Genomic DNA, 72089 nt, shown 5'->3' with positions numbered 1-72089 from the left:
AGAAAGAAAATTTGGCTATAGAGGAAAAAAGGAAACAACGTGAAAAACAAATTGCACAAAGGTAGAAGGAGAAGAGAAGAATGGAGGAAATAGAGAAGGAGTTGCATGAGCTGAAGGAGAAACTCCAGAAGGAACAAGAGATGCGCAAACAGGAGAGGGAAGTGCAACAACAATAGGTACACCAAGGGGCACAACATGTGCTAATAGATGAAATAATTCCCATACAGGTAGTGGACTCATCAAAGCAACTAGGACCAGGTAGATAGGGTGAACTATCACAGGAGAAGGACTTTTCTTGTGAGATAGAGAAAGCACTTCAATAGTTGGATACGGATATGGAGCAACATGAATTGGAACAAGACATCGACCTTATGCCTTATCACCAATAGGTAAAATTACCTGCTTCACCACATCCTGAAGATGAGCAAGTCTCAAGTGACCAAGGAGGCACTAAAATCCTTGGTGATCAACTAGAAGGAGAGACGCACAACATATCATTCGATGAGTTTGAACATAGAGTTGTTCAGTCTTGCAGAGTGTCAACTCTGAATGATAATACATATCTTGCACAAGTTGAGGAATGAGTGATCATGCCTCACATTTGCAAACATCCGGTAGGCTTAGACGATGCTACCATAGTGTATGCTGAAGCCACTAGCTCAAGTGTTCAATTTCTGATAGCTGACAATGAGCGAATGGCTAAGGAATTACAGGCGACCATACAATGGGGAGAGTTGGTGACAACATTCACCCAAGCTGAATTGAAGAAGGCAATACTAGATGAAGGATTGTCCCTTGATATAGTTATGCAATTGTTGTACTCCAAGTTTGGTACCATGCATAAGGCAGTTGTCCATCTCAACGGATGGCAACAGGGATGTCCTAGAAGAGCACATATCTTGGTGAACTTGCATGCTGCTATTCATTACATGCAAACATGGACAATGAGATACAATGAAGCCCCATTTCACTTGCCTAAGATGATGAAGGGCAGTGTGGTTGAGTTGAAGGCATGTATCCAGAGTCAGATCCAGAACTATGAAGAGCTCCCACAGCTCATCAACAGTATATAGGCTTCCCATGCATGTGTATTCAAGAGTATGGATGTTGTGGTGGATGCAAATGAGATCCCATCTATTGGGACTCTCACCCAGGTGACAAAAAAGGCACAAGTCTAACTACAGATTGACTCATACTTTGACAAGTTTATGTGCATTGCCACCAACCCAGACTTGCCCATCAGTGCAAACATCATGCACAAGTATGTTGCTAGTATGGTTGTATTAAAGACAATGATGCACATGCTTTCAAATGAGTTGGATAGAGGAGCCCGAGTAGTGTACCAGGATGTTATGGAGGCAAGAGTCAGGTTCCTAAAAGATGTCACCTTGGAGCACATGGATACCATCGCGGACTACCAATCTTGGCATCATTTTGTTACTATTGATCATCGTGAGGATGTTGAAGAGTTGGACTTCCATGGTTTTCTAAGTCATAGTGATGTCTAGCGTGGCTTGCTTGAGCCATTTTGTCTCACATGAGTACATTTTCATTGTAATGTAACGTCTTGTCAAAGGTAAGTCAAGTGTCGATAGTTGGATGTAACAGTCATAGAGTAGATGAAGAGTTGTGAGGGTAGATGAACTATCAAAAAGGGGAATGTCAAGGGTCACCCCACCCTTTGCTATAAATAGTCCCTCATAACTCATTGTAAAGGCTTTTGTTCATCCAAGATTCCGATAAGACTATCTTGGAGAGAGCTTGGACAATATTGTAATGAACCTTGGCTTCTCAACTACGCAGAGCTAGTGCATCTCTTTGGAGGAGTAGGTGGTTGTGACTGTAACATTCCACTGTCAGAGTTAGTGGTTGGAGATGGATGTATTGTATGACTAGAACTTAGACTTCTTAATATAACAAGAGCGAGCACATTTCATGCATATGTTGTATTGTCTTCTATGCTATTTTGTTTACTCTAAATGATATATGTATTTTTTTACTTACACATGCATGTATAGCTATCTGTGTATGTATGTATGAATCTTTCTCAAATGTGTTGTTGGTTTAACCATCACTTTGTATTGCTAGCTAGCTTGACTTCCATGTTGTGATGAATCTTTAGTTTTGTGTTTCCTTCTTAACCACATGCTATCACAGGTTTCCAAGGGGTGCATTCATCTCAACCCCCCTATGTCAAAACCTCTCATGCACCTTCCTTGGATCACTGTAGCTGTGACACCCTTGCTACCAACAAAGTTATCTTACTTGCCTTTGTGTGAATCATGGTTAAGGCATTATTGTATGACCCACTGCTGGGACTCGTACACAAAATGGTCTGAGGTATAATTGGGACTTCTTACTAGGGAGATCCCCTGACATGTTGGCAGGTCTAGCACCATCAACAATCCACAAGATAAAATTTGATATTTTACATTTTTGTGCCATACCTTTTAATTTGTAGCTCTGATGATAGCCATTACAAAAAAATAAATCAATTTCTGCCAACAAGCTACAACCAAGAGCCCCACTATGATACTAATATTTGGAAATATATTCACTACTGGGGGGGAGTGAATTAGTAGTGAGGACACTTATAAACTTTTTCTCAAAATATTTAATCTTTAGCATGCATAAACTGAAACATATAAATAAAGATTACTACAACACAGATAAACATTCAACCACAAAATCAATAAACACAATGACATAATTGTTTCTTGTGGAAAACCCATCCAAGGAAAAAAATCACCATGTTGTTGCTGCGCTGCTCAATTCTATATTAATAGTTGAAAAAATTATACATGGATAAGCTCACTCCAATGAGCCTTGAAGAATTTCTTCTTTCACAGTATTTTGGTCCCTTAAGATAAAAAGATGTTTCTCTCTTGGATCTTCGAACTACCATCTGTTGAAGACCACCACGATTAGTCAATCCTCACCCCACTCTGATGGGACTATCCAACTCCTATTGGATGGAGAAAACTCTTCCTTATACTGAATCCACCAAGCCACTATCTACTCAAGGCCTCCATGTCTTCACTACCTCCATGTGAGCCTACTTTCATCTATTTTCAAACTGGACTCTAAAACTTGCTAAACATGAGAAATGTAGCAACATAGCATCAAGGCACCAACAAATTTGCAGCAACATCTACCATCAAAACTCCATACAAAAATCTCCACACAATGATCAAAGAAATCTGCTCAATCACTACTACAATCACACACCAACAACTCACTCACTACATAAACATAATGGCTAAAATGTGCTTCAGCTCATTGTCACTACAACTGGAAACTAATTTAGTAAATATGCATAATATGGGTCACATAGTTTGCAAGCTCTTCTCCAAGATCTCACTCACTCAACACACACTCTAGACAATCAATCAACTCAATACAATCCATGCCTTCTTCTAGTTATCAAATTCCTGAGAAGATTAACTCAGTAAATGCTACAGGTTATGGAAGACTCAACAACTCCTTTCACATGCTTTAGATTTGGTTTACGAAGGAATATTGACGAAATCAAGCACTAATTACATTATCCCTTTGATATCTTCAAACTTGATCTGCTTGTAGAGACACCACAACCTTTTCCAACCACATACTTGAAATTTTCGATCCATATATAACATATAAAACAAATAAAATATTTGAGGAGCACGAGAAACATGGATAAAACTCATCTACAGGATCAGTAACTCCCACTAAACACTGTCAAAGAGTCCAAGTCCTTAGTCGCTCTCATGACACACTATGCCAATGACCAGATTCGCTCCTACAACCTTCAAAGAACCTTCATCTTCTTCCAATCTAGACCGAATTTAAAAGGAAATCACATTCAAAAGATACTTGGGTTTGTTTTGCACAAAACCCATGTCTCATAATTTTTAAATTCATCTTCATTTGCTCAAAAAGTCCAATCCAAAACTTCCACTTCTATTTAAACACCGTACTCAACGGCTAGGCCTAAAACTGAAGCAAAACATTTGTTCTTCAGTCCAGAACCTCTTCCACCTGATCACTCATCTTCCTCTTCTCCTCTACGCTCCTCCAAGCCTCTACAACTAGTATACAACTAATGAATAGGCAAGGAATAAGTCTAAGACATGCTAGACCTATTCTACCAACTTTAGGAGCAAGACCAACACCTCCATCTCCTCAAGCAACAACCTTAATCTCTCTGACACCTGTAGCAGCACCTCTTTCCTTTGTAGTAGCATCCTCAAGTCCTACAACATCAACAACATGCCATACAACTACCTATAACACTGGTGGAAGCACCTCCAACACAACTAGTCTCAAACCATCACATGAAGAAACAAACCAATGTCTCCAAGACAAGTAGAGCCATATGCAACACCAAGAAATCAGTACACCAACAACCAGTAGCAACAACATCTCACACCATGAGAAGCTCACCATCCTCCTATAACAACAACATCTCCAATCAACACATCATGTGGAATCCATCTCCACTCAGCATCCATAACATCATCTCTACTAGGTCTAGTAATAAGTATGTTGACATCAATGCGAACTAACATGACCATCACCAATCATGCATTCAACACACATGCATATGACCAGGATCACCAAGAGCTTGTTGACATCATCGACAACACCACAATTCCAACACAACTCTTGTTACATTTATTTGTTATATCCACTTCAGTTGAGGAACTCGAATTCCTTGCATGCACTAGCTATTTTGGGTTGATTGATCAGTTAACTAATAGATATATGAGTTAGAATATTGTCCCATTGTACAACTTACATTCAACTAACTCTATCAATAGTTAGAGGTTAGTTAAGTAAATACAACTAAAAATAACTGAACTAGATTACTAAAATTTAGCAATCACACATGCATAATTAAACTCCAAGCCCTCTAACTCAAATTTATTATGCTAACTGAGTGACAAGATCCATGTCACACTAGTTAATTGCCTACAAGTTGTCCTGCTAATGTGAAAATTCGATTCACTCAATTTGACTAAAGCTAAAGTCAACTTTAACCCTTCTTGCTACATTTTTTCAACACTCCCTCTTAGCAAGAAATGGATTTTTTACCACCTCTATCCTGCACCTATGCAATTCAAATTTACCTCTTGACAATGCCTTTATCGAGATGTAATGCATTGTCGCAATACAATTCTCCTCTGCACACAGTCGCACAAATGATGATATATGATATGAATGTCGTTGGACCTCTCATGAAATACTAGATTCTTATAGAGCTTAATGCTCTAAAAGGTTGGAAAAGGTTATGGTGTCTCTGGTCTTGATGATGAAACACACTTGTTGGTTTGAAATGCGTCAGCCAAAAATTTCTCTTATTTGATTTCTACTGAAAGACTTTGCTTAAATCATTATGGATCATGAAAGCTTGAATACAAAAAATATATCATTGTCGGATCCATTTCCTAATTGAAAAGTGCCATAAGTATTTTCCTCATCCAGATTGCTTCACATGTTGCTTGGCATGTAGCCATGTATTCAACCTCTACTGAGTTGAGCGCCACTAACCTTTGCTTCCTGCTGTACTAGAAAATGGTTGTGGAAGCAACACTAAAGATATCACTTGATGTACTTTTCATATCAGATGGACTCCATACCCAATCTACAACAGTGAAGCCTTGCAGCTTCACTCCCTCTATCCGTATATACCGTAATCCATACTAGGTAGTGAATTTGAGGTACAATAACACATGCTTTGTTGCCTTCCAATATAATTTGGAAGGCCTTACCATAGCTCGAATAATTTGGTTCATTGCATAGCACATGTCAGGTCGTGTGTTCAAAGGATACATCAATGAACCCATAAGCTTCCTGTAAATGGTAACATCCACCTCTTGACCTGAAGTGGCATTCTCCTTCCTCCAATTTGTAGCTAAAGGTGTGTCCATGGGCTTATAGCTCTTCATGTGAAATATTTGAAGTATATCGGTAGCATACATTCCTTGAGACAAAAAAAAATTCATGGTCACCCTACCATAATTCTAGCCTCAAAAAGTAATGCATGAGGCCCATTTCTTTCATCTCAAATTTCCTTCCAAGATCCTCTTTGTAAGAGTGTATCAGCTTCTCATCACCTGTTAATATTAAATCATTGACATATAAAACAAGAATAAGAAACTTACCATCTACCATGATGTGATAGAGGTTCACATATTCTTCACTTTTAGTGAATCCCAATCCAATGAGATAACAGTCGATCCAAGTGTACCATGCTCGGGGCACTTGTTTAAGACCATATAATGTTGTCCTGAGTTTGTAGACATGTAACTCTCAATCATACATCTCAAATCCTTCCAGATACTCTATGTATATTTCCTCCTCAAGAACACTATTTAGAAAGTAGGTCTTCACATCCATTTGGTGGATTATCCACCTCATCTGTACAACCAATGCTAGAATGGATTTGATTGAGGAATATATTGCAAATGGTGAAATTTTTTCCTCATATTCCATTCCCTCTACCTGAGAGAATCCTTTGGCCTTGTAATTCTTGGTGCTCCCATCAACTACATGTTTTACTTTGTAGATCCATCTCTAACAAACCACTAACTTCCCTTCTGGTCTCGACACTACCTCCCGTACATTGTTTTTCATGATGAATTTGTATTATTTCACCATGGCATCAACCCAAACAGGTTGAGAAATTGCTTCCTCAAATGAAAAACGCTCTATCTCAATAAGATCTATCATGAGAGCCACGTAACTAATTTACCTATCAAGTGAAATCCTCTGCCTACATGATGATGTAGGGGCTCCCACATTCTCCCTAGAATCTTGAAAGAATTTATTACATTCTCTAGTTCTCTTTCTCTCGTCTTTGAAGTATTTTGGTTGAGTGGGTGCCTTCACTATGCTTCATGTCTACTCCTCTTCCTATGGTTTCTTCACAACCTCCTGAATCTCATTCTAAGGCTCCTCCTTTAGAGCTAGAAGTTCTTTCTCTAGTGGGATACTCATCTCTCACTACGGTGAGAATCTCATAGCCTTGTCATTATAGAACTTGACATCTCTCCTTGCAATTGTCACCTTTCGTGAAGGAAAATATGCTCGATAATTTTCTGGAGTTTTGGTGTGTCCTACAAAAACTCTCAACTCTGCTATAGGCTCAATTTCCTTCCTTGAATCCCCAGAGACATGGAAATATACCGAAGCTCCAAAAATTCTAAAATGAGACACATCAGGCTTTCCCCCAGAGAAAGCTTCCTCCAGTATGATCATACAAAGTATCCTATGGGGACTCTGGCTCTGCAAGTAGATTACGGTGTGCATTTTCCTGCCCATAGATGTAATGGAAGCCCCTCATCATAAACCATGTCCCTTTCTTCTCCCAATATTCTCTTGTTCTTCCTCCTTACTTCTCAATGTAGTGCAATCTCACACCTCAAGTTTGTATAGGTTCTTCAAACAAAACATAATCTGCTTCACTTTCCTGGTAGCTATGTGTGTCAGAAAGGATTTCCCTTTACTAAAAATAATATCATAGCCATGATCCTCCAATACTACTACAAATATCAAGTTCTTCTCCATCCCAGGTACAAACATAACATCTTTGAGGCAAAGAGGAGATGCTTTCTCCTTCTCAAAGGTGATAGTACCTATTCTAGTAGCATTGTACCTCCCATCATCCCCCATTTTGATATGCTTCTAGAGATCCATCTCCTACAAGATAATGAAAAAATCCTGACACCCTATCATATGAAATGGGGCACCAAACTCAAGGGACCAAACACTCCACATAATAATGTTGGCCATGCATGCTATTAGGGTGAAGTCTAATTTGAGTTATCAAGCTAGTGCTTCACCTGATGCTCCTCCTGAAGGCTTATTGGTAGACTTCTTGTGCTGAAATTTTGATACATATTACCCATATTCGTGGCAATGAAAGAATTTTATCTTGCTCAAGGCTTTCTTCTTGCCAGTATTTTGACTAGATTTAGGTTTTGTCCAGGTTTTCTTTCATTTTCCCTTATTCCCTTTTCCATCCAATGAAAAATTCTCTTCATCCTTAGATTTGGATGAATATCCATCTCTATTGTTTCTCCTAAACTCTTCTTGAACCAAATAGGACCACAACCTTTCCTAATTTGGTATTTTCTCCCTTACATTCACAAAGTCCTGGTAGTTGTGCCAGGATTTTAGAAGGCCTATAAGAGGTAGGCTCACCAAGTCATCTTCAGCTACAGTCACCCCAACCCCTTAGAACTCATATCGAACTTGTGTAAACCTGCATAGATACTACATAATAGTGTCATTCTTGTGCATTCCAATCTTTCAAATTTTGTCCTTTAGGGCCAATTTTCTATGGTCACTTCTATTTTCTAGTAGCCCAGTTAATGTCTTCGATATAGCAAAATGTGTCTCTTTCCCATGAATATTTGAGACCATATGGTCTCTCACACCTTCCAGAATAATTCTTTTTTCCTTTGCAACATCCTTCTTCCTCTGCGCTAATTGTTTTGCATCAGACTATTGGTTTCACAATACCAGTTTTCACATATTCTAACACATCATTGTCATCAAGCCCTACTTCCATTCGATATTTCCAAGCTGTGAAATTCAAGCTACCCTCGAGGGAATACTCCAAACTCAGCCCATTGAAATACATTCTCCTGATCCTGAAGAAAAATAGCTACACTAAAGTTTCTACTTTTAAATTCTTGAGAGACAAGTCTGAAATATTGGTTCTAATGTGATTTCAGGGCTTTGAAACAATGTAGAAATTTGATAAAAATTACAACTACCCAATATTTCAACTTGAAAACAAGAGACACAATTTTACTTTATAGATTTGTGAAATGCAAATCATAATTTAGAACAACATGCAGAAAGAAAAACCACAAATACACAATTATTTAAGGGGAACCCAATTGGGAAAAACCCTTTAAGCCTATTTGCATTAATTAGATGAATAGATAAATTATTACAATTTCTAGCTCCAGATCTAAGCTCAACCTACAAAGCAATAATTATTCTCTTTGCTTAATGACAAACTATGTTCAACACTTAGCCAATTCATTTCTCACCAAGCGTCCTATTCCCTTGTGCAAATACTAAGGAAATTAACCCCTAAAACTTATGAATTTATTCCATGTAACAAATCCCTCCCACATTTACCCACTTTAACTGGCCTGATGGGTTAAACATGAGATAAGTGCTACTATGAAATGACTCAACCTCCTAATTACAGTTATGGAAGTGGAATTGATAAACGAAAACTTTACTGACCTTCCTTACAAGTTATAGCACCCCCGGGATCCAAACAACCACTCGAGGTGCCATAACCGTGAGTTAACTTTCCTTTTTGGTGATTCAAACCCCCAGTCACTTTCATAAAAAGGAAAACCATAAACTATAACCCACTAGTTGAATGGATAACTATGTCTTCCAACAATTGCAATCTAGAATTCCTAGTTGTGTGCATGCAACCTCGAAATTTGAGCCACTTTTTGAGGGCTATGATCCAGACCACTACCCAGAAATTGATGAAACTTTACAGAATTATGGATGGCACAAGGAAAAAGAAATCAATGTAAAAATTAGTCAATAAATTGGTGTAACCATGTGTAACCATGACAAACATTTCATCAAACACATGGTGAGCATGAAAAATACAGGTCATGAATGCATATCTGAACATAGAGATCTGAAACTTATTTGAGATTCACCAAGAAGGTCTAATGCCATATCAAAATAAATGAAATAAAATATATTAGATCATGCATTTGATAACCATTCATTTACCAATCAAAACATGATATAAGCCATAACTATAATTTGCCATAAACCATGCTTATAACCAGCATATAACCAAGATAATAACAATGATAGAACAACCATCAAAGCCACAAAATAAAAGGTACATTTACTGATAAAATACGAGAGGAAATTAGATCTTATTAACATTTACAAAATCCCTCTAAGTTAGGGACTTCCATGTACCACCCGACCATAGATTGGGCTGAACCAAATCTTTCCTTCTGTTATCACTTAGAACTAAAAATTTGATGCATATAATTTTCTATCCTAGCCCGATGACAAAGGTCTGTGTTAGTTTAATTTAGTTTAATTTCTTCCCTTAGAATTTGGAGTTTTAAAGAGTTTTTAACTCAAGTCATTCTCAACTCCCATTGGTCCTCCTCTACCCATCATTGTTTTGTAGCCACCGTGTCTTTTAGTAATTTCGCAGCACAATTCCAATGCAGCAGTTTCGCAGCGCAATCATGATTAAGCAGTTTCGCAGCGCATCATGATTAGGCAGTTTCGCAGCGCATCATTAAAATTTAAAACTAACAGCGCTGCGAAATCATGGATTCGTACTTCTGCAGCAAATCTTTCCCGAAATATCAAGTCCGTTCGGTGAGTCATCAGCCATGTCTTCTCATGTCAGTTCAAATATCTCTCCTATCACGTTTTAACGCTCATTGCCATTATCACCAAGATTAGATTTGTTGATACGCATGTATTATCATTCCCAAGAAATTTCACCGTGCATAAGCCTTAATGATGGCCGTAAGTCTTGCATGAATGATAAATCTGCAAGATTATGTCTTGAAAGGTTTTAAGTGGAAAGATTCAAAATTCAAGCGAGGCTGAATTCAAAAAGAAGCTGAATCACAATTCCAACCGGAGCTGGTAGTCTTTGTGTGCGAAGATTTGGAAGAATCCATGGAGAAAAAAGAGCACAGATCCGGTAAACCTCTAAGGACTGAACCCGAGGGCCTGGATATAACGCTGAGAGATGAAGGGGTGAAGAAAGCGTTTAAAAACGCCGGGTGCTGGAACTTTTGCAAAAAGCTACAAGGAGGACATGCACAGGTAACTAAAGAATTTGCGCTAAACTTCACTGGTTTGAATTCAAAGGTAGCTATGTTAGAAGTGCAGGTTTCTCCAGAGGTGATATCTGCTGTGACAGAGATCCCAAGGGGACAAGAGGAATGGTTCAAAAATTTCAAATTTGACATGAATCCTTGTAAGGAGTTTTTGAAGGACGCATATGTAAATGAAGATTTAAGTAGAGGAGTGCCCAGGAATTATGTCAAAGAACATTATGCTCTCTTACTCACCTGCATACAAAAATATTTGACTTGTGAAGGAAGGTATAACAAGGTTTATTCTTACCATTTCAAACTACTTTTGCATTTCACCGGGAAGGTCTCCATAGACTTACCGTTTTATCTCTTCCGTAGTTTGAGTAAGATGTGTGATAAAGTTCAGCTGAGAAAAGAGGATTCTGAAACCTCTTTGTTTCATCATGGTTTGATCAAGCTGCTAGTTTTAGATGGCCTCCAAAAGATAGACAGAGACTGGAATTCTTTTATTTTTATGGTTGGATTCCAAAGCAAGACTGGCCTCACTCCACAACCGGCCAGAGATTTTACAATAGCTAAGCTCCAAAAAGAAACAAGAGCTAAAAGGGTTCCAAAGCCACAACTAAGAAAACCAGTGAAGCCACTAATCATTCAAGATCAACCCCAGCAATCAACTAAGGAAAAAGCTCATGGTAAGAAGATTATACCTGAAACAAGCACATCTGAAGCAGTCTCAAGGGTAAGAACAAGAAACCAGATAAATAAGGAAAAAGGTAAAGCTATAGCAGTTGAAGACCCAGTGTCTAAGGCAAATTTGAATGATTTATTACAGGCCATTGAATTTGAGCAGTCTCTACCAGTCCAAATTGAATTGATGCAGTCAGAGCAAGAAGGTACCAAGAAATCCAAGGCTTCAAAAAGGCTTAAATTTGATGAGCCAGCTGAAGAATTCATTTTTAAACCTAGAAGACCTATGACAAGGAGATTCCAGCAAGTACAGGAAGCACTGCCGAGAACAGAGGAAACAGGGGAAGGAACACAAAAAGACACAGGCAGAACCTTTATTACAGTTAAAGAAAACAATATAGCAGCCTTGAAGAGCCAATTAGAGTCAGCCAAGTATGAGATTGCTAAATTGAAGAAGGCTGTTAGAAAACATGCAGCCATACATGCAAAATATTATAAAACCCTATGGGAAGGGAATGAAGCTGTAGAAGCTCAGTTGAATTCAGTGGTTGATGGCCATGCACAATTTCACACCTGGACAGTACCAGCAATCAAAGAAGCCAGGTATATCAGAAGGATTAATATGCAACTGAGAGCTGGGAATAGAGCTATGAGGAAACAAATTGAAGATTTGAAGACACAACTAAGCCAGCTACCTGCTAAATGAGTTTTCTTTTCAAAAAAAGGTTTTGTTTCAAATTTTTGACAAATTTGCTTAATCTTATTTTTCTGAAGAAATATAATCCCTGCTCAACATGTGGAAAGTCGAAGGGAGTTTTTTTGGCAATCAAATACTCGGTTGATAAAGATCTCGGGTCCAAGGCAAACTGTTTCAAATAACTCAGCAGTTTCGTAGCGCGCTACGAAACTGCTGAAGATGTTGTTTTTAACGCAAGTCAAGTAGTTTGAATTATAAGCGGGAATTTTGAAAGGGAAACGTCTAAAGGGTGTGCAAGACATCAGCTGGAGCGAACAACAGTCAATCAGGTCAAGACAGATGGATGTTTAAAAGGGTTGAATATTCAAATCCAATTTTGAATTTTTGTCATAAAGCTCCTTTATCACAGTTCAAAATATATCAAACGATTTGCCTGCAAGGAATTTTTGCCTGTACACATGTTCATCAAAAAAGCTTACAACGCATCAAGGAGGTGATAGTCCTCCACATCTTGGGTAATTAAAGGCTAAAGAACATGCTTCTGTGCATTCGAAGATTTTGGAAAAAACTGAAGCCGAGAAGCAAGGGTAACCTCCTAATATTTCTGAGCAGTTAAAAAGTTTCAACATCCAAGGTCAACATGGGACATTAAATACACATCTCAGCCATCTCAGCCAAACTGAAAGAGGACCAGGTGTCAAAGAACGAGGAGAAGCCATCATGCATATAATATGGAGTTAGAGTCATAGTAGATTTAGAACTCTAAAAAAGCTCCAGTCAACACTTTATTGTATTTATTAGTTAGTTAAATAGTTGATAGGTGTCATTAGAGGTAGTTATTGAATTCCCCTCATGCTGGAGGAGGAATCTCAATCAGTTAGAATAAGAATTCTATATATAGCTGAAACAGCAATGTAATGGGGGTTGGAAAATTTTATAAGACAGCTTATATTTGGCTTATGTAAAGACTCATTTCAGTAATAGAATTTTGATTTCACTTCTCAGGATTCATGAAGGATTTCTTATATTCAGAATGTGTGATGTTGTCTTTTCCTTAGTTTAGTTTACAGTGGTATAGATGTGTAATCACTCAGAATTCACTGAATGTGCTCTGATTTCCTGTATGCATCTATAAACTGTGTGGTTCTATATGAGTGTATGTTCTGAATATTTAAATGTTGAATGCCCTGACTTCCATGTAAGGTCAAGATCTTTGTTATATTGAGGTGTTGTTGACTCCATAAACCGAATGGATAGCTGTTTAATATGTTTCCAGCATTCATATTTATCACAGTTGTTCTACAAGAGTTAGCCATCTTATCTTAATCAAAATCATTAACCTTTGAGAGAGCCCTCTCAGGTTGAGGAGGCTAAGCCTCAGCCAAAAGTTGGTTTGAAATAGTTACTTGAAGTCTTCCTGGTCTGCAGCCTTCCAGGGCCTGATTTTGAGATAACACCTTCAACCAATTACCTCGTGCCATATTCCAAGGATGAATGTGGGATTCCATGGGATAAAACAATACATAAACAACCAAGGGAATCCAAAGGTTAAACCACCTCCACCATCACACTACAGTGATCTCACCTAAACTAGTCTTGAGATCACAAAACCAACCAAAGCTTGAATGTCTCATAATTCCTTCACCATCCCTTGAGGAATTTTCCTATCTCCACCCACATATTGAGGGTTTTCTAAAGAAAACTATCTCCACCCCCAACCCTTGGAATTTTCCTGAGACCACCTCACAAAAATCCAAAACCTTATGGTAATCCGTATATCAAGTACGAATTAATACCATCACACCATGGCTATCTAGAAATGGCAAGGCAAGGTTGAAACCACTGTCAAACCATGAAAAACCCATGCCAATGACATCAAATGAACAAAATGCACACATGCATATACCATGCATGCCAAAACTAGCAAGGAAATCATACTTGCAACCCTTTACTTACAAGTATTCCCACTGAATCTTCTTCATCCAACTCTTCCTTGCTAGATCATTGCTTTCCTTACTTTCTTTCTCCTCTTGGTGCTCTTCTCCTCTCTGAATCAAATCCCAAAACTCAACTAAGAAAAGGCTAACAAAAGCTATGAACTGATCCTCAAAAGACTTTTTATCATTGAGGCCTCTTGTTTCTTCCTTTTTCCTCTATTTTCCTTTAATTTCCTCCTCATATGAAACCTTTGACCTTTGACCTTCCTTTTCTCCTATTTCCCTTTATTTTCATAAAAAAATGCCAATAAATGTCTCTTTTCCTTTCCAAAGAATTTTCTAATGCCTTTTCCAATTTCCACTCAATCATAATAAACAACAAGTGATTCCCACTAGGATGTTTTTCAAAAAATTCAACTTGGAATATGTGTCCCATGACATTGGTCTTTTTTTTTTCCTTTATTAACTTAATTATTACATGAAATTTTAACCTGGGGTTGTTACAGACTGCTCCCCCTTATGGGAACACCATCTTTAGTGTTCAATGACACTTATAACCAGAAAGACCTCTAAAAAGAAAAAACATACTACCCATGGAGCTTTATAACTTAGCTCAATGCAATATTTACAATGAATAAATTTCTCAAAAGAAAAACCATTGTGACAAATAGTAAAACATGAAAACATGACAACCATAACGCTTATTGGAGATTTATAACACAACCATTGTGGATTTATAATAAAATCCATTCATAAATATGTACATATACCAAAAAATCATTTTCCTCCACTTGAAAATAATGAAGGATAGATAGCCTACATTTGATTAGCCATCTCCCATGTAGCTTCATCGGGCCCAAAGTGCTTCCACCGCACTTTAACTTGCTCTATTACACGATTCCAGAACATGAGTTGTTTCCTCTATAGTATGCACTGAGGTTCCACTTGGAATTCTCCTTTTGGATCCACCTGCAATAGCGACCAATCAATAACATGATACATCTTTCACATATCATTTATGAAATGAAACATGGAATTTCACTGTCAGAGGGAGTGCATGTCTGTAGGCCACTGGTCCAATGCTCTCAAGGATCTGAAAAGGCCCGCAATACCAAGGTGCCAACTTGGCACATGAATCAATCATTAACGAGCTCTTCTTGGGCTTGAAACATAAGTACACATTCTCTGAAACCTGACACTCCTTAAATTCCCTACGTTGAACTGCATAACTCTTTCGTCTATCTCGTGTTGCCTTTAGATTATTATTTGTAACCTACATTTCCTATTCCATCTCTGCCAAAATGTACGATCCAATAAGTACTCTATTCATTGGATCACTCCAGCTGATGGGAGAATTACAACTCCACCCATAGAGTGCCTCAAACAGACACATCCTTAGTGAATCCTGATACCCATTGTTGTAAGTAAACTCAAACAATGGATGATACTCCTCCCACCTCATCTGTTGGTCCATAACATACATCCTCAACATGTCCTCCAAAATCTTGTTGACCCTGTCTATCTATCCATCTGTCTATAGATGATAAGCAATACTGAAGGCCAACTCTGTACCCAACACTGCAAACAACTCCTTACAAAACTTGGAAGTGAACTTGGCATCTCTTTTTATGATGTTCTTAGGAAATCCATGCAATCTCACTATCTCCATGATGAATATCTGTGCTACTTCATTGAAAACATTAGTTGTATTCACTGGAATGAAGTGAACTACTGTTATGTGAAATTTTACATCTACGGATAAACACAATTTCCCTAGGTGGGTAGCTACACCTAGAACAAAAGAATTAAAGTGCTTAACCTTTTTCTATAGAAGATAAATAAGACAAGGGACCTACTTGTTATCTTTCTCTTTCCCTTTGTCTCCTTTGTATGGCTCCCGTCGCTCCTTCTCAAACTTAATCCGCACGACAAGTACCTGCAATCATAAAAAGAGGACAAAAACCAATCAAAGCAAGAGATCTATATAATATAAGCAAATGGAATCGAAAGGATTTACACATATAACTGTCACACATAAATACAAGAATATGGGAAAAGGTGTAAATATCTTTATTAAGTAGAAGGAAGAGTTATAACAATGAAGTCTGATCCAATGTCACTCCTCCAGCTTGGGTTCCAACCAACATCACATCAAAATCACAACACTCTGATAGCATAACAATACTTTCTTACAATCTCAAACCTCACACCAATAGTATCTCCTTAAAAATTCTCAAAGTCTAGCCCCTGATCACTTATATGAGTGCTCAACTTATAGGAAAATGAAGGAGGTTTGGTCTTAAATGAGGGTATTCAATGGCCTTCCAAACTTAGAGTTAGCTTCCATGGAGGAAGGGATGAGAGGATAGGAGGTTACTTAACTCATTCCCTATATAATTTCAAGCTCATATGAGATGGTAAGTGTGGGAATCTTCTAGAAGGCTCCAGAAGATAAGAATATTCCCAGAACCCTATGAGGATTTCGCTCAATCTCGCCTAGTGCAAGTCAAAGTGGGCCTAATTGCTCTGAATTTCACCCTCACATGGGCCTACCTGCACTGAAGCACACTTACCCCTGACCAACGCTGCACTGGTCCATCAAGAAGGCATTTCTGGAGGGCTACAGGCCAGGAAGCTTTTAGGGAAGGAGGCATTCAAAGTGATGATGTGTCTAGGGAATGTAGCAATTGGATTAGGGTTTTATGAGCCCTAATAGCACTAATCTAAATGTTGGGAGTGATGTGCCGAAATGGATCTGTAACAGCTTCCCCCTAAAGCGTGAAGTTGAAAATGATAATGTCGAGTGATATGCTTTACGATGTGATGAGGAGGTTCTGAAGCGGATGGTGACCTACATCAATTACAATACATGATATCATGATTTTTTGATTGTTTCTCATGAATTACTAAGGGAAGGCATACCCATGCTCAACATATAAACTTTCATAACATGTACATAGATAGTCATTGATATAGACCCATGATTAGATGACAATCAGTATAAAGCCATTGTACGGATGATTTGGTACATTCCTAAAATTGCAGCCTAGATTGATGAAGCTAGATCCGGGGTCTTCTATCTCATTCAATCGTTCACTCAAGTATGATTATAACCATGTGAATATGTGATATGAAGTCAAACATGGGAAGACACCTTATGATTACCAGCCAATGATGTAAGCCATTAACAGATGCAAGAGAAATCATCGATAATGATAATGATCCTCAAGGTATTGCAGTACATTCTGCATGGTGTGAATGGATGTTTTGATGTCGAACACCATACAAAATCTTTCATTTGAAGGCTAGTGATGTCAACCTCCATACAAAGTCTTTTGGTCAAAGGCCAGTGATGTCAACCTATCATCAAAAGGGAGAAACTTTCCATTGATGTATGCAAGCCTCAAGGTATTGGAAGGGTGTTTCTAAGTCAACTTCTTGGATAATGCGCTAATGTCAACAAGAAGTGACTCGACATAGGAGGGCCTTGATGTATCCCACATCAATGACACAAAACAAGTGTAATGATTTTTGGAGATGTAATGTGACTGACGACACAAGGTTGAGGAATGGTGGTCATGAAAATGAAGGTTTATGAGTATTGCATAGGCTGAATTTAATTGAGTGACTTCTCTTGAACATGTCAGTGACACTAAATGAATTGGTAGCATTGACCCAAAACCAAAGTAATGGATGGTATGATAGACCAAGTTATGATGACCATCAAGCAGATAAACCAACCCATGTAGTCACAGTGATGAAGTGAAAGTGTCATGTTCAAGAGTGACCTGCTGCCATAAAGTGGTTTACCCCTTTTCCCATTTTCCCTCGTCATTGTTGAGCAGTATCTCTTTATTTTTTATCAATCTTGAGGAGGATAACATATGCTTGTTGTATAATTCCACCCTTCAAGTGAATCCATCGTTATGTGATGTTTTAACGAGTCTAGAGAACGTGAAACTAGGTCTTGTCATGATGGACAAGTTTATCACTATTTGATGTTTTAATGAGTTTAACGACAATAATCAATCAGTCCTTTTCATGTTTAGAGACTTTGAAAAAGGACAAAAATAAAACTCCACAAGTTATTTTGCATAGATTTGTCTCTCAAGTCCAAAAAAGCATAAAACAATACAAGAGAGAATTTATTGACCATGTTAGATCAACATATTCCTTTTTTGTAAATAATCTATTTTAGTCCAGAAAAGGGTTAAACTTATACTAGGTAGAAATCATTTCCAATATGTTAACGAGCTAAAAAGGACAAGCACTCGACAATATTTTTATATTTCGAGAGTCTGAAAAGAGCTGAAATAGGACTCCACTTTGAGGAACAAGTGGTGTCTAGGATAACAACTTTTTCCGGTGATGTTGGAACTTCTCAAAACATGTTGATTTATGTGGAGAGGCTGGCTAATAAGACCACTCATTGCAAATATTCCTCAAAAAGGGTAAAAAAACCAAGTGAAAGCGTATGATCGTCCAAGCAGATAGTGACGATGGAAGGAGAAAAATCAAGGCTCATCTGACGGAATAGGCTGATAGAATGGAAATCACGAGGGTTAAAATGCAGATGGGTTCATTTTTACACAAGTTTGAACCATAGGGAACTATGCTTGGATTTAGTTTCATGTTTACACAAGCTTGAAACAAGAAAATATGCTAGGATTTAGTTTCATTTTTACAGAAGCTTGAAGGGAAAAACTATGCTTGGATTCAGTTTCATTTTTACACAAGCTTGAAATGAAAAACAACTATGCTTAATATTGGTTTACATGCCCCTAGCATGATGACTCGATTCTAGGTGCATGCCCCCAAGAGTCATTGCATTCACCTAAGTAGACTACTCATGGCTATTAGGTGGATGGAATGAAGGTTCATTTACGAGATCAAGTGAAAGACTCGACTATGATTTTACGAGATCTAATCAAAGACTCGAATTGGAACTTTGCTCTAGGGGACCTTGTTTCATTTTTTAATGAGCATGACTCAAGACAAGGAACTCTGCTCAGATTCCTTGTTTCATTTTTTTAACGAGCTTGACACAAGACAAGGAACTATGCTCTAGGAGCTGTTTCATTTTTTTAATGAGGTTGGCATAGTAAAAGAACTATCCTCATAATCCTTGGTTTATTTTTTAACGAGGTTGACCCAATATAGAGAACTATCATCATATTCCTTGTTTCATTTTTTAACGAGGTTGACACAAGACAAAGAACCATCCTCATATTCCTTGTTTCATTTTTTAATGAGGTTGACATAAGAAAAAGAACTATCCTCATATTCCTTGATCACGACCCATAAGAGGTCATGAATTCCGAGAGGGTCTCATCAGATGGGAGAACAATGCTCTGGAATCCATTAGAGAGATCTGGTTCTAATGCCCCCAATACATAATACACAACATCACGGAATTGATCATCAGTTGATGTAGGCATGGAATGGGTTGCCACATAATTGACCCGTGGTGGGGAAGATACCATTGGGAAAAAAGGACCATTTAGGGAAGATGGTTGACTAGAAGCCATATTTGGACCAGGAAATGAATGCTAGTCAATGGTGAAAATTCTACCTTCATGCGGAAATACATCACTCGAAAGAGTGTTGAAACAATATATCCCATATCATAAACATAGTCATGCCCAAGAAGAAAATTGTAATCTAAAGCGCTTGGGACTACCATCACATTGAGATAAACAATTTTTCCTCCCAAAGTAATAGGTAACTAAAGAAGGATCCCTAATGGTTGACTAGTTCCTCTGTTAAAAGCCAACAGATTCTTGGTAATAGGCACAAGTGGTGGTGAACTGAGTGCTTTCCAAGAAGTGGAGGAAAGGATACTCATAGATGCACCTTCATCTATAATAGTGCCAGGTGCAATCATATTAAAAACCTATACTATGATCTGGAAAGGCACATAAGAAGGAAGATGAAATCTTGCCAGTCGATTCCTATCAAAGGAAGTGACCAGAATACTTAGAGGGGTTACTGTAGAAACGGGAGTATTACCCCCTTGAGTTACGAGAGCGGGAGGATTGTCCTCCTGTCTTCTTGGAACAGGAGGATTTTGTCCAAGCTCATTGGAATCTAAAGAAACAAAAAGAACCTGACTAGTTTCATACTCACTCTCTACCGAAAAGGTATGATTAACTGAAGGTGAAATCAGGTCAACTATTTCCTTGACCTGTGATTGGTCAGGCATGGACTCATGGAATTCACATTCAGAGAGAGTGGGTTTGACCGACGATTGATTTTGGCCAGTCACTTTATCAACTAGTGAAGGATTAAGGGAGAGTCTCCTGTAACCAGATGGAAGTCGCTAAGTAGAAGCAAGATGATTATCCAACACTTTTTTGGCTTCATCTAGCTAGGGACAGAGGTGAATGGGGTGATTCCCTTCACATAATCTATAGGGAAACTTAACTTTACCCTTCTTTCCATGAACTTTACTACCACTAGTTGAAGGTGTGTCACCAGCATGATCTCGAGAAGTTGATGACATAGGATGATGTGAATGAGAAGACCATTCTTCTAAGATATGAGGAATATTAGGACAATTTTGAAGAATATGGTCTCTCGTACAAAGTTTTCATGGATATCTAACTTTGTAAGGCTTATAGGGCGGTTTCTCATCAGAAGTTGCATTCGAAGCAATGGTTGCTTGGTTGCCCCCTGCTAAATTTTCTTCTTCTTCTTCTTCTTAGCCATCTGGTTACTAGTATTAACACTTTAACTAGGCGAAGAGGAAGAAGGGGAGGAAGAAACAACCAACGAAGAAGGCAAAGGGTCAACTTTAGGATCATCTGGAGGTTGATTTTGTCCAGTTGTAGGAATATTCACTTGTGCAGACAAGGAGGTTGAGAAAAACCATATTGGCAAGCTGATGGTAAGTCCCAGAAGGGACAATGTAGCCATATAAGGAGCACCAATATTTCCAAAAGGAGGAAAAGGACTAGGATTCCCATCAAAAGGAATTCCTTGATCGGTGGACTCTGGAGTTGTTTCCATATGTTTCAACCTAATATCAACTAAAGAGTGACGCGGAGGATTTTATCTACGATCAATTCATTTATTTTAATAAAAATAACAAAACAAAACAAAAGAGGGATAATCTAGGCAAAAGGATTACCAAGTAATTGTGAACTGTAAAATACCTCTCGACGAACTGAGAAATATGGGAAGGAAATCTCCTCGAATGCTGTGTTCGGTGTATCACAGTGTACAAGGCGGCTGACTTGGTTACCTAAGGATGGATAGCAACCTAATTTAATCCTCCCATTTATACCCAAAAGTACATGGAGGCCCAATCTGTGTTAGTGCTGTCTAACGCGAAACTGCACATTGAGAGCATTCCTTTATACTTTACGTACATAACACCGCCCTATATACATGAAGGTACGTGGAAGAGCTACGATATACTCATGTACGTGGAATGAGGTATCACACTCAAAATGTAATACAAACAAGTTAGCGACAGCTGCTATGTTTTAGAACGCTGGAACATGTCTTTAGCCTAGAACTATAAATGTTATGTGTTAAGTTACAATGCCCCATTAGGTTAATTAAGATAACGTTTAAGTTGATCTTCTTAACAATTTGCCTTCCAAAGCTCACCATGTGATGTATGTTTTCAATTACTAGAATTCAACTAACATGAGAAACATTCTTTCATTCAATTAACAATGAAAATCATAGCTAGTAAGGTATATAGCAATCAGATCTTTGACAAAGAGCAAAGAACACACCTAATGCAATTTTCCTAGCTATTCCTACCAAGCATTCACAAACTACAATATGAACGATGCAAGATTTTATTTTCAAGTCCCTTTATGTTTAGATGAATAAAAGGAAACAAAATGAACATACAATCAATCAATCTTTTGCAAGAAATGAAGACTTTACGACAGTTCCTTTTCAAGGAGATGAATACTTTACGACACTTCATTTTCAACAAAGATTAATCGACTATAAACTAACTTTGACAATGAATTAATACTGATAAAGAAATCATTTAAGAAACACTAAACAATAAAGGCCAAATTAGGGCTAGGAGAGGAAACACAAATTGATTTCAGAGACACAACAATCATTGATCTTTCAACAAGCAAAAACAGAAGGAAATTTGGGAAAAATCAAGTCAAAGGTGGGAATTTTTGACCTAAGGAGGATCAGCGCAACCCTAAATGGGAGTCAGTGCACTGTAGAGCACTGTCCGCAATCCAAGGGTGTGCTGTAGTGATCTGTGTCCTAACCAAGCATATCTTGGTGCCATATAGGCCACTTAAGGGGATTTCAAGCACAATTTTTTACCAAAAAACACTTCAAAAGGGCTAAAACAAGATCAATGGAAGCATGTAGAGTCTACTAGGGTGTACTAGGATGAAGGTAAACTACCCGGAATGATGATCGTTGTTATGAAACCAGCTCACAAAAAGATAGAAAAGAGAGATAAACGCCTTAGAATTTAGCCTCTTCGAGGGGGAACCTCCTTTACATTACACAAATGAACAATTCTTGGATGATACAAATGACAAGACCTCCTTTCTATATATAGGAGTCTAATGGGTCATAATATAATCAGAGTCGACATAACAATAATAATGTAAGGGCACAACAATAACAATAGTGGGCTTCTATGGGGCACAATAATAACAATATGGGGACTACATGGGCACAAAAATATAATAAGGGGGTTGTACTAATAACAATAAAGGGTTACACTAGTAGTATAGGGATCTAACATGTCCCTCTCCTTCAAAAAGTGTTGTCCTCAATGCTTGAGTAGTTCTTGATGCTTATGTATAAAATTCTTGTCTTCCCATGTCGAATATTCAACGAGTAAGTTTTTCCACTTGATGAGATACTCTGAAATTGATCGATTTTGTAGCTGTCAAGTTCTTGTTTATGTGACTGCTCTAGGTTCCAATATGATTTTTCCTTCCTCATCAAGTTCTGACAATATTATTTGGACTGGGATATTAACTTTTGAATGAGTGGCCACACTTCTTCATCCTTATTCCATTCGTCCTTTGCTTCATTTATCCAATCTGGTTGGATATTAGAAATAGCACAAAACAATGCTTCCGCATCCTTATCCTTTCTTGAGAGTGCATCTGCAACAACATTTTGCTTCCATTTTTTGTAGATGATTTCAAAGACATAACCCAACATATTTGTGACCCATTTTTCTGTTCTTCTAAAGATAATCTTTGTTCTAAAAGGTATTTCAGACTATCATGATCCATTTTTACCTTGAAGTGTCTTCCCATTAGGTAAGGTTGTCATTTCTTAAGTGCATGTAGTATTACCAACATTTCCTTCTCATAAATAGCTCGCCTGAGATGTAGCCATAAAAATACCCAATTTCCTACATCAAAATTTATTTCATTGTGATTCTGATCTACCTCTTGTTTCATTTGATTCTGCACCAAATTGGTGTTATCCTTTAAAAGTTGAAGAACTTGTTGTTGATGCTCGATTTGATCTTTCACTGCTTGAACCTTTTTATTCTTGATATGTCCTTCTATCTTGAGAGTTTGAGGAATGGTAATTTCTTCCAATGCATTAAAAGATATGGTCGGATTCATTTCTTCTTTCTCGATGTGATCTTTCACTTCTTGAACCTTTTTCTTCTTGATATGTCCTTCTATCTCCAGAGTTTGAGGAGTGGTAATTCTTGTCAATGCTTTACAAGATATGGTCAGATTCATTTTTTCTTTCTCTTGGGTTGGTTCTTGCTGTATATCCTCTTCTTTTGATGTTTCTTCATGCTTTTCTTCATCCCCTTTATAATCTATGTAAAATAATTTATTCTCAGCACACTTATGACATTTAGTGTATTTGTTATCACAATTGTAACAAAGGCCTTTTTCTCTTTTTTCTTCCAATTGTTGTGGTGTCAACCTTGTAGATTGTGGAAGGCTAGGAAAAACAACACTTCCATCTTTATAGTTGTGAGGGGTAGACTTCCTTTTTCCCATAATTTTGCTTTCCACTTTTCTTGCCAATGAATCAAGTTCCCAAAGATGAACCTCATGTTGAGACATCAATCCTCTACTTCTTTGGAATATCATTTTCCATTATATTCAATTTTTGAAAGTCCTCAATGTGCTCTACCATTAAACACATTTGATTGAGATTTATCAATTTTCTAAATAAGGTGTTTCTCTTTGTATCCTCATAATGTGCTATCATTTCCTCCATGAAAATTCACCACGTAACAAGTAGTTTATGAGAACAAAGCCATTTATACCATAAAAATTGATCTAGCTCTAAATATGAAGATGTAATACGTACCTTCTGTAACAATGGTACACCATGTAGATCAAAATATTTCTCCATCTGTAGTATCCAATTTACCAGATCGTTGCCATCAAACTTCCTCATCTTGCTTTTTCTTGATTTTAGGAGATCGATCTTGAAATGAATATAAACCTGTAATTTTAGATCTTTAAGTTCTGAAATTTTGGCCTATAATATCCCTCTAAGTCCTCTTTCTAACTAAGCAAGTCTAATCACAATTGGATTCCCGAAGAAATATTTATTCGCAATCTCCCGCGATGACCTAATTATAGACTAGTTCAGTAGTATGAAATTGTACGATGTTACACGTGTCAATATTTCAACCTTAGGTTCTGAAAATTATACCTAAACAAAACACAGCCCATCCTCTTTCTGTAACTACTTACAAAATTTCAATCTGATTCTCAAAGAGAAAGTTATGACAATTTTCTGAAGGTCACCTGTGTAGGATGTAATTCAGGAGTCTGCAAAAACCCTAACTTCCTCAGATCATATATCCAAATATATAGCGAGCCAAGATCTAAAATTTGGACCCGAGGTTCAAACTAATTTCTTCTGAAATGGGTTTTATGTTTTAGCTTCTGAAACCTTGTAGCGAAAAAGTTATAGCGAAAATTCCACAATGACCTGTTTTAGATGACGCCTTGTTGTTGTTTATTTAGAAGCTTTGTCATGCTATTAGAGTTGATTATCTTTCCTGGTTTCCCTTCTATACACCTCAATTCAGCTTCCTTTCCCTCCCAAAAAAATTTCAAGAAAATTTCTTGAAAATTAAAAGCTATTGTACCCAAAGATTGTAGCCATTGGACTCCTAGTAAAACATCAGCACCACGCATTGGAATGGAAAGCATTGGGCTATTATATACATATTCTCCCATGGATAGCTTGATATTATGGTACTTTCCTGAGCAATTTATGGTTTCTCCACTTGCAACCATCACTTGATACTCTAGTGCTGGATATAGGAAGCAATTCAGTTCCTTGGCTATCTTACAATGAATAAAATTTTGGGTATTGCCCAAATCAATGAACACTATTACCATTTTCTTCTTGATATGTCCTTCTATCGTGATATTTTGAGGAGTGATAATTTCTTCCAATGTATTATAAGATATGGTCAGGCTCATTTCTTGATGCTCGATGTGATCTTTCACTTCTTGAGCATTTTTCTTCTTAATATGTCCTTCTATCTTGATAGTTTGAGGAGTGGTAATTCTGGCCAATGCATTACAAGATATGGTCAGATTCATTTCTTCTTTCTCAATGTGATCTTTCACTTATTGAACCTTTTTCTTCTTGATATGTCCTTCTATCTTGAGAGTTTGAGGAGTGGTAATTCTTGCCAATGCTTTACAAGATATGGTCTCATTCATTTCTTCTTTCTTTGAGGTTGGTTCCTAATGTATATCCTCTTATTTTGATGTTTCATGGTCGTTTTCTTCCTCCCCTTCATAATCTATGTAAAATAATTTCTTCTCAGCACACTTATGACCTTTAATGTATTTGTTATCACAATTGTAACAAAGTCCTTTTTCTCTTTTTTCTTCCAATTGTTGTGGTGTCAACCTTGTAGGTTATGGAAGGCTAGGAGAAACAACACTTCCATCTTTATAGTTATGAGGGGTAGACTTCCTTATTGCTATAATTTTGCTTTCCACTTTTCTTGCCAACCCAAATGCCTTCTCCAATGAGTCAGGTTCCCAAAGACGAACCTCATGTTGAATGTTATCCTTTAAACTCCCTATGGAGACATCAATCCTCTACTTCTCTAGAGTATCATTTTCCCATATATTCAATTTTTGAAAGTCCTCAATGTTCTCTACCATTGAACACTTTTGTTTGAGATTTATCAATTGGCTAAAGCAGTTTTTTCTCTTTGTATCCTTATAATGTTCTACCATTTCCTCCATGAAAATTGACCATATAACAAGTGGTTTGCGAGAACAAAGCCCTTTATACCATAAAAATTGATTGAGTTATAAACAATTAGATGCAATGCCTAACTTTTGTAACAATGTTACAACATGTAGATCAAAATATTTCTCCATCCGTAGTATCCAATTTACCAGATCCTTGCCATCAAACTTCCTCATCTCACTTTTTCTTGATTTTAGGAGCTCGATCTTGAAACAACTGTAACTCTGTAATTTCATATCTCTATGTTCTGAAATTTTAGCCTATAATAGCCCTTTGAGTCCTCTTTTCAACTCTACAAGTATGATCACAATTGGATTGCCGAAGAAATATTTATTCCCAATCTCCCGTGATGACCTAATTATAGACTATTTCATTAGAGTGAATGTTTACAATGTGCCATGTGTCACTGTTTCAACCTTAGGTTCTGAAAATTATGCCCAAACAAAATAAAGTTTATCCTCTTTCTGTAACATCTTATGAAAGTTCAATCTGATGCTCAGGGAGAAATTTATGACAATTTTCCCAAGGTCGCCTGTTTAGGATGTAATTTGGATGTCTGCAAAAACCATAACTTCCTCAGATAATATATCCGAAAATATAGTGAGACAAGATCTAAAATTTGGACCCGAGGTTCAGATTGATGTCTTCTCAAACAGGTTTTTGCTTTAGCTTCTGAAACTTCGTAGCAAAAATTTATAGTGAAACTTCCACGATGACTTGTTTTAGATTAAATTCTAGAGCTTGCCAAAACCCTAACTTCCTTGGATCATATCTCCGCAAATGTAGTGAGATAAGATTCGAAGTTTCAGACCCGCGGTTTATCGAGAGTTCGTATCAAATGGGTTATCTTTTGAGGTTTTGAAACATCACACAAAAGAAGTGATAGCAAAAATACAATGATGACCTGTTTGGAGCAGCGAAACCCTAGAATCCAAAGCTCTGGTACCAAATGTTATGAAACCAACTCACAAAAAGATAGACAGGATAAATCAACGCCTTAGAATTCAGCCTCTTTGATAGGGCAACCTCCTTTACATTACACAAATGAACAATTCTTGGATGACACAAATGACAATACCTCCTTTCTATATATAGGATTCTAAGGGGACATAATATAATCAGAGCCAACATAACAATAATAATGTCAGGGCACAATAATAACAATAGTGGGCTTCTATGGGGCACAATAATAACAATATGGGGACTAGGTGGGCACAAAAATATGATAAGGGGGTTTTACTAATAACAATAAGGGGTTAGGCTAGTAGTATAGGGACCTAACAATTGTTCCCCAGTGGAGTCGCCAATTTGTTATGTGGAATTTTGCATCTACGGATAAACGCAATTTCCCTAGGTGGGTTGCTACAACTAGAACAATAGAATTAAAGCACTTAACCCTTTCCTATAGAATATAAATAAGACAAGGGACCTACCTTTTATCTTTCACTTTCCATTTGTCTCCTTTGTATGTCTCTTGGCGCTCCTTCTCGAACTTAATCCGCTCGACAAGTACGTACAATCATAAATAGAGGACAAAAACCAATTAAAGCAAGAGATATATCTACTATAAGAAAATGGAATCGAAATAATTTACACATATAATAATCATACATAAAGACCAGAATATGGGAACAGGTGTAAAGAATTTATTAAGTAGAAGGAAGAGTTACAACGATGAAGTCCGATCCAATGTCACTCCTCTAGCTTGAGTTCCAACCAACATCACATCAAAAACACAACACTTCGGCAGCATAACGATACTTTCTTACAATCTCAAACCTCACACAAATAGTAACTCCTTACATATTCTCAAAGTCTAGCCCCTGATCACTTAGATGAGTGCTCAATTTATAGGAAAATGGAGGAGGTTTGGTCATAAATGAGGGCATTAAATGGCCTTCCAAACATAGAGTTAGTTTACGTGGAGGAAAGGATGATAGGATAGAAGGTTAGTAAACTCATTCCATAACCAATTTCTAGCTCATAGGAGATGCTAAGTGTGGGAATCTTCCAGAAGGCCCAAGAAGGTAAGAATATTCCCAGAACCCTATGAGGATTTCGCTGAATCTCACCCAGCTCAAGGAAAAGTGGGCCTAACTGCTCTGAAATGCACCCTGGCATTGGCCTTCCTGCACTGAAGCAAACTTACCCCTGACCAAGGCTGTGCTGGTCCCTTAGGGAGGCATTTATGGAGGGCTACAGGCCAGGAAACTTTCAGGGAAAGGGGAATTCAAAGTGATGACTTTCCTAGGGCATGTATCAACTAGATTAGGGTTTGATGAGCCCTAATAGCACTGATCTGAATGTTGCGAGTGATGTGCCCAAATGGATCTATAACAACTACCTTCCTCAACTCGTCAACCACAACCATGATCGAATCATGTTGCTTCAATGTCCTCAACAAACCTGTAATGAAATCCATGGAAATGACCTCCAATTTCCACTCTGAATTGGAATAATCTATAACAAACCAGTTGGTTGCTTACATTCATCTCCCACCTACTATCAGTCCAGAAATCTAACAACAAACTCCACCACCTCGTTCTTAAAATTCATCCAATAGTAGAACTTCTTCACAGTTGTCAATGTCTTATGATATCTTGGGTGACCAAAATATGGCTTGACATGAAACTCCCACAAGATAAGCTTCTTGAGCTAATTGTCATTCGGAACAAAAATATTGTCCCTAAATATCACCAAGACATCTTTCGTGAGATGATAATCCACATCATGTTCACCTGTACCCTAGTGTTGTAACCTATGCCTAAGCTCCCTATACCTATCATCCTGTTTTCCAACGTGTAAGATTTGATCCTTTAAATTTGTCCCATTAGAGCTCATACTTGCTATAAGATTTACCTATATCCTTTAGCTAAAAGCATTTGTAAACCTGTTCTCTTTACCCTTTATGTATCTGATCTTAAATTCAAGCTCATTGAGTGAGGCCAACCATCTAGCTTTCCTAGCATTTAGATTCAATTGTTCAAATAAGTACCTTAGTCCACTATGATCACTCATCAAAATGAACCTCCTTCCAAGAATATAGTGCCTCTACATCTTCAATGCATGAATGGTCGTTGTCAACTCAAGATCATGTGTCACATAGTTCTTCTCATGCTCTTTCTATTTCCTTGACTCATGATATACCACTTGTCCCTCCTACATTAGGGCTCCACCAAGTCCCCTCTTACAAGCATATGTACAACCATAAACTTTTTATCCAGATATGCAATATTGAGAACTACATCATTTATCAACAATTGCTTCAACTGCTCAATACTTCATACTCATTCCTCTTTCCATTCAAATTTATTTCCTTTCTTTTGGAATGATGTAATAGGATAGGAAATGTATGATAATTTCTTGATGAACCTCTTGTAGTAACATTCTAACCCCATGAATGATCTGACCTCATACACATTCCTAGGAGCTACCCATTCCATGATAGCTCTGATCTTTTCTAGATTCACTGTTATGGCTTTCCTCGAAACAACATGTCCCAAGTAATGTACCTTTGTCTAAAGGAAGCTGCATTTACTAATCTTTGCATACAACTTATTATCTCTTAGCAATATCAACATTACCTCTAAGTGTTTTACATGCTCTTCCTCATTCTTAGAATATATCAATATATCATCGATGAATGCGATCACAAACTTTTCCAGATCAGGGCACAACAAACTATTCATCAAGAACATGAAATTAGCTAGAGAATTGTTCAAAACAAAAGGAACCACAACAAACTCATAATTCCCATACCTGGTTTTGAAAGAAGTCTTGTATATTTCCTCTTGCTTGATGCAGAGATGATGGTACCTTGATCTCATATCAATATTTGAGAAAACTCTTGCTCCCTTCAACTGATAAAAAAGTCATTCATCCATACCTGTTCTTGATCCTCTCCTTGTTCAAATACCTATAATCAATGCATAATTTGAGGGTACCATCCTTCCTCTTCACAACCAATATTGATGCACCCCAAAGCAATACACTTGGTATAATTTATCCCTTATCAAGCATTTCATTCAACTAAAAATTCAATTCCACTAACTTTGGAGTGCTCATCCTATACGGTGCCTTTGATGCTAGTGTCACTCCTGACATGAACTCAATAGAAAAATCCACTTCCCTATGGGGAGGCAACTCTAGAACCGCTACTATAAATAAATCTTAGAACTTCTGTAAGATAGGGTAACTTTTGAAGACTTCCACATCCTTAACAACGTTACCCTTTTGATTGGAGATGTGAGCTACAAATAGTACACACCCATTCCCGCAATTGCACTTAACCTTCATAGCTATAACCATTCTCATTGATGACAGATTCTTCTTTTCCTGTAATATTGTCTTCCCCCGTTATCATCCAGACACTTAATATCCTTGTCATAAAAATCTACTTTGATCTTGTGAAGATGCAACTAATCCATACCCAAAAGCATACTATACAATCCCAATGGAATCATATTTAGATGTGTCAATGTAGGCATACCATTCAGCTCAAGTTCACAAGCTCTTACCCAATAATGAACTCTCTTCTGAGCACCTGTAGCCAACTGCACCAACCAAGACTCTGCATGCACTTATTTTCTCTAACCACACTTATACACTAGGTCAAGATTAACATGACTATAATTTGATTCAGGTTCAATTAAAATAGAAATGACTCGATCACAAAGCTTACCTTCCATATTAATAATACGTGTATGGTGATATTCCTAATTGTTGTCCACAACTGCATAAATATGAGGAATGTTATGACCAACATCACCAATTGTCTCTACCTGCTAAGCACTCTAGGTCTGAGTCCTACCACCCTGATACAATGGACAATCCTTCTTGTGATGATATTTTCAACAAATGTAGCACTACAATGTTCCCCTACCATCACCTCTATTATCTTTCTCTCTAGGATGCAACCCATGTCCCTTCTCAACTGCATTAAAATTCTTGTAAGGACCAACATTTTATTTCTCACTTGCATTCTAATGTCTTCTCCACTTCCATGGCCACTTCCCTGTAGCTTTGTCATTCCCCTTCAATACACATGTAGGCTCAGCTTTACACTTTTATTTCTCATGCCAATGCTTAAGTTTCCTGATGGCTTCATCCAATGACTGAGGCTCATCAAACCCAATTTGGTCTCTATATGCTGCTAACAACCCACTGATGAACCTTTGAATCTTTTCTTTCTCATCCTTGAGGTAAGGTACATACCTCGACAACTCTAGTAACCTGCTAGTATACTCATCATCTATTATAGAACCCATCTATAGCTCATAAAATGACTTATCTATATCATTTTAATATCTCTTAGATATGTACTTCTTCTTGAAGAGTCTCTCCAACTCATCCCAAATCAACTTTTATTCTCGAATGCCTTTAAAATTATTCACATATTCCCACCATATATTTTCTTTCCCTCTAATACTGAAGGTAATATTTTGACTTTCATGTTCTATGAATAGTTATTCAATTTGAAGAATTTCTTCTTCCCAAGCAACCATGCCTCTACATCTTCTAACTTCCACATCTCTCCATCAAATGTAGGAGGCTTGACTTTCTTGAACTCCTAAGGAAAGTAGTCATTCCTCCCATAAGGATGATGGTGACGATGATAGTGATGATAGTGATGATGTATCCTAGATGAGGAACTACAATGAAACCCATACATACCAGTTCTCCTATCAGGTGTATCAACTTATTTTCCACCTCTGACTGTGTCCCCTCTATCCAACCTGTATCCTGACTGAGACCTACTACCATAGACCCCGTTAGACTTTTGTTCTTGTTCCTGACTAATCCATGATCATCCCCATCTCTGTAAGTATCAAAAACTTTGAAGGATCATTGCATTAACCTCTGTTTTCTTTTCTTAAGCCCTTGCAATTCATTATTGAGCCTCAACCAACCTATTATTTTCTACCTTTCAACTTCTGATTTACACCCTCAAACTCCTCAATGTGTTTGCTACGTCAAGAGAGTAATCATCTCCTTGCTACCGAACTGATATAAAGGTAGAGTCACTTGAACTATAATCAACCATTTTTCTCTTCATATTTGATCCTCGTCTTCCTTGAAGCATGCCATGTTAGATAAACTAAATAGATACCATAATCAAAATAATACGTCAACGACATTTAGGGTAGACTTATCTCATCTGCAAAAATAGTTCAAATTACAACCATACATGTATAATCATAATCATATCAATGTTATGCCAACATCATGCATGACAATACCAACTCCATACCATGAACTCATGCATGACATCCATAACCATGACAATGCATGCATAACAACATGCATCTAGACCATTTAGTCCAAGTATTTGAACCATGCTTTGGTACCAATATGTGGTATTAGATATAACAAAAAGAGAAGGGAAACATGCTCTACTACCAATCTATAACCTACCCATTCCACATTTACCCACCTCATAGTAGTTGAGGACTACTATTACATGGCTCAATCTCCTAAGTATAGTTAAGGAAGTGAAATCAAAAAACCAAAACTTTATAGACCTTCATTAGGAGCCACAAGAACCCTAATGGCCAAAAAACCACTCTGGGCATCATAACCCTAAGTTAAATTTCCTTTTTAGTGATTTGGACTCCCATTCATTTGGATAAAAAAGAAAGCCAACCATTATAACCCTCCAATCGCATGGATGAGCTTTCCTCCCAATGACTATAGTCTAGAATTCCCAGTTATGTCCATGCGACCCCATAATATAAGCAACTTTTTGAGGGCTATGATCCAAACCTCTATCCAGAACATGATGAAATTTTCTAGAATAATGAATGACACAAGAAAAATCCATTAATGAAAACCTTAGTCAAGAAATTGGCCTAACCATGACAAACATTTCCTCAGACACATGGTGAATATGAAAACTATAGGTCATGAATTTATAGAGATCTGAAAATTATCTGAGATTCACCAAGAAGGTCTAATGTACTCTCATAATAGCTACAATAACATCTATTAGGTCATGATTTTGGTAACCATTAATTTACCAATCAAAACATGATAATAGTCATAACTAGAGTCTACCATATACCATGCTTATAACCAGCATATAACTAGGATAATAACAATGATAGAACAACTGCCAAAGCCACATCATAACAATTACATTTACTCATAAAATATGAGAGGAAATTATCTCTTATTAACATATGAAAAGCCCAACCAAGTCAGGGACTTCCACATACCAGCTGAGCATAGATTGGGTTGAACCAGATCTTTCTTTCAACCAATCAACCTCATGCCTCCAAGCATGAATGTAATACATAAAAAACCAAGGGAATAGAAAGGTTAAACCGCCTCCACCCTCACACTATTGTGATCTCACCTAAACCAGTCTTAAGATAAAAAAGTTGAACCAATCTTGGATGCCTAAGAATTCCTTCACCGTCCCTTGAGGAAGTTTCATCTCGCCACCCACCTTTTGAGGGATTCGTAGAGAAAACCATCTCCAACTCCAACTCTTGGGATTTCCCTGATACCACTTCACCTGGATGCAAAAACTTTCAGAAATCCAAAGCTCAACCAAGAATGAATCCCATCACACCATGGCTATCTAGAAATGGCAAGGCAAGGATGAAACCATTGTCAAACTAGGAAAAACTCATGCCAATCACAACAAATGAACCAAATGCACACATGCATATACCATGCATACCAAAACCAACTACGAAATTGTACATGCAACCTATTACCTGCAAGTATTCCCCCTGAACATACTTGGTCCAACTCTTCCTTTCTTGATCCTTGTTTTCCTTTACTTTCTTTTTCTTTCCTTGCTTGCTTTATCCTCTTGGTTCTCTTCTCGTCTCTGAAGCCAATTCCAAATATCAACTGAAAAAAGGGTGACAAAATATTTGAACTCATCCTCATAAGACTTTTTATCATTGAGGCCTCTAATTTCTATTTTTTTACTCTATTTTCCTTCAATTTCGTCCCCACATGCAACCTGTGACATTTCACTGTCATTTTCTCCCATTTTCCTTTATTTTCATAAATAAATGACAATAAATGTCTCTTTTCCTTTCCAAAGACTTTTCCAATGCCTTTTCCAATTTCCTGTTAGCCATAATAAACAACAAGTGAGCCCACTAGGATGCTTTTCCCAATATTCACATTGGAATACATGTCTCATTACCTTGGTATTATTTTTCGTTTATTAACTTTATTACAAGAAATTTTAACTTAGGGCTATTACAAACCCCTCCCCCTTAGGGTAACACAATCCTCGGTGTTCAATGAGACCTATAGCCAACAATATTGTTGAAAAGAAAACCATAATTCCCATGGAGATTTATAACTTGTCTCGATGCAATATTTACAATGAACAACCTGTTCAAAAGAAAAAACATCATGACAAATATCACAACATGACAACCATACCACTTATTGGAGATTTATAACACAACATGTTGTAGTATTTACAATAATAACCATACATAAATATGTACATATACAAAAAAGTTTTTTTGCCTCCACCAACAAATAATCAAGGATACATACCCCACATATGATCAACAATCTCTCATGTAGCTTCATCTGGCCTAAAGCACTTCCACTTGTTTCTAACTTTCTCTATTGCTCGGTTATGGAGCATGAGTTGTTTTTGTTGTAATATGCACTGACGTTCTGGTTGGAATTATACTTTTGGCTCCACCTGCAGTATAGACAAATCAATAACATTATCAACATCTTTCACATATATTTTAAGCAATGAAACATGGAAAAAATCATGGAATTTCACTGTTAGAGGTAGTGCAAGTTTGTAATCCATTGGTCCAATCCTCTCTAGGATATCAAAAGGCCCACAATACCGAGGTGCCAACTTGGCACGTGCCTGATACTTAAAGAGCTCTTCTTAGGCTTGATGCATAAGTACACATTCTCCACAACTTGAAACTCCTTAAATACCCTATGCTAATCTACATAACTCCTTTGTCTATCTAATGTTGCATTTATATTCTTCTTTGTAACCTACATTTCCTTATCCATCTCTTCCAACATGTCCAATTGAATAAGTAACCAATTCACTACATCACTCTAGTTGAAGGGAGTATTAAAACTTCACCTATAGAGTGCCTCAAATGGAGTCATTCTTAGTGAGTTCAGATACCCATTGATGTAATAAAACTCAATGAGTGGAAGATAGTCCTCCCACCTCCTCTATTGATGCATAACATACATCCTCAACATGTCCTTGAGAATCTTGTTGATCCTCCTTGTGTTTCCATCTATCTATGGATGATAAGCTGTATGGAAGGGCAACTCTATACCCAAGACTACAAACAACTCCTTCCAAAACCTAAAGTGAACTTGGTATCTCTTTGATATTATCTTCTTAGGAATACCATGTAATCTTACTATCTTCGTGATGAACATTTGTGCTAACTCGCTAGAGGAATTAGTAGTTCTCATAGGAATGAAGTGAGATACCTTAACCTCTCAACCACAACCATGATGGAATCATGTTGCTTCGATGTTATCAACGTAACTATAATGAAATCCATCCCATTTCCACTCTGAAATAAGAATATGCAGTAACAAATCAGCTGGGTGCTTAAACTCAACTTTCACCTACTGACAGTCCAAACATATATTAACAAATTCTGCCACTTCCTTTTTCAAATTCGGCCAACAGTATAAATTCTTCACAGCTATCAACATCTTTTGATATTGTGGGTGACCTAAATATGCCTTGACATGAAACTCCCTCAAGATAAGATTCTTGATCTCACTATCATCCGACACACAGATCTTGTCCCTAAATCTCACCAATCCATCTGTCATGAGATGATAATTCACATCATGTTCACCTGTACCCTACTGTTGTAACTTGTGCCTAAGCTCCCTATACCTATCATCCTATTTTCCTTCCTATAATATCTGACCATGTAAATTTATCCCATAAGAGATCATAACTAATATATGATGTACATGTATGCTTATGCTAAGAGCATCTGCAACCATGTTCTCCTTACTCTTCATGTATCTGATCTCATAGTCAAACTCACTGAGTGTGGCCAACCATCTAGCTTTCTTGGCATTCAGATTTTATTTGTCAAACAAGTATCTTAGCCCACTTTTATCACTCATTAGAATGAACCTACTGCTAAGCAAATAGTACTTCCACATCTTTAATGCATGATTGTTCCCTTCCAACTCAAGATCATGTGTCACATAATAGTTCTTCTCATGCTCATTCAATTTCCTTGACTCATACCACATATCCATCCTACATCAGGACTCCACTAAGTCCTCTCTTGCAAGCATCTGTATACACCACAAACTCTTTATCTGGATTTGCAATCTTGAGAACTGGATCATTTATCAACAACTGGTTCAACTGCTCAAAATTGCTACACATCCCTCTGTCCATTCAAACTTCTTTCCTTTCCTCTACAATGACGTAATGTGATAGGAAATCTATGAGAAGGTCCTGATTAACCTCTTTTAGTAACATGCTAACCCCATGAATGATCTGGCCCCATCCACATTCCTAGCGGTTGTCTATTCCATGATATCTCTGATCTTCTCTGGATCCACTTTTATGCCTTCATTCGAAACAACATGTCCCAAGTAATGTACCAATATCTTAAGGAAGTTTCATTTACTAATCTTGGCATACAACTGATTCTCTCTTAGAAATCTCAACACAGTTTCTAAGTGTTTTGCATGCTCTTCCTCGTTCTTAGAATATCTCAATATATCATCAATGAATATGATCACGACCTTTTCCAGATAAGGATGCCACACACTATTCATAAAGCACGTGAAATTATCTAGAGCATTAGTAAAATCAAAAGGAACCAAAACAAAACTCATAATGCCCATACCTGGTCTGGAAAGTAGTCTTGTAGATATCCTCTTCGTTGATGCACACTTGATGGTATCTTGATCTTAGATCAATATTTGAGAACATTGTTGCTCCCTTCAACTAATCAAACAAGTCATTGATCCTTGGCTATGGATACCTATTCTTGATTGTCACCTTGTTCAACTACCTATAATCAATGCATAATCTAAGGGTAACATCCCTCCTCTTCACGAACAACATAGGTGCACCCCAAGGAAATAAAATTGGTCTAATGTATCCCTTATCAAACATTTCCTTCAACTGAAACTTTAGTTCCACTAACTATGGAGTGCTCATCCTATAAGGTTCATTTAATGTTGGTACTGCTCCCGGTACCAACTCAATAGAAAACATACTTCCTTATGGGGAAGCAACCCTAGAATCTATTCTGGAAATACATCCTGAAACTACTGCAAGATAGGATACCTCTAAAATACCTTCACATCCTCACCATCCTTACCCTTGTGACTGGAAATATGAATTTCAAATAATACACACCCGTTCCTACAATTGCGCTTAGCTTGCATACAAGTAACCATTCTCACCGACGTAGGCTTCTTCTTTCCCCACAATATTATCTTTTCTCCTATAACGATGATGGTGGTGATGATGGTGATGATGTCTCCTAGATGAGGAACTATATTGAAACCCATACATACCAGTTCTACTGTCAAGTTGATCCAGTTATCTACCACCTCTGACTATGTCCCCTCTATCCAACTTGTATCTTGACCAAGACATGCTACCATAGGACTTGTTAATATTTTCTTCTTATTCATGACTAATCCTCAGCTATCCCTGTCTTTGCAAGTATGAAAAACTATGAAGGATCACTGCATTGACCTTTTCCTACTTTTCCCAAGCCCTTGCAAGTCTTTCTTCAGCCTCAACTAAACTGTCATTGTCTTCCTTGCAACTTCGGATCTATGCGCTCAAACTCCTCAATGTGTTTGCTATCTCAAGGGAGTACTCATCTCCTTTCTACCCAACTGATCTATAGGCAGAGTCAAACAAATTGTAGCCTGCCATTTTTCTCATCATATTTGATTCTCTTCTTCCTCCAAGCATGCCATGTCAGATAAACCAAATAGATACCATAACCAAAATCATACCTCAATGAAATTTAGGGGAGACTTATCTCATTTGCAAAATCAGTCAAAATTAGCACCATACATGTATAATCTTAATCATATCAATATTATACCAACATCATGCATGACAATACTAGCTACATACCATGACCTCATGCGTGACATCCATAAACATGACAATGCATACATAACAACATGCATCCAGCCCATTCAGTACAAGTATTTGAACCATGCTCTAATACCAATATGTGGTATCAGATTTTTGAGAAACAAAATGGAAACCTTCTCTAAGACCAATCTGTAACCCACCCCTCCCACATTTATCCACTTTCACTAGCATGTTAGGGTAAACAAGAGCTAAGGTCTACTATGAGATGACTCAACCTCCTAAGTACAGTTAAGGAAGTGGAATTGATAAACTGAAACTTTATTGACTTTCCTCAAGACTTATAGGACCCCCAAGAGCCAAAAAACCACTATAAGTTCCATAACCCTGGGTTAAATTTCCTTTTTAGTGATATGGACTCCCAGTCACCTGCATAAAAAAGAAAGAAAACCACTGTAAACCTCAAGTCGCATGGATAACGTTTCCTCCCTGCGACTACAATCTATAATTCCTAGTTCTTTGCATGTGACCCCATAATCTAAGCCACTTTTTTAGGCCTAGGATCCAAACCTATACCGAGAAATTAATTAAACATTATAGAATGATGAATGACATGAGAAAAAACCATTAATGCAAAATTTAGTCAAGAACTTGGCCTAACTAGGCCTAACCATGACAAACATTATGTCCAACACATGGCCGGCATGAAAACTATAGGTCAGGAATGGATATCTGAACATAGGGATCTAAAACTTATCTGAGATTCACCGGGAAGGTCTAATTCCCTCTCACAATAGTTGCAATAACATATATTATTTCATGCATTAAATAACCATTCATTTACAAATAAAATCATGATAAGATCCACAAATAAAATGTTAGGTGTGTGTTATATTCTTTCCTATTCATGTAGGTGGAAAGTTATCTGCTGAACAGTGTCTGAAGACACAAGAATAGGAAGAGGACATGTCCTATGTTCCATATGCAAGTGCAGTCGATAGCCTGATGTATGCAATGTTATGTACTAGACCATACATTAAACATACAATGGGAGTATTGAGCATGTATATGTCAAAACCAGGGGAGGAGCATTGGACAATAGTGAAGCGAGTTTCCAAGTATTTGCGTGGCACTAGTGATTATGGTTTGTGCTACCAAGGAAGACCTAGATTCGACAGAGATTTGGACATGTGTGGATTTGTTGATCCAAACAGGGCTGGAGATATGGATCAACGAAGATATACAAGAGGGTATGTGTTTAACCTATTTGGATGTGTAGTCAGTTGGATGGGAATCACACAGTCTATAATGGCACTTTCAACTACAGAGGTAGAATACATGGTAGCCACTCATGTAAGAAAGGAAGCAGGTTGGTTGCAAAGATTGTGTTCAAGTATGGTGTTAGTACAATGAGCTATAAGGATAGAATGTGATAGAAAATGTATGATTTTCTTGGCAAAGAATCCTGCTTATCATTCAAAGACAAAGCACATTGATGTTCAATATCACTTTGTGATGGATATGGTTGAGGACAAAATGGTGTTGTTGGTAAAGGGTGACACTTTGAAGAATACTGCAGATGAAATGACGAATTATGTGAGTACTGAGAAGTTTTCTTGGTGTAGAGAAATAAAGGGCATTGGAGGGCCGGACCAATGACTAAGCTCTACAGTGACCCCCTATCTAGAAAAGAAAACAACAAGTGGGAGAATGTTGGGTGTGTGTTATATTATTTCCATGACTAGCCCCACACATGGACCTACCTATGGTTTTGTGCATGAGTTTCACACATGGTTTTGGGCATGATTTTTTTTTGCCCATGGTATTTTGTAGATCTGGTCAAGGGAACTATGGTTATGTTCTAATCCATGGTTAATGGATTGGGGTTTATGAATGCATCAACAATTATATATGTGTTGTAACATTGAAAGGAATATAATGAAAAATCAATTTGGTAATCCCATTTTGGAATCCAGGGGAAAATACCTATGTATTTCTTTTGTGCTTCTCGCCATTGTATATTTTCTATTTTTTAAGAATTAGTTTGCAGGTAATTTCTGTACAGGGTTAAAACCAACATAATATTCCATAAACCATGTTTATAACCAACATATAACCAGGATAATAACAATGATAGAACAACCAGGAAAGCCACATCAGAAAAGGTACATTTACTCATAAAATACGAGAGGAAATTAGCTCTTATTAACATATGAAAAATGCAACCGAGTCAGGGACTTCCACATACCACCCACCCATATATTGGGCTGAACCAAATCTTTCTTTCAGTTAATCACCCCCGTGCCATATTCTCATAATGAATGCATGATCTCATGGGATAAACCAATACATAAAAAACCAAGGAAATCTAGAGGTTAAGCCACCTCCACCCTCACACTACCATGATGTCACCTAAATTGGTCCTAAGATCACAAAACCAAACCAAGCTTGGATGGCTCAGAATTCCTTCACCATCCCTTAAGGAGTTTTCCTATCTCCACCCACTTGTTGAGGGATTTCTGAAGAAAACAATCTCCACCCACAACCCTTGTTATTTTCCTTATACCACTTCACCCTGATTTAAAACCTTCTAGAAATCCAAAGCTCAACCAAGAATGAATTCCATCACACCATGAATAACCAAGAATGGCAAGGCATGGATGAAACCACTGTTAAACCAGGAAAATCCCATGTGATTTACAACAAATGAACCAAATGCACACATGCATATACCATGTGTGCCAAAACCAGCTACTAAATCAAAGATGCAACTTGTTACCTGGAAGTATTCCCACTGAAGATGGTTGATGCAACTCTTCCTTGCTTGATCCTTGATTTCCTTTGCTTTCTTTTTCTTTCCTAGGTTGCCTTATCTTATTGGTTCTTTTCTCCTCTCTTAAGTGAATTCCAAAATGAAACTAACAAAAGGCTAACAAAAGATGTCAATTGATCCTCAAAAGCATTTTTACTTAAGGCCTCTAATTTATTCATTTTTCCTCTATTTTCCTTCAATTTCCTCCTCACATGCAACCTGTGACCTTTCACCTTCATTTTTTCCTATTTTCCTTTATTTTCATAATAAATGCCAATAAATGTCTCTTTTCCTTTCCAAATCCTTTGCTAATTCCTTTGTGAATTTCCCCATCACCATAATAAAAGACCAGTGATGTCTACTAAGATGTTTTTCCCAAAATTCACCTTGGAATACATGTCCCATGACCTTGGTCTTATTTTTTCCTTGGTGTTCAATGACACCTATAACCAACAAGACTATTGAAAATAAAAACATATTAGCCATGGATATTTATAACTTAGATAGATGAAATATTTAAAATGAACAAACTGCTCAAAAGAAAAACCATCATGACAAACATGACAACATGACAACCATACCACTTATTGGAGCTTTATAACACAACTTGTTGCGGTATTTACAATAGCAACCATACATAAATATGTACATATACCAAAAACGTATTTGCCTCCATTGGAAAATAACAAAGGACACATAGCTCCGATTTAAAAAACCATTTCCCATGTAGCTTCATCAGGCCTAAAGAACTTCCACTACTTTTTAACTTGCTCTATTGCTCGATTTCGGAGCATGAGTTGTTTTTACTACAATATGCACTAAGGTTCCAACTAGAATTTTCCTTCTAGACCCACCTTCAATATAGGCCAATCAATAACATGATCAACATATTACACATATATTTTAAGCAATGAAACACAGAAAACATCATGGAATTTCATTGTTGGTGTTAGTGCAAGTCTGTAGGAAATTGTTTCAATCTTCTCAAGGATATTGAAAGGCCCGCAATACTGAGGTGGAAAATTGGCATATAAACCAAAACTTACGGAGCTCTTGTTAGGCTTGATGTGCAAGCACACATGCCCCCCAACCTGAAATTCCTTAAATGCCATGTGCTAATCTACATAACTCTTATATCTATCCTGTGTTTCCTTTAGATTCTTCTTTATAACCTACATTTCCTATTTGATCTCTTCTAACATGTCCAATCCAATAAGCACCCTTTTCACTAGATCACTCCAGCTAATGGGACTATTACATCTCCACCCATAGAGTGCCTCAAATGGACTCATCCTCAATGACTCTTGATACCCATTGTTGTAATCAAACTCGATGAGTGGAAGATACTCCTCCCACCTCCTCCACTGGTGCATAACATACATCCTCAACATCTCCTCCAGAATCCTATTAACCCTCCCTATTTGTCCATCTATATACAGATGATAAGTTGTATTGAAGCCCAACTCTATAGCCAATCCTGCAAAGAGCTCCTTCAAAAACCTGGAAGTGAACTTTGAATCTCTATCTGATATGGTCTTCTTATGAATACCATGAAATATTAGTATCTTCCTAACAAAGATTTGTGCTACATCTCTGGCTGAATTAGTAGCTTTCACTTGAGCAAAGTGAGCTACCTTTTTCAGCCTGTAAACCACAACCATGATGGAATCATGCAACTTCGATGTCCTTGAACAAACTATAATGAAAGCCATGTAAATGACCTCCCATTTCCACTCTAGAATCAGAATAGGCTGTAACAAACTAGTTGAGTGCTTACACTCAGCTTTCACCTGATGACAATCCACACATATAACAACAAATTATTCCACTTCCTTATCAAAAAATTGGCCAATAATATAGCTTTTCACAACTATCAATGTCTTTTGATATACCGAGTGACCTGAATATGGCTTGACATGAAGCTCCCTCAAGATAAGCTTCTTGATCTCACAATCATTTGACACATAGATCTTGTCCTTAAATCTCACCAAGCCATCTATCGTGAGATGATAATCCACATCTTGTTCACTTGTACCATGCTGCTATAACCTGTGCCTCAACTCCCTATACCTATCATCCTATTTTCCTTCCTATAAGTTCCAACCCTATAAAGTTGTCCCATAAGAGCTCATAATTTCTATATGATTTACTTGTATCCTTCTCTTAAGTTCATCTGCAACCTTGTTCTCCTTAAACATGATATATCTGATCTCAAATACAAACTCACTAAGCATGGACAACCATCTATCTTTCCTGGAATTCAGATTTGGTTTGTAAAACAAGTACCTTATCCCACTTTGATCACTCATGAGAATGGGCCTCTTTCCAAGAAGATAGTGCCTCCAAATCTTTAATGCATGAATGGTTGTTGCCAACTCAATATTGTCACATAGCTTTTCTTGTGCTCATTAACTTTCCTTGACTCATAACATACCACCTATCCCTCATACATCAGGACTCCACTAAATCTTCTCTTGCAAGTATATGTGCACACCACAAAGTCTTTATCCGAATTTGCAAGCTTCAAAACTCGATCATTTGTCAACAACTGCTTCAACTACTCAAAACTTGTTGCACATTCCTCTTTCCATTAAAATTTATTTCCTTTCCTCTAAAACAATGTAATAGGATAGAAAATTTGTGAGAAGTTCCTGATGAACCTCCTGTAGTAAACTATTAACCCCGTCAATGATCTGGCCTCGTCCACATTGCTAAGAGCTATTTATTCCATGATAGATCTGATCTTTTCTAAATTCATTGCTATTCCCTCCTTGGAAACAACATGTCTAAAGTAATGAACCTTTTTCTTAAGGAGGATACATTTACTAAGATTGGCATACAAATGATGATCTCTTTGCAATTTGACCACTGTTTCTAAGTGGTCTACATGCTCTTCCTAATTCTTATAATATATCAATATATCATCAATGAATATCACAAACCTGTCTAGATATGGACACAACACACTATAATAGTCCTTTCCTTCTTTTCTAGGTCTTTTAACTGCATGGGAGTGATGAGAAGAGATGTAGAGGGTTTGGATGATGATGCTAGGGCTATGAAGGAGTAGTGTAGGTTTGTGAAAATGAAGAGGATGTTCTTTGTGTGTTTTTCAAGAAAATTTTGAGGGTGAGTTAGAGTGGACAGTTTGTCTTTGAAAAATATTAATTCTTATTGTGAACTGTGATGGATGAATGATGGATAGATGGTGGATCATGGTGGGAGAAACTTATTTACCTTTGGAAAGGTCATGCTTGGTGGTAGTGCTACAATATCTTCATATAACAATTACAGTCTTCCTGTAGCAATCCAGAGAGGGGCTGAAATTTTATTTTTGAGCTACTGGGATGATGGAGAGTGGTGAGCACATGAGTTTGGATAGTAGATATGAAGTGGATTGAGGGATAAGTAGAGAGAATATTGACGATGTTGGCCATGTAGCTCTGGAATTTGCCATGTCCTCAAAACTGCGAAATGACACAAATAATTAATAGAGCTCCCTGATCGGTGATGTGATGTGCATTGAGCTCCCTGATCAATGACTATCTCTCTCGGGTACCCAAATTTGTAGAACACATTCTCCCTTAAGAACTCAACCACTTTCTCCTCTGTTGGTGCCTTGACAGTCTTTGTCTCAACCCACTTTTTCAAATAACCAGTGCACACAATGATGTACTTTTTCTGCCATGATGGTGGATCATTTGGCCCAATGAAATCCATGCCCCACTTGTCAAATGGCTCCAAAGCCACCTAGGGTTGTAGGGGCATTTCATACTTGCGTATGGGTTTCCCCATCTGCTAGCACTGATCACATCTACTGGTATACCTTCTTGCATCTTGGTCAAGAGTGGACCAATAATACTCATCTTGTAGAGATTTGAGGGCTATTCTCTTGGAAGAAAAATGACATCCACAAGGCCCATCATGATATTCTGAGAGGATTTCAAAGACTTCCTCCTCCCTGACACATCTCCTTAAGATTTGATATGGTCCCATCTTGAAGAGATTTCCCCTAATCCAAGTGAAATGGGCATTCTTCCTTACAATTTTTCTCTTCTACCTAGATGATAGAATTGGAGGAAATCTTGCAACCACTAGGTAGCTTTCTATGTCAGAAAAACATGGGGAGAGAACTAAGATAGAAAATAAGTGCTCTTCTGGAAGCTGATCTGTTGAGAAATGGAAACAGGAAATTCTAGTTTAATTTGTCCTTGAATTCGACTTATAATTGAAAAACAAATTTTATTCTCATAGCAACTTATAAATAGTTAATTAAGTTTAATTAACTTAACTAGCTTAAGAATTTCGAGTTGGAAGTCTTTCTGTAGTCATGTATATGTTATCACTAAGTTTTAGTGGTCCAGTATGAGTTTAAATTGAGTTTGAAATTAGATCAATCAGTTTACTGAGTTAATTTAAGTTAAATTAATTCTAAATTGTTTATGGAACTAATAGAGGACTAACAGCTAGTTGGTGCACTAATGCATCCACTAGTGCTACTCCAGTTAACTGAGGATTCCCTCACGGGAAACTCATGCATGTCAGTTCAAAGAAAGACCAAGTTGAGACTAGAGTGCATGGACACTGTACTATCAGTGATATTATTTACTGGAGTGTAAATATTATGCATGCATCAGAGATTGATCCTATGTTTGGATTGCACATTTTTGGAAGCATGAATTCCCTTTAAATACATGGTATTCATCTTAGGAATTACGCAAGAGTAGGATCTTGGAGTGTTGTTGAATAGGTTAAGGATTTGGCTTTAGCTAGCTTGTGAGATGAGAGAGTTGAGCATACTTGTGTAAAATTTTTCTAGTGAGAACATGCTTTATATCTTCACTCATATTTCTGATATATGCAATACAAATAGCAGGGTTTTGAGCAATGGCTTTCCCCAGATACATCTTGTGTTATGTGCCATTGATTTATCTTCTTCTTGTTCATATTTTTTTCATCGATCTATTGGCTTCCGCTGGTTGAAAGTAGAAGTAGATTCTTGTCTTGTGCTTTAGTACATTGCATGAGCTTGTGAATCTACATGATTTTCTACATGGTATCAGAGTTGAGAACAATATACTAGAGGAGATTTCAAAGTTTTTGTTGGAAAATTATACATTACAAAGCAATGGAACACATAAAATATTGTAGAATTATAAACACAGAAAATGCATAAGACAATAGAGACACGAATATATGTGGTTCACCCAATTTGGGCTATTTCCACGGAGAAAAAATCAATCCTTCCTTTTATATTATCCAGTAAAATGAAGAGATACAACCTACAATAGATCCGTGATAATTCCCTCTTTGATCTCACATAATCTCCTCTCTTTCTCACTCAGAATACAAATCTACATAGACGCAATACAATTCCCTCATATATAGCAAGGGGTTGCCTTCTAGGGAAAAAACCCTAAATTAAACATAATTTCTACTGTCAAATTTTCGACTAATGAATGACCGAGATTGCCTATGAAATTATAACATTTTACAAGGAAATTTATAGTCATCTCCCCCCCCCCGGATCCCCCTGGCAGCACACATTTACCAGCGGAATTTCTGCCACATTACGAACTGGGCTCCACACCCAATAGTTTTGATTTTTGGGTTACAGGTGAAATTAAAATTTGCAATACATACTTTGGGATCGGTATATGGCATTCTATGGTTTGCAGCTCGAGTATGGCTTCGAAGGAAGCTCAAATTTTATAACCTAGAAGGAAATAATGGAGTCTGTGGTAGAGGATAATAGCTTGAAGGAATTCATTGATCAAGAAATTCCTAAGCCAATAGCATTAGATGCATAGAATTTGGCCGAATGGAAGAAGCATGTGGTGAAGGTGAGGCAGATAATCCTTAAGGGAGCTCAAGACCACATTGCCTGGAGTCTCCATGGAAAGGAAAATCTATATGCTATGTCGAAAGCATTGATGGACTTGTATCAGAACAACAATGACCAAATGAAATTGGCACTGAAGGACAAACTTCGAAAAATAAAACTGGAGAAAGGCAAGACAATTTCAAAAATACTTGACCAAGTTCACTCAGTGTCGTGATGAACTTGTAAGTGTTGGAATCATGGTTGTCGAGGATGATATGGTGAGTCTTTCTCTTCTAGGACTCCCAAAGAGTTGGCTTAGTTATCAAGACCCTATAAATGGTTGGGAGAAGCGGCCAGATTGATAACAACTATGGTCAGATTAGATGCAGGAGGAGATCAAGAGGAACACTAGGGATGGCTCTTCATCAAAGACTAAAGATGAAGAGAATTGTGCCATAGCGATTAAGGTGAAGAAGTGGAAATGGAAAGCTTCCCATTCCAAATCAGATTCTTATCATGGAGATAAGAAGAAATACATGACAAAAGTTAAGTGCTTTCATTATCATGAGCTAGGCCACTTTGCAACAAATTGTCCATTCAAGAAGTCCAAGAAGAACTTCTAAGGAGGAGCAGCGGGTGGGGCTTTGGCTTCTCAATTTGAATTGTACCTTTCCCTTATTACATGCATGGTGTCATCAATGATGGGAAGTGTATGGTACTTAGATAGTGGAGCTTTATTCCACATGACTAGCGACAAAGAGTTATTCAGTGACTTGGAGTAGAAATATATCCATATGAATATCAAGATGGGTGACGATGACAAGTATAGTGTTAATTTATTGGGAATGATTACATTTCAAAGGGAGCATGGGGCTATACTCACCTTGGAGAATGTTATGTATGTGGCCGGGCTGAAGAAGAACTTGGTATCCATTTCCATGCTTGAGGATAGAGGCTATGATGTGATCTTCTCGAAAGGAATGGCATTCCTTCGACACATAGCCATGAGGAAAGTAAAGAAGATATGGATTCGAGTGAAGAATCTCTATAAGCTAGAGGTAGACGAGTGTGTTTCTTTGAGCAAAAATTCAGAAAGGGTGTAGAGCCAAGATGTTGGTGAGTTGTGGCATAGGCGATTGGGCCACTTACATCGTGGGGCTTCAAAGATATTGCAGCAAATCTCTACAAGTATTCCCAAAGCTACGCTTGAGCAAGTTGATACATCCAAGGGGTGTACTTTAGGAAAATACACCTAGCCTTCCTTTCACAATAGAGACAGTGGAGAAGAGGCTATTCTAGAGTGAGTCCATTCAGATGTGTGTGGACCATTCTCGACAACATCCATGGCCAAAGATAGGGATTACGTTATATTTGTTGATGACTATTATCGTAAATGCTAGATATTTTTCATGCAGAAAAAGGATAAAACTTTTAGAAAGTTTTGTGAGTTTAAAGCATTGGTGTAGAAAGAGTTTGGAAAGAAGGTTAAAGCCCTACATAGTGATAACAGTGGTCAGTATGTTCCAAATGAGTTTAAGAACTTCTATGCAGCGGAAGGGATTAAATGGGAGTTGACGACACCCCATAACCCTCAAGAGAATGGGGTGGATAAGAGGAAGAATAGAAGCATAGTAGGGGTATAAAGGGTTATGTTGCATGATTAGGGCCTACCACTACACTTGTGGGTTGAGGCATGCAACACAACAGTTTATGTTCAGAACCATAGCCCACATCGGATACTTGAGATGAGGACACCAAAGGAGGATTATTTCGGTAAGAGGTCCTATGTTGGTCACTTTAGGAGTTTTGGGTCATCTGTATATTTCCATGTGACCAAAGATGAATGGAATAATATTACACTGATAGAAGAGTTAGGGATATTTGTGGGGTATAATGATACACTTGACAACTATCAGGTGTACTTCCCGACTAACAAGATGATAGTGGTTCGCATGGATGTCAGATTCGATGAGGATAAGGCCATATGAGTTTCCCTTGAGAGGGAACTTGATATACATGCGAATGATGATATTTTAGCTCCTACGGCTGAGGAGCCTCAGATTGATGTCAAGCAGCCACATGGTGAGGATCCCAGAGTGGAAACATTCACTAAGGCAGAGTCTTCTAGAGAGGGAATAAAGTGCACCAGAGAGGTTGACATATTGTTGGATGATGCACAGGAGAATGTGGGAGCACCCACTTCTCAGCATAGGCAAAGGAGGTCACCTTAGAGGTACACTAGATACATGGCTCTTACGGGAGAATTTGTTGTGATAGAGCCATCTTCCCTTAACAAAGGAGTGCAGGAGTTGGTTTGGGTTGATTCCATGGTGTAGGAGTATGACTCCATAGTTTGTAACAGTGTTTGGGATGTGGTCCTAAGACTAGAGGACAAGTTAGTGGTGAGATCCATTGGATTTACAAGGTAAATCAAGTTGTAGATGGTAGTATGGAGAGGCATAAGGCTAGATTTGTGGCCTGTGGCTTTTCACAGGTAGATGGGATTGGCTATGGTGAGACCTTTTCTCCCATTGCAACGTACTTGTTGATCAGATCTATATTGCCACTATCAACATAGATGGGTTGGAAGATACATTAGATGGATGTCAAGATAACCTTCCTTAATGGCAGGATTGAGGAAGATGTGCACATATATCAGCCCAAAGGTTTTGAGACCTTTGACGATGAGTCTCATGTGTGCCAGCTTAAGTGAGTGTTCTATGGGCTGAAGTAAGCACCCCGTGCTTGGTACATTAAGATAGATATCTACTTCACTAGGTTGGACTGCACGAGGAATGAAGCAGATGAAAACCTATACCACATAGTGGTGGAAGGTAAACTATTGATCATTGTACTTTATGTTGATGATCTCATACTGACAGGTGATGATCAGTTGATCAAGTCTTGCAAGGAGGACCTTGCAAGAGAGTTTGAGATGAAGGACATGGGGCTCGTGCATTACTTTCTTGGCATGGAGGTATGGTAAGGAGATGGGGAGTTGTTTGTGTCTCAGGGAATGTATGCCAATGAGATACACAAGAGATTATACATGGAGAGCAGCAAACCCATGGAGAATGCTCTAGTAGGTAACTGGAGGAAGGAGGATTCTACTTCAGGGGAAGTAGTGGAAGCTAGTATTTACAGGAAACTTGTGGGTTCACTCATGTACTTGGTGAAAACATGACTAGATATGTGCTATGCAAATAACCAACTTAGTCAAGTGATGGTTAGGCCTTCCAAGCTATATTGGAAGGTGACAAAACATTGGTTGAGATACCTCAGGAGAACTTCTCAGTACGAATTATGGTATAGACAAACAGAGGGAGTGGAGCTTCAAGGCTTCACTGATGCAGATTGGATAGGGATTCCATCTGATAGGAAGATCACATTAGGAGGGATCTTCAGTATTGGGTCAGTGATAGTTTCTTGGTGTAGGAGGAAACAAAGATCAGTTACACTAAGTTCGGTAGACGTAGAGTACATGGTTACGAGTCAGGCAGCATGTGAGGCCATCTGAATGAGGAAGATCCTAGTTGGTTTCTTTGGCCATTAGATGGATCCAACTGTGATTTACTGATATAATCAAAGATGTATCAAACTCTCTGAAAAACCAAGTTCTCATGATGGGTCCAAGCATATTGATATCCAATATCATCATCTCAGAGATTGTGTATTGAGACAGATTATGTTTTTAGAGTACATTCCCACAGAGGAGCAAGATGTTGACATTTTGACAAAGACATTGTCAAGATGTAAATTCGAGTTTCACAGAGACTGGGTCGGGGTAGCTGATAATCCTTTTCTTGTTGAGAGGGAGTGTTGAGAAATGGAAACAAGAAATTCCAGTTTAATTTGTCCTTGAATTAAGCTCAGAATTAAAAATCGAATTGTATTCTCATAGCAACATGTAAATAGTTAATTAATTTTAATTAAATTAATTAGATTAGGAATTTTGAGTTGGAAGTATTTATATAGTCATGTATATGTTATCCCTAAGTTTTAGGGGTCCAGTATGAGTTTAAATTAATTTGGAATTTAGATCACTCAGTTAAATTAGTTCTACATTGTCTTTAGAACTAATAGAGGACCAATAGTTAGTTGGTGCACTAATGAATCCACTAGTGCTACTCCAGTTAACTAAAGATTCACATGATAAACACATGCATGTTAGTTCAGAGAAAGACCCAGTTTATACTAGAGTGTAGGTACAGTGTACTATCAGTGATATTATTTACTGGAGTGTAAATATAATGTACGCATTAGAGATTCATCCTATGTTTGGATTGTGTAGTTTTGGAAGCATGAATTCCATTTAAATACGAGATATTCATCCTAAGAATTAAGAAAGAGATTAGGAGCTTGGATAGCTATTGAATAGGCTAATGATTTGGCTTGAGCTAGCTTGTGAGCTAAGAGAGTTGAGAATACTTGTGAAAAATTGTTCTAGTGAGAACAAGCTTTGTATCTTCACTCATATTTCTGATATATGCAATACAAATAGTGGGGTTTTGAGCAGTGTCTTTCCCTAGATACAACTTATGTGATGTGCCATTGATTTATCTTCTTCTTGTTCATATTATTTTCATCGATCTATTGGCTTCTGCTAGTTGAAAGTAGAAGTAGATTCTTGTCCTCTACTTTAGTACATTGCATGAGCTTGTGAATCTATAGGATTTTCTACATGATTTTCTATCATCCCTTCATCACCTGCAGGAAAAGAAAGTCTAGACCGAGAATTTGCAAATATGTTATCTTTTCCTAGCTTGTCAATGATAGTTAAATCAAACTATTGTAACAATAGAAACCATTTAATGATTCTAGCATTCACATCAGACTTGTTCATCAAGTATTTGATAGTTGCATGGTCATTATGCACAAAATTTTGGTATCTAGTGATGTATTGTTTGAATTTGTTCAAAGAGTGTACAATGGCTAAGAGTTCTTTCTCAGTTACAGTGTAGTTCAATTCATCCTTAGACATATTTTTACTAATGAAGCAAATGGGATAAGTTAACTTACCATATATTTTTCCTAAAGCTACCCCCATATATTTTTTGGATGTATCAACATGAATATGTAAAGGAAGAGCCCAATTGGGCCTCTAAGTATGGATGCATTGGTTAATTTCTCTTTCAATGACTCAATGGCCTCTTTTCAGTTATCTGTCTAGTAAAATTCTGAGTCCTTGGCCAACAACCCAAACAGTGATGAAGCCACTTCGCTAGAGTCATTGATAATCCTCCTATAGTATCTAGCTAAGCCCAAGAAAATCCTAACATCCCTTTGCTTTTGAGGAGTAGGGACTCTTTTTGTATTGGCAATTTTGTTTGGGTCCACTTGTATTCCGTCCTGAGATATTGAATTTCCAAGGACAGTCCTTGCACTCATTAACAATTCATACTTCTCATGGCTAAGTGAGAGGTTCATTTAAATGCACTTCTTCAGGACTTTCCCCAGGGTAGAGAGAACCTCCAGAGAGTCACACCCTTAGGGAGTGAAATCATGGACCAACTCATCAAAGATTCTCAGAACTTCCCTTTGAAAAGTGTAAAGGGAATTACATAGACTGAAAGCAAGGACCCTATAAGCAAAGGTATCCCAAGGATAGTTGAATGTATTTTTGTCTTGATCGTCAGGGTTGATCTAGATCTTATTGTAACCACTGAATCCATCCAGGAAAGAGAATAAATTCTTCCTTGCAAGACCATCTAAAACTTGATCAATTAAAAGTAAAGGGAAATGGTATTTATTGTTGGATTTTCTCAACTCTCTATAATCCACACAAATCCTCCACTTCCCATTCTTGTTTGGGACCAAAACTAGAGGGGACACCGACTCACTATCTGAGATGGGGCATATGAACCTTGCATCAACCAACTCTTTAAACTCTTCCTTTACAATGTCCTTAAGGGATGGGTTCATTCTCCTCTGAGGTTAGTGGATAGTTTTGCATGCCTCCATGATGTAGATGTGATGAATACAAACCAAAGAATGCACCCATTTCATTTGTTTATAGCTCCAAGCAAAAGAATCTAAGTGCTCTCTCAAAATTTTACACTTCTCTTCTTGGTTACCTGAGAGAGAGGGGTTAATCTTTAAGGTTCTAGATGGACCAAATTATACAACTTTGACATGTGTAGGAATTGGGTCGCCTAGGCATAACTCAGTCCAAGGATTACCCTTATATCTGTTCACAAGCTTAACAAGAGGCATGGTATTGGGGGGTTGGTTTTGGAGGATTTGGTCAATGAGGTCATCTTCATCAGGTTTCCCCCCTCCTATAACAACATCTAGGGTATATATTGGATGGGATGTTGTATGGTACTCTTCATCTTCCTCCTCCTCTTCTAACCATAAGGGTAAGTCATGCTCAATAGATGGCTGAGTAGGGGGGTACAATACCAACTGTTTGAACAAATAACCATTCTTAATGGTCATGTTCTCAGCCCTACAACTTATGTAAGCATTAGAAGGGGCTAGCCATGGTCTTCCTAGGATGAGAGGATAACTATTGAATTTGGTTTTGGGATGGAGAACCAATAAGTCAGTAGGATACTCCTAGGAGTCAATAGAGCCCATTACATCCTCAACAACTTCCTCGGGAGCGATTGTAGATCTATCTGCAAGTTACAACATTGTACTGGTATTTCTTAAGGATCCTTTGAGATTTAGTTTTAGCATGGTTTCTTTAGTCATCACATTGATGGCATCTCCAAGATAAATCAAGGTGTGAGGGACAATCATGCCATCAATGTTCACATCTACCACATGACTTCCATGGTCTAGATATTTTGGACAAATCATTCTCCCCGACATCAAATCATATAATTGTCCAATAACATTGATGGTTAGGGTGTCTCATTTTCTCCTCCCAGGGTGTTTGAAACATTTCTCTTTGATAAGTTTATTGTAGATGGGAACATCCTTAATAGTTTGGAGGAGGGGTATTTTAACACAAATTCTTCAATTCTCCTAGAAGTTCAGTCTCTTCTAGGGTGTGCAGGTTAGAATGAGTCAATCTCTCAAAAAAAGGAGGTGGATTTACTTTAGGGATACTCTCTTCCTTTTCCTCTTCAAGCTCCTCACATGGAGATGGAGGTTGGTTATCTGGGAGAACTCTTCCAAACCTGAGGTTGATTTCTTCAATCTCCACATCATAGGCAGGGTAATATGTCTCTCCACTGTAGATCTGTTGTTCTTGCTTTTTATTTGGGTTCATATTGGGTTGAGTAGGCATCTAAGATTACTTGGGTGGAGTAGAATGAGTGATCTGTGGTTGAGATGAAGGTGGAGGTAGTAAATTAGGAGTTTGGTTGAGTTGAGTCCTCCACCATTTTGATGGGTTATTCCATTGAGGATGTGGAGAAGCATATGGCTGAAATGGTTGATTGACATGTTGGGGAGGATATTAAGGTTCATAATGCCAAGAAGAAGGTGTGGACCATGATGGATGAGTGGAAGGGTACCAAGGTGGAAAGGGTGCATTCTAGTTGGGATGGTAATAAGAGCAGGATGCACCTTGCAAAACCCATTGGTATGGTCGAGGTCCTTGAAGCCTCCTTTGTTCAATAAAAATAAGTTGCTCAACACCACCTTCTGCCCCTTGGTATAAAACTTTCAATCCAGTTAGAGAAGGACACTTATCTTTGGCATGGTTTTCCTCATAGACTTAGTAGACCTCTGTGACAATTAATGGACATTTATTTATGGGGTGCCTTCTAGTTCATTTAGAGAAAAAAATAGCTAAGGCCCTCTTTGATTCCTCTTGTATCCTCTTGATATGCATGGTATCCAATTTCAAATCAAAGGTATGCAACATTTCACTCTTAAAGTCCTCCAACATGTTTCCAATTTCATTCTTGATGGATTTTATGGAGGGAGAGGAAATGACCAAAGCTTTACTAGCCCTACCCTTCTTCCTAGTAGCCCTAGAATTTTGATGTCTTCATAAGATAATTGATAGATATATCCCCCATAAAGCATGTTGAGGGTTTCAAAAATGTCATCCCTGATCACTCATAGAAGAACTAACTTAAGTGATTAAGGATCAAGGGTGCATTTGGCCCTCTTATAACTGATTTGAAATCTTTCCTCATAGTCCTCTAGAGATTTGTTAGCTCCAAGAGTCATTCTAAATATTTATTCTTTGGTTTCTTTGGACCTGCAGTAGTCTCTATACTTGATGTTAAAGGCTCGTTACATTTGAGCCTAGGTAGTGATGTTATCCCCAAGTGACCCATAAACCAGCGCAAGGATGTATCCTTAAGGGTATATGGGAATAACTTCAACTTTTGGTCTTCACAGGTATAATCATAATTCATACAGACAACTTCAAATTCAAAAATAAAAGTATCAGGGTCCTCATAGGTTAAGACATGGAAGTGAGGAAGGGTAGTAGGGCTTATATCCTTCATTCTAGACTCTCCATTAGTTTCTCTGATAGGAGAAACCTACTCATTCCTGTTTTTAGCCATGGTTTGGGTAGATGAAATGGGTTTCTCTTCTTCCTCAATAGTTTCTTCAAAAATCTTAGGTTGTTCACTGAAGGGGTCTTATAACTCCCTTATATTCAGAGAGGGAAGTTGACAGTCACTAAAGAAAAGTGAAGGTTAATTGTTTGATGATGTGGGGGTGTTTGGTAAGAATTTTCCTTGACTATCTCTATTCCTATGAGGCATGAAATAAATTTTTTATTTTATGTGATTTTTTCAAAACTGAATGAAAACCAGAAAGAAATACTTAAGCAGGAATAACATCTATCTAGACATCTCCCTAGCAGCGATGCCAAAAAAGTGGTGATCCCTGGTATTGCACCAAGAGTGCTTCAACTCCTAAAGGCTCCTCAACTCTATTTATCAACCTGGGGTTTGTACACATGCCACCCTTAACTAGGTTATTTGATCATTAGGGCTCCAAGACCATTCTTCTACTAAATTAGGGGGAATCAACTACTGAAAGTGCATTCAAAACCTATCTCTAGTGTAGAAAAAGTAAATTCTTTTCAAATCTAACTTGTAAATTCTAGAAAATTGTAAATGCTACTAAATTAATTCATGAAAGAACACAAGAGTTATGATACTTACAAAAAGGAAACTACACTAATTGCAATAAACCATCTAGCTATCAAGTTCACTTGAAAACATAAAATCATTCTACCAACTCACAACTCAAGATTTCATGCATCATCTATCTAATTCACACTTACATATAAGGTAATGTCCTATTTACCAAAATTTTTATTAAGAAACTAATGCTATTTTCTCTTGCAGTGAAGGAAAAGGAATGGAGGGAATGGCCTAGGTGGTACCTCTGATCATGGAGTCCAAGCTGGGGGGTCAAGCTACTCCTAAACTAATCCATATCGTCATTACAGGTTAAAGCAAGGGCAAAATAGGCTACTACAAGATCCCTGTATTGCTATAGGAAGTCTTGTAATGCTATAGGAAGGCCTCCGAGAGGGTTTTGAAGGTAAGGATGATGGGATCAAGGGATGGTAATATGGATGAAGGTTGTGGTGCATGGATGCAAGGTGAGAAACACCCCTAGCCTAGCTCAACACATAAGGAAGGCTAGTTTTGGATTAAGAGGGCTCCTCACAGTGACCTAAAAAGAAAAAATCAAGAATAGTGGTTGGGATTCATCAAAAGAGAGTGGAGAAGTTCTAGGTGGAGATGGTGAAAAGGTCTGTTTCCTGCAGGTCCAATAGTCCTACAACATCGCAGACACCTACTCTTCTTTTCATTTACAAAATATTGTAACCAATGGTGGAAAAGATGAGTTCAATTTGGAAACTGTCTAACTGATGGTAAAAAATATTATATATGCAATGAATTAACTTCTAAGATACAACAATGATATGTAAAATAAGATAACTAATGTAGACCTTTTTTCCAAGAAATCATAAACAATAAATCATCACGTAGTGCTTTTGGGCTATGGTTGTAGAGTCCTCTAATCAAGCTCCCATGAGACGGATGATATAAAGGAAACAATCACATAATTTTTGAGGAATTATATTCTAGTAAAATGCAGCAAATAATCAAACATTCTAAGCTAAAATAAATATCAATACATAAGAGGGACCTAAGCTACTAGGGCTGGGCCCAACCCATTAAGAGCCTGAACCCTTTGAACTAACTCAGTGATGGATCAATAAGAAACTTTTCATTATCATTGCAAAAATTTCAAATACATCACATAATAAGTCAAAAATAGCAGTCACAAGTGCTTGAGCTCAATAGCTTCTTAGCTGCAAACAAAATTCGAATCCTAATGAGTTCGTTGGCATGTTTATTTATACAAAAGGGTAGCTACCAACAAATCCATAGAAAATAGAGATGTTTCTCTTCCAAAAGTCAAGAAAGGTAGATCTAAATCTTCCTTAAACTTCACTGGCTTGGTTATTAATGACCTCATCCTGCTTGGCTTCCAATGACTCCAAGTTGATGAGAGACAAATTGATGATATTAGGTTATTGAAGGAGTTAAGGAGGTGTAAAACTTCCTAGAATCTCTCCATGTTATCTACTCTGATCTCCTGCATTGAAATGATCTCAAAATTGTCCCAATTCCTACATTTAAACCATGTTAGGCCACATGACATAGAAACACATCTTTTATCCTCCTCAATAAGCATAATATAACAAAAATTGTAAATAAATGTGAGAATGAGACAATTTTAAAGCTGGAGGATGGAATTACGACCCTTTTGATAGACCTATTGATGAGCCCCATTAGTAAGTTTGTAGACTTGATATTCAAATAAAACCCTAAAGTGCATGACGAGCTCCATGCCTTGAATATTTTTCCTCAAGCTCTCCACCAATATATCTTATTTTATGCTAACATAGGTAATGCAATGTCATCAAGATAATTAATTGCAATTAATTAAAAATCAACTTGGGGTCAAGATGAGGATACTATACAATTGTTAAAAGGTGTAACACACCCCTCCCCACTTCTACCAATTTTTACAATCCCTTCAGGTAAATTTGATGTATACTACTCTGACATGACTCGATCTCTAAGTTCCAGTTATAGAAGTGGGGCCTAAAAACGAACAACTTATTGATATCCTATATGAGCACTAGATGACCCAAAAGTCAATCCACAAACTCTGATGACTAGATCCTACACTGGAACTACGTTTTCTCTGACCTAACCCCCAACTACACCCATAAAAAGGCATGCATGTGATTATAAGGCTCTAACTATACTCTTAACACTCACTGCCAGTGGTTATGACCCAAATCTTCTAGTTTTGTGCATGTGAGTGCAAGATTTCTTTCCACATTTTTAGCCTAGCCTCTAGACCCCTGCCAAAAACTAACTGAAAATTTCCAAAAGCATGATTAAGATGACAAAAATACTAAACGTTCAAGCTTGAACAAGACCTTGACCTAGACAAGCCTACTACACAACAAACATTTCTTCAAACACATGGTAAACATGTAAGTTACAAGCCATGAATGCATATTTGATCATAAATCCCTAAAATCATTTAAGAATCCCCAAGAAGGTCTAATTCCCTCTCAAGTAGTTGCACCAACACTTTTTAGCCCATGCATTCATCAACCATTCGAATACTTGTCAAATCACGGACAAGATCCATAGCAAAAGCACATCATATAACCAGGCATATACCCAACATATAACCAACATACTAACACTGACAAAACAAACATAGAATCCACATAATAACAAGTACAAGTGCTGATAAGTCACAATAGGAAAATATCTCTTATTAACATATGTAAAAGCCAACCAAGTCAGGGACTTCCATGTACCACCTGAGCATAGATTGAGATGAACCAAATCTTTATTTTAGTCAATCAACTCTGTGACATATTCCAACCATGAATGTGGGATCTCATGGGATAAACCACGACATAATCAACTATGAACTCCATAGGTTAAACCATGTCCACCCACATGCTATTGTGATCTCACATAAATCGGTCTCAAGATCAAAGAACCAAACCAATCCTGGATGTCTTAGAATTTATTCACCATACCTTGAGGAATTTTCCTATCTCTACCCACCTGTCAAGGGCTTCTTGGAGAAAACCATGTCCACCCACAACCCTTGGTAATTTTATTGAGACCACCTACTCAAGTTCCAAAAACGTATAACAATCCAAAGTTCAACCAAGAATGAATCCCATCACACCATGGTTATCCAAGAAATGGCAAGGAAAGGGTAAAACCACTATCAAACCAAGAAAAGCCATGCCAATGATAGAAAATGAACCAAATAACTGAATGCATGTATCATGAATTCACACCTCGGTTAGGAAATCACACTTGCAACCTGTTACCTACAATATCTTCTTGTTAAATTTGTTGATCTAACCTTCTCCTAGCTTTCCTTTGCTTGTCCTTTTCATTCCTTTGCTTGCTTGTCCAAGTGCTTGTTCTCTTTCCTTCGCTACACCTACTCCAAAGATGGGAAAAAGCTGTCAGTTTATTCTCAGGTGCCTTTTTACTATTGATGTCTCCATTTTCTTTATTTTCTTTCATTTCTCCTCCAATTTCCTTAGCATGAATGTTTTTGTCTCTTCACCTCCATTTTCTTCTATTTTCCTTATTTTTATAAATAAATGTCAACTATTGCCTCTTTACCTACACAAATTCCTTTGCCAATTTCCATAGCCATAAATAAACCACAAGTGAGCCCTAATGTCATGTTTTCCCCACCATTTATCTTGGAATATGTGTCCCATGACCTTGATCTTATTTTTATTTACATGGAAAAATCAACCAGGGGGTGTTACAAACCCCTCCCCCTTGGGGGAACACCGACCTCAGTGCTTAATGACACCCATAACCAAAAAACCGTTGAAAGAAAAAATACTTATGTTCATGGTGCTGGACCCTCCAACATGTCAGGCGATCTCCCCAGTGAGAATTCCCAACTAGACCTCAGACTGTTTGGAGTAGGAGTCCCAGCAATGGGTAGTATGGTATCGCCTTGACTATGATTGTGCACAGGGGTAGGTAAGATGCCCTTACTGTTAGAAAGGGTGTGAACTTGTAGAAATTCAAGGGAGGTGCATGAAAGGTTCTAACACATGGAAGGGGGGAAGAGTGCACCCCTTAGAATCCTGTGATTGCACGGAACTTGAAGTGGAACATATGAGAAGAAAGAAATCATGAGATGGAAAGCAGTATAGCCTACAATCCAAAGTGATGGACTATATTAACAACACGCATTTATAAGATTCATACAAACACATATGGGATAGTCCATACACACGTGTAAATAATAGCTACGTACGTCATTAGAGTAACCATGATAGTCGAACTATAATAAAAAAATATGCATGAAACGTGTTGGCTCTACTATATTAAAATAGTGAAAGATCCAATCATACATACAACCATGACTTCCACTAGCCATGATAGCAGAACATTATAGTCATTGCTACCTACTCCTCCAAAGAGATTTACTAGCTCTGCACTATAGAGAAGCCAAGGCTTGTTACAATACACTCCAAGCTTTCTCTAGGTTATCCCTATAGGAAGCTTGGATCCCAAAAGCTTGTACAATGAGTTATGACATTCTACAAATAGAAAAGGGTAGGATGACCCTTGACATTCCCTTTTTGTGACTCTTCACCTAACCTCATGACTATTCAACTTACACATGACTATTACATTCTACTGTTGACACTTAGTATTTCACTTTTACAACATGTTTACATTACAATCTTGACATGTACACATGTGAGACAAAAATAAGCTTGAGTAAGCCATGCAAGACATCAATAAGGCTCAGAGAGTTGTGGGAATACTAACTCTTCGACATCCTTTCAATGATCGACGGTGGTGAACTGATGTGAAGATTGGTAATCTATTATGGTGTCCACGTGCCCTGTGGTAACATCCTTCTGAAAGTGAACTCCTCCCTCCATTACATATGGGTACATTTATTTTGCACTTCCGTCTAAATCGTTGGATAGCATGTGCATCATAGTATTGAGTGTAGTTAAACCAAAAACATATTGGTGAATAGTGTCTATGCTCCTATGCAAGTCTACGTTGGTGGCTATGTGCACCATCTGATCAGAGTACATGCCCAACTCCAGTTGGACTTGGTTCTTTGTCTTCACCTCGGTGAGTGTGCCAATTGATTAGATCGCATGCATGTGCACAATGACATCCATGCTTCTGAACACTCGTGCATGTGAATCCTGTAGGATGGTGATGATTTGTGGGAGTTCCTCATAGTTCCAGATCTGACTCTGGATATGTGCCTTCAACTCCACTACTTTTGGCTTCATCATCTTTGGCAAGTGCAATGGGGTTCCCTTGCACCTCATTGTCCATATTTTCATGTCATCGACATCAGTGTTTAGATTTGACAAGATGTGTGCTATCCTAGCACAATACTGCTACCAACCATTGAGATGGACAACCCACTTATGCATGGTGACAAAGATAAAGTACAACTTTCGCATGACTATCTCGAGAGACGATACTTCATCTAGTATCACTCTCCTCAAATCTACTCTGGTGGATGATGTAACTTTCTCTTCTCCCTGCTTGGTCACTTCTAGCTCCTTAGCCATACACTCATTCTCAGCTATCAAGAATCTAGACTCGAGCTGGTGGCTTTGGCATATGCTTTAGTGTGACTGTACAACTTTGTGTTGTGACTCATCGAATGATATGTTGTGCACATATGATTTCAGATTGTCCTAAAGGATTTTGTTTCTCCTTGATCGCTTGAAGTTTACTCTGCTTCTAGATCTTGTGAAACCAATGGAGTGACCTCTTGGTTTTGAGCAATGAAGTTAGTGTCCTGATCTAACTCGGGTTGAATCATATCTGTATCCATCCACTCTAGCATCTATTCAATCTCTTGAGCAAAGTCCTACTCCTACGACTGCTCATCCTGTCTATTATATGCTAGCTATTCGGATGAATCAATAAACTATATGGGCACAATTTCATTAATATGGGCATGTTGTGCTTCCTTCTCTCTTCTGTACAGCTCTTGTTCTTCCCTAAGTTGCTGCTTGAAATCCCGCAACTCCTTTTCTGCTTCGTCTAGCTTTTTCTTCTCTCTTTGCCTTTATGCGATCCTCATGTCGTGTTGTCACCTCTACAAATCAATCTCCAAAGATGCTTTCAACACAAGTGGATCTACTTTTAACTTACAGCTTTCCTCCACCTCCACATTGTCCACAACCTTCCTCTTGCCTTTGTCAAGCATAGGTCTACTACACTCTGTTGCTGCTAATATTGCTGCTCTCTGAGATACTGCTACCTTCTGTGCTACTATCCCTTCTACAACCATGCTGATCAGCTCATTAAGTCTAGAGAGGTGATAAAAACATCTCCATGGGTCTTGTTTAGGCCAATGACATGCTGCGTGGATCCAAGGATGATACGCTCTCACACATTGGTCCTTCACCAAGTAATTTGGGTGATACAGATTGAAACTTCTGGGGCTGAAGGTGAACCTCTTGAAAACCTCCATCTTGGCCTCAGCATACTTGAGATTTTGGATCTCATACAAACTAATCTACAAAGGAAGAGTGGGCCAAGGTGCCTTATTCTTCGTATGCAGTCTTGCTGACAACCCTGTCGACATGTGATATGACACTTCTTGCATGACCAGGTTATCCATGGAAAACTTCAGTAAAATATGTGGATCCTTCTCCATGTTGTATATCCAGATGAAGGTGCCAAGGGGTGAAGCATACCAATCTACTATGTCAATCAATTCCTCCATCTTTTCTTGTGACATGCGAGGTGGATCCCATTCAAATATCATCCTGTATACGAAGCTAATGAAGTGGTCTAATAGTTGTATGATAACTCCATGGAACTTGAACTTGGAGAACAACATGTAGTTAGTGCGAACATAGGTTTCTAAATATGGGAATGCCCAACCCAAGCCTGGGAAATGCTGACGGGCATAGACTACATCAAGTATTTAAGTGGACATGAAAATATTCACTTGCTAACCCTTGGGAACATGTCGAGCTTTTGTTATATGTTCCTTCCACCTGAGAGTTGACATGTCAGACCAGTTGAAAGCTCTTCCTTCATTCCCCAGCTGATCCAGCATAATCACCCAACTCTGCGGGAAGGTCTCTGTACTCTCCTAGCCGTATAAGCAGCATGCGAAGTTGATCAAGAGATGATATTACTTCCACAGTATCCTTGTCTTGTACACTTGGTTGGTTTTCATCTTTAATTTAGACATCTCTTTCACCCAACTCTTTAAGATGTCTCTTGAGTTTGCATTGTTGTTGGGTCTAGTGAAGGGTGTATCCATCGTGATCACCGGCTGCAGAAAGTGATACATCTCTTGAAAGTCCTTTTCCCTGAAGGTAAAATTTTTTGTTCGACTGACACTGCTCAACACCATTGTCTACAGATCAGTATGTGAGACAATCTAGTTGATCATGTCCATGCATGGAAATGATAGATACCGACATACAATCTGGTACAAGCCAGATTTGTGTATGTTGATATAGACCCTATGGTCTTCCAGATTATCCTCAAATGTGCCTAAAAAGACGTCATTGATGTCCTACAATTTCATCTTGATTTCCTTGTCTATGAAAATCTTAGTGTCTTCATAGATGGGCAAGCTCATAGACAATTCCTCAACTGCATCTCCAGTTGCACCCTCAATGGTGTCCTTTGATCCTGCTCCCTTGGAAGCCATTGTACATGTATTGTTGAGAGATAGACAAACACCTATCATAACTGGAGACAGAGCAACACTCATGGAAATAAATCTATCAGTTGAAAACAAAAATCAACTTAAGGATTGACATGCAACACACCTGGCTGGCAGACTAGAATGTTTGCACAATTTTCACTGGGAGGCTAGGAGACTATCTATCAAAGCTACCCAAAACAAATTCTAGACTGTTAGTGGGATGAATGAGAGTTGAAATTGTGTAGAGCACAATCCATCTTCGCTTGCTGAGGATTGAAACTACACATTGCGCAATTTTCAGTTAGCAATGACTACAACCTTGTCAACTGCATATACGTAATTCCGAGGGCCAACGGGGCACAACCTCTGAAAATTGCAGAAAGCAAGCCTGGGAGTCTAGTGTTGGGCAAGATTTGTTCAAATCCTGGGAGGAAGGTAGAGCTTTCACTCATAGAAATGTGCATTGCATGTCGAGCAAGGCAAGGTCCAGGGCAAGGTAGTCCACACCCGCCGACTGGCGACTGAAACATGAAAAGGCTGAATGTATGTGTGAATATGAGTGCAAACAAGAGTGAATGTTCATGCATGTAGACAGTGAGTGAATGATTCAGTAAACGGGAAAAAAATTAAGTGTGTGAAGCGATTCCCTGCAACGATGACTATTAATGCAGAAACAATGTCATGCGTGGGACAGTAGTGAGATGCAATGAAAAACTTAAAACATTGCTTCTACAAGACAAGATGCATTAAAATGACAACAATCATTCAAAAAAACAAAGAAAATTGCACTCACACAAACCAAAATACAAAAAGCGGTAGAAAAAAAACGAAAGGCATGAAAAGCGTACTGACCGATGAAAAGTTGAGCTGAGTGTGTCGAATGCTCCTAGAGGCGATGGGGAATGCCAAAGATCCAAGATAAAGTGAAGAATGAGCTCTGGAGAGTAAAATACATAGTTTTGATAAGATCGATGTTTTTCACACAAATTCCACAAATCTAGGAAAAAGCGACACTTGGCAGGAGGTTTCTAAAATGGCTTTTGCATGTAACCCCCAGTTGCTAAAATGGATCCCTAAAATCTAGGGATGATTTTTTCTTTTTTCTTTCTTGGGAAAAAGCAACCCATGTATGCAAAGCAAGATTTCTCAGTCCTAGAGGGAACCAATCAACTTGGGAGCACATGCAATGGACTGCAAGCCTTGGACTGACTTCTGTTAGAGTCGGTCCTTATAGCCCTCCGTCAGAGATCTTTTCACTTTTGCATATCATTTTTAGGTGTCTCTCTTGTTCCACTTCATTGCATTTCGCTAGGGGCATGCCATTGACTGACGACGGGGTCTGGTTGTCTTCTGTTTCCTCATGTTTGTCCCAGCAGGGTTAGTAAAAAAAAACAAATTTTCTCAAAAATCACTGAAGTACATGATCATGCATTCATCGTCATAAAAGTTTTGTTTCGTTAAAAATTCCTAGAGTCTAGGGTTTTCAGTCCTTTGCATATACATAATACAAGCCTGCAGGCCATGAGGTTGATTTCAAAAGACTCTTATTTAATAGTTTTTCCAGAAAGCATTTTAAAACATTTTTAGTCCAAAACTCTGTTTTGGAACTAAAAATTGTTATTGTAAATAACTGTATTTATTTCATTTCAAAAGTTTCAGAGCAAGCCTCTGATCTTCTCCAAACCCAAAATGCCAGATCCCTGCAAAAATCTACAAAATATGATCAGTCCAAACCTCAAAAAAGCATGAGAAAATCAAAAAGCAGTATTGTACTAAAAGACCAAAGGTGAAAAAGTGCCAAACATTACAAAGTGGGTTATTGAACCAATTTAAATCAAATCAGAGTTGGTGAGATATTTTGTTTGCATATAAAAGGGAAAACAAGTCCATTTGTTCACAAATTCCCAAGGCGAAATCATGTTTAAGTGTTTGAAGGCCGAAATCATGATTACATACCCGTGGACAGTGTTGGAGGTGTGCATTATGCATTGGAGGTGTGCGCTACGCAATGAGGTGGGTGCTACACATTGGGCCTCACTGGCCAGTGTAAAAATACACAGGTGCTACACACTGAGGTGTGCGCTACGCATTGGGCCTCACTGGCCAGTGTAAAAATACATAGGCACTACGCACTGAGGTGTGCGCTACGCATTGGGCCTCACTTGCCAGTGTAAAAATACACAGGCGCTACGCACTGAGGTGTGCGCTACGCGTTGGGTTCGGGCGCTATGAACTCAGCCACAACACCAAAAATTTTTGTTCATGCGACCAGATCTTATCAAATCGCCTCCAAATCTTGCAAGTAGGTGTTTCATGGCTGTTAAGTCAATTTGAAATTGTTTGTAGTGTGTTTGAGGGGAAAATGTGATGTATTGGGTGTAAAAAAAAATGAAACCCTAGGCTCATACCAAAATCATTCTTTAGGGTTTCAAAGGACATGTGGGTGGCTGGTGAAGATTTTTCCATTCTCCCTCGATGAAACACAGCTCCATACTCATTTGTAAGATTTTTTCCAACATTGCAAAGGGTGCACATTACACTTTTTGCTCATTTGTCAAATTCCCTTGTGATCAAAGCAGTGACTATTTTATGCCAATCTACTTAAACAGAGCTATTACCACTGTGGCTTCTTTCCTATAATGCTTTGGTACACATGTAACATGTTTAGGTTTTGAGCATACCTTGAACTTTTGATTTCACTACACCTATATCAACATACATATTGCAGACATCTTGTTTTCAAAGCCATGTCAGACACAGACTCAATTTATAAGCAGGAGGTAGAGGCTAACCGAGAGTTTTGGGTTGAGAGGGTCAACATCCACTTAGAGAAGTTGCTGGTGAAGGCCAATAGAGACAAAGACATGCTCTGTCACATGAAACATCACTATTGGGCTCGCATGTATGTTGGCAAAGCAAAAATGAAGATTTTGCAAAGGAGGTTGAGCAAAGCACTAAAACGGCGAAAGAGGCTAGATCCACTTCAAGTCTTGGCCGAGGCTTCTCTGGCTAAGCATGACACATGATGGAGGGTCTTCGCTCTGAATTTGAGCAAATTCAGAGAAAATTTTGTCATTTTGCAATTTTTGGTCTCAAAAAACAGTTTTTTCCGCTCTATGGGTAGCGCGTCGGCGCGCTCGCTTTTGCTTGGGACACTTTCTGGAGAAAAACTTTGTATTTTTGGGTTTTTCATGGTAAGTTATACATGCTCAGTTATTTCCGAGGCATTTCATCAAGTTCTAGATGATCAAAAGGCCTAAAAACACCATGAAAACCACCTTGCTGCCACCTTTTGCAACAGCAGGAAGTACTTCTGGGAGACTGCAATGTTGAGGAGGCAAATGAGCTCCAAATTGGGAAATTCCACTTGGGCTGGATAGTAGATATCCAGAGCTTTCCAACCAGCTATTTTGAGCTTGATTTAGATGTCAGGAAGTGCCCCAAAAGTAGGCTGAAAGGTACGCTACGCATAGGGATCAGGGCGCTACACATTGAGGTTTTTGGTCCAGTTTTCATCCTGCAGCTCAGGAATTCAGCCAGTTTCACTCCTTGATGTGATTTTTGACCAAACATGATGTAATTTGATGTATGTGAGGTAACATGGCACCTATATATCTTCTTCTAGATGATTCATTCACAAATTAGCAAAGAAATTAATGTAATGAATCAGTTTCCTTCTTTTTAGAGGCAGGTTGTTTTGGTCACCTAGATTCTTGCTCCATGTTTAGAATTTGTTCAAACTGCTCCTAGAAGGAGGAGCTCGACCCCTAGAGGTTAGGGAATGAGGTTATCTTGATCTATATATGTAAATTTTCAGTCAGTAGCACAGGTTGGACTCTTGGGAAGATTTTGGCACACTATTGTACATATTTTTCATATTTTGGCTAAGGAAAGATCAGAGATTTTGCAGCACCTATTGGGATTCTTGTGGCTCTCAGTTATTGATGGTGTTTTTTCTCAGTTATTGTAAGTTTATTCATGTTTACATGTATTCCATTCCTTCTTATGCTTCTGAAACTAAATGAATGAGTAAATGAGTTTGAATTCATTGTTCACAGTGCTCTTCCTTTAAATTTGTTTAGTTTTACATGTTTTCGTCAGTTTGGAGAGGATCCATGTTCTCCTTTGCCCTCTTCAGCTCCTTTTCATTTTGATCCATCCATACACCTGATCAAAGGCATCAAGACTATTGCCTACCTCGCCCCAACTCGAATTCTACAAAGATCTGACCTCAATCCCTGCACCCAAAATTGGTCTTCCCATTTCTCCAACAAAAAACTCAAAAATCTAAATCAAACTTTCCTATCTCTTTACTAGCCTAAAATCAGTATTAATTGTGAGTCATCTCAGCCCCTTTAAAGACCTTTTGCCGAGATAGACCTGGAGAGAGCCCTCTCCTGTCATCGTAGGGCTAGCTACGAGGCTGAGCTTGGTTTGATGTGGCCTTAATTTTTTCCTTCCTCATCCTGAGGCAGATTTGAGCACTAACATAGTGGCGACCATACTGGGGAAAAAATTGTTATTGTTTGCTAGTTGATGTGTTTGTTTCATGAGTCTTAGACGGAGTCTGAAGTCATGCCAGGTAGCCTTCGAAACGCTTTTGCTATGCATAAGCGAAAGTAGATAAATGTTGCTTCAGTCAATCTCTAGTGAGCTTGTGAATGTAGCACTTCATTTGCGATTTACCCCAGTACACTTATTTGTTCTAGACCTTGGATGATTGAGTCTAGAAGTTGATAGGCTGAAAATTGTTGTGTCATTTTGATTGTTCGAAACAATTCCACACTGGCTTCCAGAAGATACACGAGATTAAATCCTGATCCAGATCCACCTCCAGTCTATGAGAACCCAAATATGATTGCGAGAATACACCGACGAGAAAATCCCATAAATCCTTTGTTTAAGTCTCCCTCTTGTCCTGCAATTTTTAAGTATCTTGAAGAACTTGACTTTGACGAGCAGTTCGAATTGTCACTGCTTATAACCAAATCCGAAAGTGCACTTGATTCTCTAGTTCTAAATCCTGACTTTGCTGCAGCTCTTGAAGTTGAAAAAAACAATAAATTAATTGAAAACTTTATCTTGAGACACCTTCAGAGAAATATTCAGGCTGTAAATCTTGTTGATTTCCTAGAAGCTACATCTGCAAATATTGGATCTTCTATCACCGATTTCACCTCCAAAATTCCCACTGAACTGCCTTTCATTCCCACTCTTCCCCTGCAACCCATCATCACATATCAAAAGTCTGCAGTAAATTCTCCTTCTTCATCCCACATTACTACTCCTCCGCATACACCATCTCAAACAACACCCAGACCAAATCCGCCAAGACCAATGGCTGCTCGTTTTGCACCTCTTGCTTTGCCTCAGCAATTGCATGATATGCCCGCGGATTATCAGAGTAAGATTATTATATTTGATGGCACTCCTCAAAGTGTTTCCACTCAGCAACACATAGACAGAATGGTAGATTTTTGTGATTTACATGAGATTGATGAGGAGGATGTAACTATGCGATTGTTTGTGCAAACATTTGGAGAAGAGGTAAGAAAATGGTTCAGAGGCTTGGGAGCTAGAAATGTAACTACATTGGCAGAGCTTCATATACAGTTTCTAGATCATTGGCAAATCAGAAAAGATCCACTTCAGATCAATGCCGAGTATAACAATATCAAATGCAATCCTGGTGAGTCTGTCCAAGACTATGTTATCAGATTTAATACAGTTTATAATGTTATTCCAGATGATTTAAGACCATCTCGAAAATTAGCTCTTCTTAAATTCCCAGATGGTTTTGATCCGGAGATGGCTTATTCATTACGGGAAAGAGATCCGCCTACCTTGGAGGATATGCAAAATATTGCTGTTAGTGTTGAAGTAAATTTGAATGATAAAAGAGCTAGGATGAAAGCTGAAAAGCGAGTGACCATCAAAGAAGAAGCTTCTACATCAGATCAGATACTTCGCAAGGTAGAGAGGATGTTTGAAAAGCTCACTCTTGACAAGCCAGAACCGTAGATCCGAAATCCCAATTTCCGTGGTCAGCAGCAGCCACAATTCAGAATTAAGGAGCGTGAACAAAGAACACAAGAGCCGGTAGTTCAGCAGCAGGTAAAGACTCCTCTTCAACAAAATTTTGGTGGTCAAGAATCTGATGACGATGGTGATACTGTAGGGGAGGAAAACCATTTCTTTAATCCTGATGATCTGCCTATCTACATCACGGAAGAAGAAGAATATGTTGAAAGCTCCACCATTCACAAAGATGAGGATTTTATTCTATCAAATGATGTGGCACTTGAAGAAGAATCAAAGGAGTACCAAAGAGGATACATGAATGCTCTATCTGCCCAACAGAAGCAATACTCATTAAGAAATCGAGATGTGCCCATAAACCCCATTCAGAAAAAGAAGGAGATTTCAGCAAAAAATGATTTAGCTGTACCACAGAAGAAAGGAAAAGAGATAATTGATCCCCAAGCAAGTATGTCATCATCAGCAGACAAGGTAAATCAGTCACCAAACTCAATGAGGGATAAAGCTGAAAAAGAGAAGTTCCGGTCAAAGAGGTTGAAAAGGTTTCGGCATTTAGTTTGGAGAATGAAATTTCAAAACTGAAAGTATCTATTCCTTTGACTAAAATCATGAAGAACAGCAGCTACCGAGGTCAAGTCTCCAAAATTCTGAATTTTGATCCAATGTTTGACACGGTAAATGTTGAAGATGATAAGCCGGAATTGATTTTTGGGCCCGCTTTAGATGGTGAGTCTCCTGAAAGTGATGTTCCTCCCTTTTATATCAATTTGAGGTTGCATGAATATGTTTTACACAATGCTATGTTTGACTCAGGTGCTTCGCACAGTTTGATGCCAAAAGCAATCATGGAAAAGTTGGGGTTAGATATTATAAGAAAAAACCATGATTTGTATTCATTTGATTCGAGGCGTGTAAAGTGTATTGGATTGATCAAGGACTTGGTGGTAAGCTTAGATCAAATTCTAGCTAAGAATGTCTTGATGGATGTGGTTGTGGCGGACATTCCTCCGAGTTTTGGTATGCTGCTTTCAAGATCTTGGGGGGCTAAGTTGAAAGGTACACTACAGTTAGATTTTTCTTATGCTACAATTCCAGTCTTCGGTCAAGTGAGAAAGCTATATCGAGAGCAGAAGATGAAATACATGATAACAAGCAAATAAAAACCAATCAATCATCCTGTAAATTATGTACATACAGCTTTGGAGTCGTTTGTTTTGTTTGCTGATAGTTTTAATGAGATAGATAGTCAATTAGTTCAGGCGGAGGATATACCAGAAATCACTGAGAATTTTATAGAAGTTCTGCAGAAAGAAAGAAGTGAAAAGCAATCTATTATGGAGCAAACAGCTGAAGATAATGGGCAGCAAACAGGAAATCAGAGCTAACACAATTTCAGCACTTGGAGGAGGATGAAGATGGTCTTTGGACCATGGATTTTGATGGCGCAGTAGGTAGTGATGGTGCTGGAATTGGTGTATGGATTCGAAGTCCATTTTCCGCTCAAGATAAGGTTCCAAGCAAGGTGAGAGTATGTTCCTACAAACTAGCATTTGACTGTTCCAATAATGAAGCGGAATATGAGGCTCTCATTGCTGGCCTTAAGATTCTTCGAAAGCTGAAGGCAAAAAGAATTGCAGTATATGGTGATTCAGAGTTGGTGATAAAGCAGGTGAAGGGTTAGTTTCAAGCCAAGCATCCTCGCATGAGAGAATATCGAAATGCAGTTTTAGATATTTTGAAACTCTTTTCTGATCATACTTTGACATGTGTGCCTCGCATACAAAATGGTGTTGCTGATGGATTGGCTAAGGCAGCAAGTAATTTAAAAATTCCAATGAATTCTAGCAACAAATTCGAGATTCATGTGAAACACCACCCCACCGTTCCAGATAATCAGCGATGTTGGCAAGTCTTTCAGGATGATGAAGAGATTAATGATTTTCTGCAAAATAAGGGTAAGTTTAAAGATACCTCCATAGATACGGAACATGATGATGGTAATGTTGATATACAAGTAAATCAAATGGATGTGCTACAACTTAAATATAACATTATTCCTAAGGGATTGATTCCTTTGGAGGAGCTGTTTGACCAAGACGATGTGGCCCACAAACCGACATTGAGACCGACTGAAAAAGGTGTTGAAGAGGTAAACATTGGGACAGCTGAAAATCCCAAGATGGTAAAGATATCAAAGTCATTATCACCAAAGGTAAAGGAAGAGTATGTCAGATTGTTGTCTTCATTTTCTAATGCTTTTTCTTGGGATTACTCAGATCTGAAAAC

Source organism: Pinus tabuliformis, chromosome 4_1 (assembly GCF_031772625.1).
Source record: "Pinus tabuliformis cultivar Carrire ecotype Pingquan chromosome 4_1, CPIR1, whole genome shotgun sequence".
In the NCBI taxonomy this organism is placed as follows: domain Eukaryota; kingdom Viridiplantae; phylum Streptophyta; class Pinopsida; order Pinales; family Pinaceae; genus Pinus; species Pinus tabuliformis.
The sequence above is the reverse complement of the archived record's forward strand: the minus strand, read 5'-3'. Positions refer to the sequence as shown.